The 71,233-nt window shown below is 42.1% G+C and overlaps 6 protein-coding genes across 8 annotated transcripts in view; 2 read left to right on the top strand and 4 right to left on the bottom strand.

Moving 5' to 3' along the window:
* Positions 1-13,008: 13,008 nt before the first annotated feature.
* sstr3 (somatostatin receptor 3) lies at positions 13,009-27,682 on the top strand. 2 transcript variants are annotated; one of them, XM_068725833.1, is made up of 2 exons: positions 13,009-13,240; positions 25,236-27,682. In XM_068725833.1, exon 2 carries the CDS (start codon positions 25,272-25,274, stop codon positions 26,724-26,726), a length of 1,455 nt encoding a protein of 484 aa, XP_068581934.1. In that variant the 5' UTR covers positions 13,009-13,240; positions 25,236-25,271; the 3' UTR covers positions 26,727-27,682. The 2 variants fall into 2 exon arrangements, with proteins under 2 accessions (XP_068581934.1, XP_068581935.1); XM_068725834.1 differs by having other exon boundaries at positions 25,241-27,682.
* A 6,166-nt stretch (positions 27,683-33,848) lies between these two features.
* Positions 33,849-38,852, top strand: eif3d (eukaryotic translation initiation factor 3, subunit D). The gene is made up of 16 exons (XM_068725703.1): positions 33,849-33,950; positions 34,993-35,118; positions 35,198-35,243; positions 35,380-35,516; positions 35,612-35,697; positions 35,923-35,995; positions 36,619-36,734; positions 36,811-36,943; positions 37,035-37,182; positions 37,296-37,426; positions 37,597-37,682; positions 37,795-37,924; positions 38,013-38,155; positions 38,246-38,438; positions 38,524-38,617; positions 38,719-38,852. Exons 2-16 carry the CDS (start codon positions 34,996-34,998, stop codon positions 38,730-38,732), a joined length of 1,653 nt encoding a protein of 550 aa, XP_068581804.1. The 5' UTR covers positions 33,849-33,950; positions 34,993-34,995; the 3' UTR covers positions 38,733-38,852.
* A 105-nt stretch (positions 38,853-38,957) lies between these two features.
* sult3st1 (sulfotransferase family 3, cytosolic sulfotransferase 1) lies at positions 38,958-45,812 on the bottom strand. The gene is given in 9 exon segments (XM_068725607.1): positions 38,958-39,058; positions 39,127-39,198; positions 39,201-39,235; positions 39,780-39,790; positions 43,006-43,040; positions 43,043-43,121; positions 44,927-45,132; positions 45,691-45,746; positions 45,748-45,812. Coding segments are annotated over 9 exon segments (660 nt in total).
* Positions 45,813-48,163: 2,351 nt separating this feature from the next.
* On the bottom strand, positions 48,164-52,008 carry LOC137884082 (uncharacterized). The gene is made up of 4 exons (XM_068725770.1): positions 51,942-52,008; positions 50,363-50,959; positions 50,163-50,282; positions 48,164-49,284 (listed from the first exon to the last, which is right to left on the bottom strand). Exons 1-4 carry the CDS (start codon positions 51,953-51,955, stop codon positions 48,297-48,299), a joined length of 1,719 nt encoding a protein of 572 aa, XP_068581871.1. The 5' UTR covers positions 51,956-52,008; the 3' UTR covers positions 48,164-48,296.
* Positions 52,009-62,189: 10,181 nt separating this feature from the next.
* LOC137884051 (apolipoprotein L6-like) lies at positions 62,190-66,933 on the bottom strand. 2 transcript variants are annotated; one of them, XM_068725708.1, is made up of 5 exons: positions 66,253-66,933; positions 66,035-66,103; positions 64,963-65,433; positions 64,741-64,860; positions 62,190-63,458 (listed from the first exon to the last, which is right to left on the bottom strand). In XM_068725708.1, the coding sequence occupies exons 2-5, from the start codon at positions 66,046-66,048 to the stop codon at positions 62,552-62,554; spliced, it is 1,512 nt and encodes a 503-aa protein (XP_068581809.1). In that variant the 5' UTR covers positions 66,049-66,103; positions 66,253-66,933; the 3' UTR covers positions 62,190-62,551. The 2 variants fall into 2 exon arrangements, with proteins under 2 accessions (XP_068581809.1, XP_068581808.1); XM_068725707.1 differs by having other exon boundaries at positions 66,888-66,925.
* A 694-nt stretch (positions 66,934-67,627) lies between these two features.
* Positions 67,628-71,233, bottom strand: part of LOC137884143 (uncharacterized) — a 6,692-nt gene continuing 3,086 nt past the window's right edge. Inside the window, exons 2-4 of the mRNA XM_068725843.1 lie at positions 70,275-70,871; positions 70,075-70,194; positions 67,628-69,013 (exon numbers count right to left, since the gene is read on the bottom strand). Of these exons, the coding sequence (XP_068581944.1) occupies positions 67,987-69,013; positions 70,075-70,194; positions 70,275-70,871 (1,744 nt within the window). The 3' untranslated portion in view covers positions 67,628-67,986. The remainder of the gene's footprint in view (positions 69,014-70,074; positions 70,195-70,274; positions 70,872-71,233) is intronic.

Genomic DNA, 71,233 nt, shown 5'->3' on the forward strand with positions numbered 1-71,233 from the left:
CCCTTTTTAATGAGGCCCAAACCCCCTCCTGTCAATCATCAGGAGCATTGGTTATAAGACCAGGTAGTCTAGCAGCTGTTCAGTCTGCGACGCTTCCATCCTCTTGGGCTTCAATTGTTGTAATCTTTTGTTCATAATGAGGAATGGATTATTGAAAGAATGTCATATTTAGGAGGAGAGTTTGTGATGAGACAGGCTGGCTAACTTCGACCATGAATGGGTTATTGAACAGATCCAGGGGATCAGGGGTCCAGGGGTCTAGGGGATCAGGGGGCTGGGCAAGAGACAAAGAGACACAAATGAGAGAGAGAGAGTCAATGAGGCTCAAATCCACAGCAACCGTAGGAGAAGTGTGTTTCACTGCAGAAGTTCTGTATCTGAAGCGCTGTTGTTTCATTATCGGTCCGTGTCGTCAGCATCCACATAAAGCAAATGTAGTCGTTCTAAATGTGAGGGACGTGTTCGGAGCATTTGAAGGAGAAGTCAAATTGGTTGCTCTATGAGCCTCGTATCAGTCAAACTGAACGTAATTGCTTCTCAAGTGGGCTTCAGGTGAGCAGCTGGTGTGTTGACGGTCACAAGAAATAAGCGTTAACTCTGGAGACATCGTGGGAGCAGAAAGTGAGGTCGAGGAGAGGGAAGCTGTCCTCGATATTGGTGATTGTTGAGCTGCCGTCCGTCCCAATTTGTGTCATTTAGAGTCTCTCCGCTCTCACAAACACATCTACTGAGGGTTTGGATTGGTCATGAGGGTCCAACAGCAGCAGCAGAGGCCTTCAGGTCTATTTACAGTCTATCTACAGTCTATTTACAGTCGATTTACAGGCTATTTACAGTCGATTTAAGTCGATTTACAGTCTATTTACAAGTCTATTTACAGTCTATTTACAGTCTATTTACAAGTTTATTTACAGTCTATTTACAGTCTATTTATAAGTCTATTTACAAGTCTAGTTACAAGTCTATTTACAGTCTATCTACAGTCTATTTACAGTATATCTACAGTCTATTTACAAGTCTAGTTACAAGTCTATTTACAGTATATCTACAGTCTATTTATAAGTCTATTTACAAGTCTATTTACAAGTCTATTTACAGTCTATCTACAGTCTATTTACAGTCTATTTACAAGTCTATTTACAAGTCTATTTACAGTATATCTACAGTCTATTTATAAGTCTATTTACAGTATATCTACAGTCTATTTATAAGTCTATTTACAGTCTTTACAGTCTATTTACAGTCTATTTACGTTACAGAGTTGACAGGATTCATCTTATGTACTATTACCTGATTCTCCGGCGTAGGAAAGTACAGCTAGTAACACAAAACATGTCACAAAAGAGTCAGTGGTTCAAACACAGTATTCTGCTTTCTGCAGGTATCTCCTCTGCAGACCTCCTCCTTCTGATTCCTCATTGCTCTGTTGGAAGAATACAATTTGACAAAAAGCTATTTTTTTGCTCCAATGTCCCTTAGTCGTCCACCAGGCTGAAGATGTATTGAATAGGTTGCAATTCAACATTTTGCATTTTATTCCTTTACAGATATTCGTGTTCGCCAGATGATGAATCTTACAGACTTTGGTGATCCTCTGGCTGACATTTTCGGTTTAGAGTGAAACGTCTCGACAACTAGGTTGCCTTCAAATTTTGTTTACACATTCATGTCACAATAATAATAATAATAGTAATACAAATGAATCCAAAAGAAAGACCCATACTACTGCAAAACTAATGACATGCCCATCAGCCTCAGCTGTACTTTGAGATTAAACTTCCTTTATTGAACTATTATTGAAATTAGTACAGATACAAATAAATTAGAAGTATACAAAATAAAAACAGAAACAGCAATTAAACTAATATAATTAGTGTTTGTATTGAAATATGATGTAGTACATTATGTAGTAATAGTAGCATATTAACATAATATAATATAACAGTGCAAGATATTAAATATAATATAGTGTGAAAAAAGCATGCTAACACGCTCAGCTAACACAGTGAATATGGTAACCATTATACCTGCTAAACATGTTAGCATCCTCTCTGTGAGCGTGTTAGCATGCTGTCGTTAGCATGTAGCTGTGTACAAAGCTCTCTGTGAGCGTGTTAGCATGCTGTCGTTAGCATGTAGCTGTGTACAAAGCTCTCTGTGAGCGTGTTAGCATGCTGTCGTTAGCATGTAGCTGTGTACAAAGCTCTCTGTGAGCGTGTTAGCATGCTGTCGTTAGCATGTAGCTGTGTACAAAGCTGTCAACATGCTGTGAACTTGTAACCACAACGATTCTGGTGAAATATAATTAAAACTGAACATAGCGCTAGCAAAGACGCGGCGGTGAGTCATGGCGAGCTGTCATGCTCCACAGATCAATAAAATTGATCTGATCAACGAGATAAAGAGCGCTCCTGATTCTGTCTTCATTGAAACAAAGATGTCTCACAAAAGTTAGTGCCTGAACTCAAGAAGTGAAGGAATGAAGGAATGAGCGGACAAACTGCTGCTGTGTCTATATCTCTATTGTTTCTTATCTGCAGAACAGTTCTTCCTTCTGCTTCTAGAAGCGTTGTCAGTGCAGTATCGGTGGTCATTCAGCGCTCAAGGCCGGATGATAAAGCATCAAACTAAACAATCGATGTAGCTTTGCGGTTATAAACCCATTCATCTCCACATTCATTGTCCGCCTACCTTTCATTCATCCGCCCTAAACCCTGAAGTTAATGTTGTTCAGCAGACAGAGAGATTCATTCAGTGAAGGTTTTGCTGCATTTAGAAATGAACTCCATGTTTGTGCTCTGCTTCTCAAAGTCTCCTCACAATCACTGCTCAGCTTCTGCTCAGGTAGAGGCTATGAAACACTGATTTCCAGAGGGGACTGTTGAAGGCCCCAAAACAGCTCCTCAATTACACACCAATCACTGAGTGTTATTCGTGCAACGTTAGCAAACAACGTCAAGATCATCGGGAACGATTCAAAACCACAGCGTGCTTCTTTTAAGGCTTGTTGAAAGCTTCTGGAGGGTCGTTTTGGGTGGCAGAGTCATAAATGTGGATTTAAGCTCAGTTACACCACAATAAATCTTCTATGTGTAGCTCCACCGAGGAGGTTATGTTTTGTTCGTTCGTTTGTCAGGATGACGGAAGAACTTCTGACCTGGAAACTTGGCGGTAAGGTGGAGCATCCTCTGAAGGAGAACCCATTAGATGTTGAAGCGGATTGGCGGAAGTTGTAGTTTTTAAATACATTAAATTAAGTTTAATTTTTAAGTTAAATGCAACCGATAGACTGAGAAGTGGACGTCAGCATCCCCTGCTTTATGGTCTGTTTGACTCTAAATGGAGCATAATGTACTAAATGAACATCATGCTGTATTGAAGAAGACTGTAAACTAGAGATTGAGACCATAAACTCATGTTTACAATGTTTACTGAGGGAATAAATCAAGAGAGAAGTAGAGTCATTTTAGACTAGACTTCTATACAACCAGAGGAGTCGCCCCCTGGTGGACACTAGAGAGAATGCAGCTTTAACACACGAAGCTTTGACTGGAGGTCAGATATTTGACTTAAACTTCGAGGGTCACTCCACTGATTGTACACATGAAAGTCAGTTTACTAGTCTGTTCTACTTAAACGGTTGTTTAAGTCTTCTGAGGCTCTAGAGGAGCTTCTCCAGTAGCATCAAACAACCCGTTAAAACATGCTCAAAGATACAACCCCATTAAAACAGACATAGTGAGATGGAACACACTGTGGTGTCACAGGATGGCAAGTTGTCTAAAACTAATATTAAATACATATTTTAAAATAACATGATTTATCAGAAGTGACTTGTGGTTTTGTATCCAGCAATTATATTTTCCCATGAATAATGATTTCCCTTGTGTGATGCCTTTAAGTTAAATTATCATTGCAGAACAACTTGAAGATGGTTATGTCTCCAAATCACGAGGAACAGTTTGATCCTCCCTTCACAATATATATATATATATACAGTATATATATATATATATATATATATATTTCTTTCATGTTTGAGTGTGGATATGACTGAGTAAAAACTAATCTGTGGTGTTTCAGTTATACAACAAGTACTTTGTCCTCGTAACACAACTGATGCTGAATGAAAGTTTGGAAGCCAGCCATCGAAGTTCAGCAAGTTCATGCACTTTAGGCACACACACACACACACACACACACACACACACACACACACACACAGGTTGTTTGTCTTTCATACACACTTCAAAGGCCGTACCGCATCATTAGATTCATGTATTCATTCTCGGTTGCCTCTGAGAGGCTCGTGGTACTTTTTCCTGAAGATAAGAAAAAGGACAAGGACCCTCGAGTGAACTGATCCACCATCAAAGTGCTGCAGCTCAGTCTGGAAGCAGGACTCCGAGTCAAAACCCGTCTATGTTGAGAGAATACCTGCTTGTACATTAATAAAAAGAAAAATCTCATTTGGCTTAAATTCAACCAAAACAAAACAAAAGCTCAACAGAAGTACTTTGTGATGTTTGAGCACCGCAGTACTTCATTCACAGGTCATGAGCAGCTGCCTCCTGTGAATGTTGTGACCCATCAACATAGTGGACATGTCTACTTGTAGGTCGGGGGGCTAATTATTCCCCCTCATTGCTAATCGAGTGACGACCACCAGACTTGAGATTAGGTCGAGGAGAAGATGATGCAGTGATGATGCTCGGGTTTCACCAACATTCATCTCCGCAGCAGAGGAGGAGCTCATGTTGGCCATAACCGGACATAATTAATGCACAGAACCGGCTGTAAACACACTCCAGCGGTGAACAAAAAGGGTCGGGGGTCCGCCGAGGGTTCCTCGCCGCTTCACTGCTGGCAGCAAATGAGAGAACGTTGAGCAAAGCGTGAAGGGAAATGTTGCGTAGCTCATGTTTTAAGTGTGCAAGAAGACACTGCTGATTCAAAAGATGTTGCAAGAGGGTGTTAGTATTGAATAATTCCAACAGTGATCATCTTTTAACGTCATGAATGAAGATGTGTTCAGACGGGACTGTGAACCGTAAACGTGTTCAACCTGCAGAGAAGCATCTGGTGTCAACAAATCACCAGATGAGGCCGATAGTGGAAGTAATAAGTACTTCATCCTCCTCCTCCTCTCAGAGGTAAATACTGCACTCGTTACTACACTACTGTACTTGTTACTACACTACTGTACTACTTGTTACTACACTACTGTACTACTCGTTACTACACTACTGTACTCGTTACTACACTACTGTACTTGTTACTACACTACTGTACTACTTGTTACTACACTACTGTACTCGTTACTACACTACTGTACTCGTTACTACACTACTGTACTACTTGTTACTACACTACTGTACTACTCGTTACTACACTACTGTACTTGTTACTACACTACTGTACTACTTGTTACTACACTACTGTACTACTTGTTACTACACTACTGTACTACTCGTTACTACACTACTGTACTACTCGTTACTACACTACTGTACTTGTTACTACACTACTGTACTACTTGTTACTACACTACTGTACTACTCGTTACTACACTACTGTACTACTCGTTACTACACTACTGTACTTGTTACTACACTACTGTACTACTTGTTACTACACTACTGTACTACTCGTTACTACACTACTGTACTTGTTACTACACTACTGTACTACTTGTTACTACACTACTGTACTACTTGTTACTACACTACTGTACTACTCGTTACTACACTACTGTACTACTCGTTACTACACTACTGTACTTGTTACTACACTACTGTACTACTTGTTACTACACTACTGTACTACTTGTTACTACACTACTGTACTTGTTACTACACTACTGTACTACTCGTTACTACACTACTGTACTACTTGTTACTACACTACTGTACTTGTTACTACACTACTGTACTACTCGTTACTACACTACTGTACTACTCGTTACTACACTACTGTACTTGTTACTACACTACTGTACTACTTGTTACTACACTACTGTACTTGTTACTACACTACTGTACTACTTGTTACTACACTACTGTACTACTTGTTACTACACTACTGTACTTGTTACTACACTACTGTACTACTCGTTACTACACTACTGTACTACTCGTTACTACACTACTGTACTTGTTACTACACTACTGTACTACTTGTTACTACACTACTGTACTACTTGTTACTACACTACTGTACTTGTTACTACACTACTGTACTACTTGTTACTACACTACTGTACTCGTTACTACACTACTGTACTACTCGTTACTACACTACTGTACTTGTTACTACACTACTGTACTACTTGTTACTACACTACTGTACTTGTTACTACACTACTGTACTTGTTACTACACTACTGTACTCGTTACTACACTACTGTACTACTCGTTACTACACTACTGTACTACTTGTTACTACACTACTGTACTTGTTACTACACTACTGTACTCGTTACTACACTACTGTACTACTTGTTACTACACTACTGTACTACTCGTTACTACACTACTGTACTTGTTACTACACTACTGTACTTGTTACTACACTACTGTACTCGTTACTACACTACTGTACTACTTGTTACTACACTACTGTACTACTCGTTACTACACTACTGTACTTGTTACTACACTACTGTACTCGTTACTACACTACTGTACTACTCGTTACTACACTACTGTACTCGTTACTACACTACTGTACTACTCGTTACTACACTACTGTACTCGTTACTACACTACTGTACTACTCGTTACTACACTACTGTACTCGTTACTACACTACTGTACTCGTTACTGTACTTCGTTACCCTTCCTGTCTGTAAAGTTGATGAGTCATACTTTTACTAAAGTAAAGCTTTGAACGCAGTACTTTTACTTGTAGTGAAGTATTTTTACGGTGTGGTATTAGTACTTTTGTGAATGATCTGAATACATCTTCACCGCTGCAATAGACACACATGAACAACACATACATCAGAGGAGTAGATAGATCCTACATCCATCTACCTGATGCTGCCGTTGTCTGTTGATCTTTTGTGCTTCAACATCCTGAACCTGCATTAAAGGGTGAAGGTCCATCTGGAACCGGATCAAACTAGGAAGGTGACGGCCTGAACAGAGACACTTATCTAATCGCAGCAGCAGCAGCTGGTTCCCGTCAGAGCGGATAACAGGAGTTTGGGAAACTGTTTTACTTTTTCATTCAACCTGAGCACACACACACACACACACACACACACACACACACACACACACACACGCTGTGATCATGTGTGTGTGTGTGTGTGTGTGTGTGTGTGTGTGTGTACAGGAGGAGCCGAGGCTTGTTGTGTTACTGACGGACTATGTAATGATAATGATATGTTCTACACTGTGTGAGTGAGTCGTACAGCGTTGTTTGGGGCTGATTGATTGATTCCCTGTAGGTCGGGTAGTTGCAGCTTCAGGGAGGAACCATCTGTTTTCATAATAATGAAACCATGAGCTCAGATGCTTGTATAATCAATCTAAATAGAAAGTCAATCTGCAAGAGAGATGAGTTTCTAATCCCACGGAGACACTTTGGACGGAGCGGAGCCCAAATGATGTCTGGTTCCAATCCAAACAGCCTCCTGAGCAACAGGAGCACACCGTGAAACATGGAGTGTTTGGTCAAAAGAGTTCTGGAGAGAGGCTGTCTACGTCTAGTCTACGTTGATGTTCTCCAGGAGGCATGAAGCTCAATGATCTTGATTTGGAGTTAAGCGTGGAGCTACATGTTGATGCTTATTGCCGTCAGCAGAACCCACAGCAGAGAGAGAGCTAACGCTAGCTCCTCCCTCTTTTCTCTCAAACACACCAGTGTTACCAACCAACTCCATTTAGTGCCACGTGAAATGCCTTTTCTGGTTATTGTCATCCTTTCAATTGAGGGAGAAATCCATTAACCAAATGGAAAACAGCAGACAACCAGAACAGCCTTTGATTCCAGCCTCTATTAAATCAAGGAACATGCGTTTCCTCTGGTTGCTGCTGTTCTCTTGTCCACCAAAGACAATCAAACCTCCAGCATCTAATGTGTGCTTCCAATGCTCCACATGAGTCATTCCTCACATGCAGTCCATCTCTAAATGTTGAGGAACATCACATTCAGTCTATATATATATATATATATATATATATATATATATATATATATATATATATATATATATATATATATATATATATATATAATCTGTACCTGTATCTGTGCAGTAACATTGCAGGAACAAGCATGTAAAGGCTGTTCACGGTGCAGCATTCACTGCCGTATCTTTAATGCACTACTTGTCGAACACATTGGTTGAACGTTAGATACGTTACAGGAACATTGGCTCCTCCCCCGCTGTAGCGGCAGCTTGTTAAAAACCTTCTTCTCCACGTCTTGCTGGATTTAAAGGGTTCTGACTCATGCAGGCTACGCTCCCCTCGGTCAGCTGTCACATGATGATAAGCACAGTGAGTGGAAAGTAGCTTCAAATATATATATATATATATATACATATGCAATGATGGACTATCAAAAACTGACCTTCTCGTCACACTTAAAGGAGCCAATCGAGATGATCCCACAGCGAGACAAGAAGAGCTCGAGTATTAATACTGCAAAGCACACATCGAAGCACGTTCTGAAACATGACCACCTAAACATGACTCATGTTCATTCAGCTTGTCTACACCAGCCTCCCGTTCCTGGAGATGATAAAGACGTCTTCCGCTTCATGATGTGAGAAACAAAAGTGTGAAAACATTCATTTGTCTTTGTGTTAACCTGTTTCTTTATTTTTAGATATGCATCACAGAAGTGAAGTAAACATCACACGTGAATAGAATAACGTTCAACATCTACAGCAGTAAAATGCAACATACACATTCATCCAGCTTTAATATTAATCCAGAATATTACATATAATAGTGGAACACTGACAGGGACACAACACAGTACAGTACTTTTCATACTTTAAGTACAGTTTGCTGATCAAAACTACATACTTTTACTTCTGTAGCATTTTGAATGCAGGACTTTTACTTGTATTTAAATATGTAAGTATTTTCACGGTAAGTACTAGTACTTTTACTTGAGTTAAGGATCTGAATACTGAATACACCTCTATACACCACAAACGACAGGAAGAAACAACTGGACAGGGTTTTTTGTCACAAATCAAAAAAAGGTCGAGAAACATTTGAATCTTTAACAATTCATCATATTTTAAATATATATTAATGTAAAATTGTAATCTGAAGAGTAACTGTAGCTGTCAGGTGAGTAGAACGTAGAACATGTTCCTCTTAGATGCTGAGTAGAAGCATAAAGCAGCATACAAAGTAACCTTCAAATTGAACTGATTAACTTGAGTGAATGTACTGTCCTCCTGGAACAACTGTTCAACAGTTAACGTTTCCGTTTGAGGAGAAGACTGAGTATCTGCTGGACTGCTGAGGCCTTGAGGCCCACAAGAGAACTAAAGGTAGAACGCAGAGGTCTCATTAAGAAGATCAGCTCTTTGTTTTGGCTCGGCGGTCGCCCACACCTCCTCACTCACGTCTGACTCATCAGAGTTTGTGCGGAACGATAACAAATGTCCAAACGGCGTCAGTCAGAGAGCCCCTCCCGCTCTGAGACGAGATGTTTTGTACCTCGTGGGGATGATTCCTCCACCCACCGGCCTTCACTTTAATAATCTCTCACGTCCACCCGGCGAGCCGGTCCCCTTTCTTTTTGTAGGCTGCCAATTTAATTACACAAGCATCGCATGAACACGAGGTGGAAACAAAGACGTCCCCATCAGCAGGCCGATTGTGAGGATGTTTTAAATTGACTTTTTGTTTCAAAGGAACCAGTTTCCTTTTACAGCAAAGTTATTCATAATGATGACGGCAGCAGGGAGGACGTGGGCGCTGTTCATGACCTTTACGGCGCCGTAGGAGTCCGCTCCCCGTCCACACATGGGTGGTACACTACATGATAAAGAGAGTGTAACAGAAAGGCTATGTTCATGTTATCTTCTGCTGGATCCACACTGTGATGGACAACCTTGATTTTACCATTTCATCGCTGAGATCTTGAGTTATGTGAGTGCTGCACCTTGAAAACCCTGAAGGAGCCACATAAGATATAGACTTATCAAAGATGTGCAACTAACAGACCTGTGGTCTGTTATTAACACGTTATAACATCAACTCTTTATTTCATTTACTGACATAGCTCCATACCATTGTTTTTTTACGTTGTACCTTCTTAACTTCAAGTTTTGTCTCATTCTTGTTGATCATTTTCACATTATACACTATCACGTTTTGGATTTTGGGGTATGTTTTTCTGGTCATGCCATAGGTTTCCATTCATTTCCATGCAGAATAAAAGTCATTCCTGAGATGTTTAGTTTGTTTAGCTTCATTCTAGTCACTTTATTGTTGTGTGGGGATACCGGTGAAATGGTCCTTTATGTGGAGAACTTTGAGTTCTAATGCTGAAGATGTTTTTACAATCACACCTCCGATGTATTTCCATGTAATAACCTCTCAATACAGTATTTTCTATTGTTAGTGGCGGAGTCCGCCATTACCGCGATGGATTCAAGTTGCAAACGAGCATGAAATACAGCGTTACTATTGTATCTCATTATTCTTCACTCTGTCACCACCGTATCAGAGATGTAGTAATTTACATTTCCTGCTGCTTCACATTAAAGAGTTAAACTAGTAGAGCGGCTTTCATTTATCTTTTATTGTGAAGCAGTCACGAGAAACGTAATGTATTTGCCACAGCTGTTGTCTACAACAAAAGACATCATCATTGTCTTTTATTGATTGTTCTACATTTAATCAATCCTCACACAAATATATAGAGATCTCAAGATGTGTCAGTTATGATTGTCATGTTTTCATATTGTACCTCCTTGACTATAAATCATGTTTGTTTCTTTTTTAAATGTATTTTCTAGCTTGGATATTGTTTCCTAATGTGTGTGTGTGTGTGTTGTTTAGTTGCACAGTGGTGCAGTTTGAGGTCCATAACTCTGACTTCAATACACTGAACGTGAACAACATGAGACACTCAGGTGAATCCACATGTTGGGATCTTTAAGGTGTGTTTGGTGAATTGAAACAAATCCAGTTTGTTGAGAAGTTTCATAAATAAAAAAGGACAGCCTTCCTCTTCATGTGCTCAGAGACGTCCGCCCACCTCCTCATGAAGGATACACTTTCTGTAACTGCACTCTGCTTATGTAATGTGAGATGGATGTGAAATGTGGAATGAATGTGAAGGACCACACACACACACACACACACACACACACAGAGTCACACACAGCAACAGATGGGCTGATCCTCCCTGTTTTCACAGTGACCTCCTGTGCAGCGTTTAAAGCAGAGAGCGCGTTATGAAGGCGTGGTGATAGGGTGTCGGGGTGAGGACGGCTTGGACACTTAACAATCTATTGATCTGTTGCAGAACGTTTGCTCAATCCACACATCTGAAAGGCAGATGTGCTCTACGAGACCCCAGACACCGATCACAAAGATCTGCAGCAACTAAGCAGAACAATAACAGCCTGAGCAACAAACCAGAAAATAACATGTTTGCTCTTATTCTTATTTGTTTTAAAGTCTGCTCTTAGTTGTCAATCAATCACATGAACATTCTCATTTTCTTCTTATTGCTTTATTGCTTTTTTTATTGCTTTTTCAAATAGTATAAAATCAGCAATCTGCAACCTGATGCTGAAATATCCGACAAAAGACAAAAGATGAGAAAATCTAAGTAAGAAAGATAAACAGTAACATTAATCAAAATTAACAAAAACTGCAATTTTTCTGATAATCCAGTAAATACAGTATTTGTAATAAATATTCATATATAGATTTGCATTTATGTATAGACTAGTATGTATGCATAATCAATATAATATAATCAAGAATAATAGTGTGTGAAACAATGTCTGGTTGTGGTTATGATCACGATTAAAAGAAACCAGTGAAAGAAGTTCTCATATCTTTACTTATATCGTTCTGTAAAGTAATCTGTTACAATAAAACATTCAAGAATCCAAAGTACAAAAGTATTAACAGCAAAATGAACTTAAAGTATTATTATACTTTTCCTTTCAGAGGGAAAATATTGTACTTTTTACTTCACTACATTTATCAGCTGTAGTTACTTTTTAGTTGAAGATTTACCTAAAAGACACACGTACATTGTTAAATATTTTGTCTTTGGGTTTGCGTGTCTTTGTAGTCATTTTGTGTCTTTAAGATTATAATTGTCTGTTGGTAGTTGTTGTGTGTCTCCTTTTTAGTCATTTAGTCATTTGTTTTGGTCTTTTTGTAGTCATTTTGTGTCTCTTGTTTGTTTATTTTTGTGGTTGTTTCGTGTCTCTTTACAGTCATTTTGTGTCTTTGTGGTTTTTTGTGTCTGTTTGTGGTTGTTTCGTATCTTTGCGGTTGTTTTGTATCTGCAATTACTGCAGACCATAAGTCGATTTTAAAAAAACTGCTTTTTAATACAACTTTACCACACTTTTTACTGCACAATTTTGCACTTGTTCATACTATTTGTAGTTTATACTTGTATATTCTACTTCACTACATTTCAGAGGTAAATATTGTATTTTACTGCATGTATCTGATACATTGAGGTATACTAGTCACATTATAGTTTAACAGTTTATCTTTTACCTTTTTCTTAAAACTAAATATTAAAAACACATTAGATGTAAACGTGTTCTCTTAAAAACAAATATTTCTTACTTTCTTAACGACAACATTCTAGTAGAACGGTTCTTCAGGCTTGTCCCAAGAGACCACGTCTCCTGACACACACACACACACACACACACACACACACACACACACACACACACACACACACACACACACACACACACACACACAGGATTTCAACACCTCCTCCAGCAGGCTGAGCTGTTACCTAGTTACGAGCAGGAGACGGAGCTGTGATAATGTTGCTGCGGTGACTTTCAGCCATCAGTCGGTCCGGAGCAGACGGAGGAGCGGACGGTTCCACGGCGGACGGTTCCACGGCGGAGGATGAAGGTTAAACACGTCCCGACAGAGAACAAACCGGCTGCAGCTGCTTGTCTCGCGTTGTTTCGTCATTAAATCCTAAAATCACCGCACGAGACCGGGCTTTGGAGGATCGCGGTTTGAAAAGTGTCGTCGTAAAGGTGAGTTCAAAGAGTACACGTAGGGATCATTACCGACGTGTTTTACCGTGAATGACCGTGAGACAGCAGAGAGTCTGTCCTCTGTCTCTGTCCTCACTGATGCATTGAGAGTGAAGCTCGTTTGACACCAGGTGAACCCGTTAAACGTTGATCCTTGATTAATGATTGAGAAACTTTTTAACGGAGCACAGATTAATACAGTGTGTATAAGATGTCCAGACGTGGTCCTCTGCAGTAATAAACTGTACTTTATTGTACTTGTTCAGAGTAGTACATGAACGCTAAATTAATTACGTTAAATATTGTTATATGAAGTAACGCCATATGCAGCTATTTCTTCATATAGTCCACAGCATGGACAGACTGTCAGACTATGGGCCCCTGGATTTGTAAAAGGCCCCCAAGCAGCAAGACCCACAGTCTGAACCAGACCCCGAACGAGAAGACCAGCTTGTCTTTTGCATCTTGGTCGTTTTGATGACTCGTTATAGTCATTTTGTGCATCTTTGTAGTCGTTTTGTGCATCTTTGTAGTCGTTTTGCGTCTCTTTGTAGTCATTGTATGTCTCTCTTTAGTCATTTAGCATCTTTTTATCATGTTGCATACTTTTAGTTCATGTTGCGTCTCTTTGTAGTTGATTTGTGGTTCTGTTTAGTCATCGTCATCTCTTTGTGGTTGTTTTGTGTCTCTTTGTAGTCGTTTGCATCTCTTTGCTGTAGCTTTTTGCTTCGTAGCGTCATTGTGTGTCTCTGTGTGTCTCTGTGTATCTCTTTGTGTCTCTGTGTGTCTCTGTGTGTCTCTGTGTGGGTTGTTGTCGGTCCTTGAGCTCCTCAGCCCATTAGCCTCAGGATTTTGAAACACGGTGGTTTTAATTGAACGTTTCTGTTCTCCTGATTGTTTTCACAAAGGAAGCAGTAAAAACGGAGTGATGTCAAAAGCTGAGGTAAAGTTGTATTTACCTGAATAAGTATGACATCATGCGGTTAGCTTGTCTCTCAGTGCATTAACACACACATCTCTGTCACGCATAATTAAGACACTGACACAGTAACACTTTACCAACCAAACTAACACATACCGGCTGAACTGAAAGAATCATATTTATCTGTGTTTAAAATGCTCCGGACGTGTTTTAGGACATCACGTCTGTCTCTCTCCACCAGAGGTAAATCAGTGTTTTTGCACCACTTTGTATTAGTATAAAGTATTGTTGTTTTGGCTTTGTTCATTCACACAGCAGCGCTGTGAACTGATGAATCCTCTTTCTGACAATTGTATCATGATTATTTTTACAGTCAGTTCAGCTCGTGAAACAAAATATATATTTTTCCTGGAAATGAGATGTAAACTATTCATGGTTAGGGTTAGACATGACGTATCTTCTGCTCAGTTCAGTGGAACGACTTCACGACATGGAAGCAAAGGATTCAATTAGTATTCAACGTGTGATCCTGGGAATTTAAATCATGATGCATTCACACAGTAATTGCAAATTTATGAGAACATTCAGACACACACACACACACACACACACACACACACACACACACTACAGGTGTGTTAATCAGGTCAACACACTGCAATCTCAGGCAAAATTTCCTTTTAAAAGGTCAAAAAGGCAGAAAGTAGAAACAGTGTGGTTCCTCTTCAAAGACAGAACCCCGAGTCTAACAGGTGAGGTGTTCTGTTCAGACCTCACACACATTAAACACACACTGGCTTCATCAAGCTGTTGATACTGGTTTTCATGTAAAAGCTCCTCATTCAGTCATGGCGGTTCAATGAGGGAAGAAGAGTTCTCTGTCTCAGGCTGCATCACTGATGGAGCTCAGAACTGATTTTGTTGTCGAAGCTTTTAATGAATGATTAACGATCGTCAATGCGGCGAGTTGTTATTGAGTGAAGCTCAACTTCTCCTGCTCGTCGTCACCGCCACCATTAAAGGACCGGTTCGATAGGTAGTCGCTTTCTGGCACCATTGTGTCTGAACGGTAGTCATGAAGCTACAGCTGGTTAGCGTAGCTCAGTGTACCCCTGAAGCTCTTTAACACGTTAGATGTGTTCAAGTGTTTTAGAGGGTGACGTGCAGGAAGTGGAGTCTCCACTGGTTGCCTAGTAACTGCCCAGAGACAAGTCATTCATAATGTTCAGACACGTGACGCAAAAGACAACGTTCCAACATGGCGGCAAACACTGGGAGCTCCATGGAGCATCCGCACACGCCTGTCAAACAAAGTTATAGATGAAGTCCAATCCTCACTGACAGCACCAGCTGCTGTGTGTCCACCAGTAAAGACCGGAGCTGTACTTCAGCAGACAGAACCAGAGTTGTTGAGTTTCAAAATGGCCACCACAAACAGTCTGGTGGTCGTCAACACGTTTATTAGCTAGCAGCCGTTTACCGAGTGACAGTGTTAGCTGGTGACCCTCAGCCAACAACCAGATATTTAGACGCTGCTGACAGTCTAACTTTGATGTTAGAAGCTTGGTGATCTGGATGGCTTTGTGATGCGACGTGTCCGTGAGTATTTCTGTTGTTGGCGGTAAAAGGACCTTTGTTTACCGTAGGGACGTCTTGAGAGAGGTATCAACCTTCTCATCTAACTCTGAAGAAAGCCATGCTAACCAACATGTTGAAATGCTGCTGTGCTTTAAGTTGGGAACTCGTTTGCTCAGAAGCTGAATGAAAAACGCTTTGCTGGATGTTCATGTATTCATGTGTTCATGAATGAAAGATGAAAGTACGAGGAGGAAGACAGCATGATTTTTCTTAATCTCTTTAGAGACTTTTCTGACGTGAGAGGAATCGTCCTATGTCTGTTCACAAGCCTTCTTCAGATGTGTTGAACTGCCTTCATTTGTGTAAAGAGGTGCAGCTTCTCATCCCTCAGAAAGGAAGCAGGAAGAGAAAGGTTAACAGGATATGTCCATCGTGCTCTGATGTTGTTTTTAATCCCTCAGCACTTAAGATTGGCATCTACCTCACAGAGGAACCCTGTAGACGACAGCCAGGCTCAGGTCTAAAGCCAGGCTCAGGTCTAAAGCCAGGCTCAGCTCTAAAGCCAGGCTCAGATCTAAAGCCAGGCTCAGATCTAAAGCCAGGCTCAGGTCTAAAGCCAGGCTCAGATCTAAAGCCAGGCTCAGCTCTAAAGCCAGGCTCAGATCTAAAGCCAGGCTCAGCTCTAAAGCCAGGCTCAGGTCTAAAGCCAGGCTCGGTGTGAATTCACTGGCTTTATTAAGTCTGACTCACGGAGCTCACAGGAGAAGCCTTGTCCGCTCCTCTAAGCCCCACGATGAACGGGTGACATGTTTATCACCGTGTCTTACATAGTACTATGTGTCCACTTTGGCAGATGAAACACCAGAGATCCATAGAAGCCAGGGGTCTGTGAACACGTCCATGTGTGTGTGAGCAAACCAGAATATTTCAGGGTTCTAATACCTGAATCAGCTTCTTTAATTTGTAGAACTGAGTCATTAACAAATATTGCAAAAAGAGATGAGAGACGATCCCAGTTGATCAACTCATCTGAGTCCTCTTCAGTCAAAGCAACGAGCTTAACCGGGGTGAGTAACGATCATTCAGGCGCTTTAAACAAACGCACCTCGTCAGATTACTGATGTGAATACTTCCTCATTCTGACTGTCTGACTGTCATTGATTTGAGAAGCTCGATGGATATTTTAGGGAACCGAACACAGAGAACACTGAATGGGACTTGTGATAATTGGATTTCTTTCTCCCTTTACAATCAGAGCAAAGTGTCTTTTGCTGAACATGTGTGAAGGTGGGCCTGTGGATCTTCTGGCATCAGTGGAGCACAGAATATTAGAAATAGAACTATCCCCAGATGTGATCATGCAGCACTCACTCCAGAAGAGGATCAGTCACTCTCATAACATCTTACCGAGACTTTAACTTCTAGGGACTCTTATCAGAGCTGTGCTTCATTTTATTAGAACCAGGCAGCAACCTGTGGGTCAAAAAGTGAAGCCAATGATGAAGTGTCTTAAAGCTGCATTCTCTCTAGTGTCCAGCAGGGGGCGACTCCTCTGGTTGTATAGAAGTCTAGTCTAAAATGACTCTACTTCTCTCTTGATTTATTCCCTCAGTAAACATTGTAAACATGAGTTTATGGTCTCAATCTCTAGTTTACAGTCTTCTTCAATACAGCATGATGTTCATTTAGTACATGTTGGTGTTTTCAGTTCCTAAAAGTTCACAACAAACCTCTTACTCAGCGTTTGGTTATAGTGAAAAAGAGATGTGTTCTAGTCTTTAAGACAGAATCTGGATAATATCAAAGACATTGTGTCTCCACGTCTAATGTGTTGTAAAGGAAACGGTCAACTTGCTCAGCAGATTTTAGGAGTAGATGTTGATCAACCTTTGTGTCGTAAATCTCAAGACATAGTTCAGCGTTCAGACGCTTCGTGTTACGCCGAAGACTTTGAAACACAAATGAAGGTCTGTTGGGAGGTACAGACGGCGGATTGTGAATACATGTTGGACTGACTGGATGATTTATCTATCAGAAGTGAGAGCAGGTCACTGAGCCTCTCCTGTAGAAAGCTGTTCCTCCTCTAAATACGGCACAGTTGTTCATAGTGTTGTTTGTGTGAATCCACCGTCGACTAAACTACTAAACAAACCAGCCAACAAAGCGTGACGCCGCTGAGCTTCTGTCCTCTTTGACGTGTGAGAGACGACACGTGGACACAGATGCAGTTCAGAGCGCGTATTCCAGTTGTATTATACAGATGAATGTAATAACTGTATGACTCTGTCATGAATTAGTAGGTAAGCTGAACCATGATTGAAACGATCAAATGAGATGCAGAGGATCAGACTAGTGGAAATAAATCATCCTGATTGTACTCCTTGATAATACCTTATTTGCATATTTAAACATATAATCTCAGAAAGCTTGTAGTACTAAAAACCTTTGTCTTAATGTAAGTAACTGAACGTAGTTGATTTTATTTAGTATTCACCTGTAGTGTCTTCAACATGAACATCCTGTTATAAAACACCTCTGAAGGTCTTATTAGCCGCTTCATAGCAACGTCCTGAAGTCTTCAATACGGATGTTTTAACGTGTTTCAATAGAACCACATTTTAAACCTCTTCAGCTGGTGTTGACCTCAGACCTTCATCAGGCGTCTAACAAACATCCGATCAACAAACACGATGCCTTGAGACGAGGAACCTAACGTGAAGCATGAATGTGTTTCAGGACTCGTTCCTGCAGCTCGGTTCTTTATTCAAACTCAACATTTCACAAAACTTGTAATACAAGAAAACCAATCGATGATAGTAACCAACGTCTGATGGTGACATCTGAGGGTCGTTCTGAACGCAACATCACAGAAGTCCAAGTTTATCAAATAGATGGTGGAACATATTTGTGACGTGACTCTGTTGAAATGAGTACATATGAATCCCTTAATGTTAGTTATTATCATGTTTCATGGAGGACTGTACCTGGAGCAGGAGTAGTGAACACCGTGTTGTTGTTGTTGTCTATCATGGACTTCATCAGAGAGCACGACTGCATGGCTGCAGACCAATAGAAACGTGCTCAGATTATAGTTTAGTGAAAGTGTTCAGCATCTGTATAGTTGCTATGGTTACCTCCAGACTAACCCTTTCACTCTGCTGACTCTGATCACGATCATGATTCATATATCTCAATATCAGTCCGATGGGAAAACACTTTGTCTTTCACACACTTTAGATACATAATGTCCTATTCAATGTGAAGCAAGTCATTTTGCAGCATGAATTATTATTTTTAATTCCTTCTCTGTTGTGAGTTATAATTAGGATTGTTCCTGCTCAGGGCCAAAGCGCTGAATGTTCAAGAGAGGAAAAACAGAAGAGAGAGCTCGACAGACACGCCATTCAAACAGCTCTGCTAGTGTCCTTGACCCTCACCTGCCTCCTCACTCCTCACTCCTCAGTCCTCAGTGACAGAACTGACTTTTAAGTTGATCTGTTGATCTGTTAGCAAACAGCTGCTTTATTTAGACGTCCAGCATTAACAGAGCAACATGAGGCTTTATGAGGAGTCTCTGTTTGTGTCTCCTGATGCATCTTAGTCCAGTACTCTGTGAGACATCCACCTCCTGAGGGACGTTTCTGTCACTTCAGCTGCTGAATGCTCCCCACCGCTGTGGTTTTGTGAATATCAGGAGTTGTTGGTGGTTATTCTCCAGTCGTTTCTATCGAGAAGAAGAAGAAGAAGAAGAAGAAGAAGCACTAAGACGACGTCATGAAACGCTCCAAACCTCAAACAATCTGAAAGTGAAGTTCTGTTTGTTTCATGTATTAATGAAACGGTCTCCTCATCGCTCCACACAGATGGATGTGTTCAGCTCACGGGTCACACGCTTCATGGACGTCATCATTATTCACACAGTCTGTGACCATCTCATCCAGACAGTCTGTTTATTTTATGTGCAAATTGAAGATGTGAACCTAAGCAGTGAAGCTGAGCTGCAGACTCAGGTGATGATTCTCTGCAGGTTCAGTTTGAAGAACGGATCACGCTGAAGGACAGTAGAAACCCACGAGCCCCTTGGTGTGCACCTGAACACCTGTGATGACCTGGGCTGCCGTCAGGAGGAGCTCTCTGGAGCTCTCTGGAGCTCTCTGGAGCTCCGGCTGTCGGAGATCTGACCTTTGTGACGGACGCTCGGCTCCACAGCTGAGATGTTGGCATTTCACTCCAAATGTCTCCTCACCTTGTTCACCTGCAGCTCGTCATCATCATCATCTTCGCGTTGATGATTGATGTTATGTTATGTGCTTATATTTTGTCCATTGTCATGTAAATTGTGTGCCGAGGACATTTACATGAGCGCTGTGAAGCCTAATGGAACTACTTTAACTCATCTAAGGTTCCTTTCATAGGGAGGAATAGATCATAATTCATAATAGCACATTGTAAACGTAGGTGGATGAACATCAAGCACACAGTGTATGGATAGAGTACAGTACTCATGAGATTAATCAGCGTTTTACTACGTGTTCCTTCGTCTGTTGTGAGTTTGTTCTCGGTAGTAAAGCGTGTTTGTGTTTTATAGGACGGTAAACATCATGTATAGGCCATCACTTTAGCTGCTGAGGAACCTTACTGTGAGGACTTCCCAAAAACACATGTGTGTATAAATGAACAGGTAAATTGTCCCAAAATGAAAGAGACATTCTGAATAATTGATTTAGGACAAACTGAATTGTCTTTAATGTGAGAAATGATTTTCAAAAGCTGCTCATTCTCGACACGAAGCTGTTTAATCAGTGAAACGTTCTCATGTTTGCTAAATCATTCCAGAACTCACTGTGTAGAAACATGTTTGAGATACGGAGAGGTTCACCTTCAGCCGCTCTGATAGCTGCAGGTTTGTTCTAGCGCCTCACGGAACAAAGACTTCAGTTTGATCCAAGACTGACAAAACAAAGCTGTAGTCCTTGAGATTAACTTTAGACTTTAATACAACAGCAGGAATACAGTTACAGTCTGTTCACACCTTTAATAAAATGCGTCTCGTTTTGAAGACACAGTTTTAGATTTTCATACTAAAACACAATCAGGACAGAGAAAATACAAAGTCAGAACAATAATACATTTAAAAGAGCAACACAAACAATAATAATGTCAAAATATTCATGAAAAATAAATGTAAAAATAAGAGGAAAGAGTAAAAGAATAAATACAAATATTTGTTTTAATAAAAAAAATATTTATATTTTTATTGCACGTTTGGACATTTTTTGATGGAAATCAAAGTAAACGTTTCACTGTTTTCAGATTCAACATTTTTGTGACTTATTATTATTTAGTTAACATTTCTTTATGTTTCTAGAAATCCACCTGGAAATATGTTTCCTTGAAACTATATCAGCTGTTAGTTGGTCGTACATAAAGCTATATGAAGCGTTATTTCTTGCAGATGAGTCATTTAAAACGAATCGTTCTGTCCGGAGTGACTCGGTGGATGAAGTGGAATGAATGTGTCACCGGTCACAGCGTGACCACAAGAGATGAGACCTGGACTCAGATCACACCGACCAATCGAGAGCAGCGGACATCAGAAGATTGAAAACAGGTTTATTTATAGCCGGCTGTCCTCTTCATCTGATGTCCTGCCTCTGGCCTCAGAGAGTTCCACTTTTTGGTTTTACAGTCAAAGCAGAAAGATCTCAATCAGTCCGATCGTTAACGTTCGGATTGAATGTCGGTGCGTTGGTCACATGACCTACGCTGATTGTTCTGGCGGACGAGGACGCGACACCGGCAGCAGTTCAGAACCTCAATTTACAACCCGAATGGATTTCCTGTCTCAGAGACGTCTGTCGGGCCTGAAAGGTCTTCAAGGGTTTCCTACGAAGATTAATGAGGAATGAAAAGTGACGAAGACGATGCAGATATCAGACTTCAGAGGAGACGAGTTGATTTCTCTGAGGCGACACAGTTGATGTTACAGCTCCACTACAGGCTGAAAGACATGATCCTACTATCAATTCTTTCATTATTGATTAATGTGCTTATTGTTTTCTCGATTCATTGATTGTTTGAAATAGTATAGTCAGTGAGACTACATTTGATAGATTGTCCTGATTTCGTCACAGACGTGACAGTTCATGCGTTCTGGTACGATCAGAAGTCACATTGATAACATTCTTTACCAGGTACACTTCAAGCAGTCTGGTTAGTGTCCGATATCAGTGACAGCTGGGTAGCTAACGGCTGTCCTAAGCTAGCACAAACAAATCCATCTTAGCTTACCTGATATCTGCTATCCGATCTGCCCAAAAGGTATGAAGCAGTCCGGATCCAGCGTCCGACCTACGAAAAGTAATGCGCCGTAATTCGTAGATATCCCACAAAATGTTCTTCCGTATGTTATCCACGCAATGTGGACGAGGAAGTATAAAGACCACTAAAACACACTGCTGGCTGGGAGGGGATGTGGATGAGTCCAACAGACATCGATCTGTTCAGTCAGGAGACCGCGGCTTGTTGTGAGACGAGAAGTCGATATGGATTTATTTGTCACGTATCTTCCCTCCATCAGTAGCAGCACTTCAGTGGTTATTTTAACACAAACGATCATCTTTTCCTAAACCTTATTTCATGATCTTTAACCTAACTCAGCAGTTTTGTTTCCTGAACCTAACTGAGGAAAACGCACGAAAAATGAGGATTATGTTTTCATTGGATATGATATGAACCGTTGTATGACGATGTGTCGCTCTCTCCTTTATTTTGTGGTTTCTTTTGTTCTCTGTCAACACAAGAGGCATAAAGGTTGACCAGACATTTCTTATATTTTGAGTCTGTTTGGACTAACGATGAAACCAGAACACGTTCCGTTTAGAACGGTGTGAACATGCAGGGTAAACGGAAGCAAGTTTAGCAATATTAAACAGATTAATCTTCACACATGGATGATGATAACTGGCAATAATCTAACCAAATGTAATATCTGCACGCTGCCGGAGCTGCTGTGGCAAAACGAGACGACTGGGACAACATTTGGAAAGAATATGCTGACGCACAACAACGAATCAATGGTGTTTGAATCAACGATAAATGCAGAGGAGCGTCACAGATAACATCTCTGTGGTTTCACAGATTGCAGCCGTGATACAAGAGAAGCTCAGCGTTGAAGGACTGAGAGCTGGACCTGAGCTGCTGCTGCTGTGTTTATTCTATTGTTTCTCTCGTTCTTCACAAAGGACCAGGAGACCATGCGGATGTTATTGTGTTTCACTGGAGAAGAAGGGTCAGAATCCCTCCTCGTGTTGCTGCCATGTGCTCCCGTTTATTCGGTTGTGTTTGATTTAGGACGCTGATCTCTGGGTCTTCTCCGTCGCTGGTTTCCATGGTGATCCAGATTGCCAAATTCAATGTGAAAAGTCCACGATCACAAGGAATTGGGAGATATTGAAAAATGATTAATGTGACGTTCGCGGTGAAATCAGAGAAACCACTCGTAGAAAAGACACACAAGACTTCTCTTGATTGTATTTGTGTGTTTCTGTTTGTTCTTCGTGAGTCTTTTGAATTGAACTCCAGGACGCAGAGACATGAAGCCTGTTTTAATAGACTCTGCAGCTGTCGCCAGCGAGGTGACAATAACCTTTGAGTCGCTTTGTTTGATGAACTGTATCAATGAGTTCAGCTCACATCTGTGTGTTTCTCACTGTTGATTTTCTGGAGGCGACATCAAACATTTTGAACAAAAGGAGACAGTCGAGAATATTTCCTCTGAAAAGGTCCTCGTGATGCTTTTATTGTGGTAAGATATTGACTTCTCTGTGGTACAGCTGTGTAGATGAAGAGAGAAACTGCACACGTCTTCATGTTGTACTGTACTTGTATTTGTAGTATATAGTATTGTGTTGATTATACTTAAGGTATTTGCAGTACAACTGTGCATAATTTGTGCGAATAAATCACGTCAGTTTAAAAATTCACAACAAATAGTATTTGATGAAATAGTCCGATGATGAATCTATAATTGTGTGACGGAGTGAACCTTTAGTTTGTTGTTGCATCACAAAGGTGGGGAAAGGTTTGGATCGTTGAATATTCTGTACTTGTGTTTTGTTTTTGAACATATAACACATATCATGTTTTGGTCTTAGTTTAGTGCGTTAGTATGCAAACGTTTCCTAATTCCCACTGAACACAAAGTGCAGCTGAGGCTGATAGTTTTGCAGGTGAATTCATTGCAGTGTATCCTCTGGGGAGCATGAATGTCTGTTCAAAATGAAGTGACAATCCAGCATTGACATCCTTAGCCTCACCCTGCTAGTAAAGCTAATATTAATATTAATGTCACCCTGAATAAATGCTCTTTCTGTTGTTTCCTGTGTGGGCGAGTGAACCATCTGCTAGAAGATGCTGACCATCAGTGTCTTCTCCAGTTAGTGTCCGACAGCGGCTCTCCTCCCCCGGTGCTGGATGTTCACGGTTCATGTTCACCACAGAGCTGCTGGGTTTACAGAGTAGTATCATTGATCAGCCCTCATGTGGGAACACTCTCTGTTTAATTTACCTGCCCTATCAATAGGCCGACCAAATGCAGCCGCTGCGGTCAAATCAATCTACCTGCAAACATCCATCTTCTCCCAGTTCTGATTGTTTCCGGTCTGAATCATGGCTTCATATCAGGATCCTGGTTCTTCTTTGTGTCTCTCTGAGTGTTATCTTTTCCTGCTTCCTGTGTTCTTCATTGTGAACACGTTGATGACATCACAGTTTTTAATGATTGTTTTCTTATGAAGACCCCAAAGTGACCGAATCTCTGAAACACGGTTTAGTGTCTTGAATAAAAACAACCTTTGGGATCCATTCATCCATTCATGACCAGAAAAAGCAATCAGCGTTGTGTCTGCGTGTGATTTACTGCAGAGTGAAGTCTACGGCATCGACGGTGAAACGTCTAATGCATTAACAGCCTCATGATCATCATCATCATCATCATCAGTCTGCTGCATTTATAAAATGTAACCATGATGGAAATCCAAACATTACAATGTTGAGATGCTAAACGTTATGTGCAAATGATGAAGCATCCGTCAAATACTGTGAGAGGATTAATTACACCATCCTGTAATCAAAAATACATGTTTCTGAGCTACAACATTCAGGTAGATTTGATATAATCATGTCTTTAAAGTCCATGTGTAGTGAAAGTGTCATTTCAAAATAATAAAAACAACAAGATCATATCAGTAAAACATACTCTGCAAAATAACTTATCGTCACAAACATCTTTTGTTAGATCTGTCAAATAGCTGCTGGAGGTTTTCAAGGTTAGAAATGGTCAAATATACAGAAAGAAGTCAGCAGCACTTCAGCATTGGACGTAAGCTTCTCGTGTCCTCGGGAGACAAAGATGTGTTTTATTGTCTCCTCAGAAACCACACAGAAATAGAAAGTGATTCCGTTAGATAACTAATTGATTTTTCCCTCCGACAGAACAGATGGGCGGGAGCTGAGGCGACAGAAGGACACATGGGTGCCGCCTCGCTTCCCGCGCTGGAGATGACGGACGAGGGGTGGGAGAACGGCAGCCTGGCCGGCCCGTCGCCCGGACTCCCCCTGTTCCTGCTCATGTTCAACGACAGCTATCTGAACGAGACGCTGTTCAACTCCACCAACTCCAGCGTCCCAGATGTGTCCTCGGGTCCCAGCGTGGCGGGGGTCCTCATACCGCTCATATACATAATCGTGTGTGTCATCGGCCTCGGCGGAAACACGTTGGTGATTCACATTGTGCTGCACTACTCGAAGATAGAGTCGGTGACCAACATCTACATCCTCAACTTAGCCATCGCCGACGAGCTCTTCATGCTCGGCCTTCCCTTCCTGGCGGTTCAGAACACGCTCCAGTCGTGGCCGTTCGGCTCCTTCATGTGCCGCCTGGTGATGACGGTCGACTCCATCAACCAGTTCACCAGCATCTTCTGCCTGACCGTGATGAGCATCGACCGCTACCTCGCCGTAGTCCACCCCATCCGGTCGTCGAAGTGGCGGCGCCCCCAGGTGGCCAAGGTGGTGAACGGCACCGTCTGGGCTCTGTCGTTCCTCGTGGTCCTGCCTGTGGTGATCTTTGCCAACATCCAGAAAGCCGGAGGTACCTGTAACATCGCCTGGCCGCAGCCGGCTAACATCTGGCGGGCGGCTTTCATCATCTACACCTCCACCGTGGGATTCTTCTGCCCTCTTCTCATCATCTGCCTGTGCTACCTGCTCATCGTCTTCAAGATCCGCAGCTCGGGTAAAAAGGTCCACGCCACCTCCACCAAGCGCAGGAAGTCGGAGAGGAAAGTGACGCGCATGGTCGTGATTGTAGTCGCCGTGTTTGTCTTCTGCTGGCTGCCTTTCTACGCCCTCAACATCATCAACCTGCTGGTGTCGCTGCCCTCAGAGTACCAGGGCCTCTACTACTTCGTGGTGGTGCTCGGCTACGCTAACAGCTGCGCCAACCCCATCGTCTACTGCTTCCTGTCGGACAACTTCAAGAGGGGCTTCCGGAAGGCCCTCTGCCGCTCCACGAGGAAGGTGGAGAACCACGAGCCCATGGAGCGCCAGCAGCAGAAGGAGGCCCGGTCGGCGATCAAGCCCAGGGAGAGCCTGAGGCGGGCGATCGGGGACGAAGAGGAGGAAGACGAGGAAGACGTCTCCGAAATGAACGAGATCTACAGAATCGCCCAAAACGGCAACGGCAGCTTCCAGCCGCAGAGCTCGCAGCCGCTGTTGTCGGACAAAGGAGCAACTCCAGGAGCGACGGAGCCGTCGACCCCAGACAGGAAGGACAAGTCCGGGGACTGGAAGGGGAAAGATGCAGCCAACGGGTCCACGCTGACCGTACCGTTGCTTCTCAATGGAACCAAGAGTGGGAGCGTTAAAACGCTGCCAGAGGAAGCGTTGGACCAGAGCGCCTCGCTGGAGATAAGCTACTTATAGAGGCCTGTATGTTACTTGAAGACCTCAGTATTACGACACGGGGCAGCCGACGCTGAGCCGTTCACCACACATATAATGAAGACTTGATCAATGGACTCGAAGCCTCTTTAACGTGTGAAGGTTGTTGACCAACATACATCATGTGTTCCTGTTTATTTCCTGTACATATGCATGGATGTGAATGTACAAAGTTGTGCCTTTATTTACTTGTATCACATGTATCTTGTTGATTGTGGTACTTCAGCCTCTTTATTCCATAAGGGATCAATCATTCGCTCACATCTGACTGTATAAACTTAAACATTCACTGCAACCATCCACAGCTGAACATGGATGGTGTTACTTCATTTATGACTGCAGCCCCTCTCTTATAAATAATGTTCATATGTGTTTTTAGGGACGTATGATTGCTGCCAGAGTGAGACATTCACTGCCGACATGTAGAAGCTGCTGTTTTAATGATGAAATGACACAAATATCAACAGAATAATAAGTTACATTTTCATTGAGTTAATATGTGATTCAGAGCATATCTATTGCCTCCACATGGCTCTCAACATGGCGACGGCTCGGTGTTGAGCTGAGGATACGTCTCTGTGACAAAGCTTTTAAATCCAAATTCATTTTGGATTTAAGATTTTTACATTTTGTGTCAAATGAGTGTTTTATTTTTGTCCTGTGACTTAAAGTAGATCATCTCTACAACTGATCTGAATCGCTCGAGAATTTCATTAAAAATTCAAAGCTTGTTATTCTGTTCAATCCTGCGTGAGACTGAACGTTTGTGTTGAATTACTGCTCACGTCTCTCACATTATCGTTAATAAATGTTCATAACTGACTTCTTGATGCCGTCAGACAACAATGTAAAACAACACGAGACGGAGACGATGTTGCTTTTATTTTATTTCTGTTATGAACATAAACTCATAAGTGCATCAGTGTAACAAAGATTAAAACGGGTCATTCTAAGAGTCTTGTGTTTCATCCAACGACGGAAGTAACTAGAATATTAAACGGTAATAATTTACCATTTATCAGACGTTCAGGTTGAACACTTCACGTGCTGATGAGTTATTTCAGGATCGTCATCATTTCAACACGTTGTTTCTAGACGTATTCAAGGACTCCACAGAGGCTGCAGCTACGTTAGCCACTGCTAGCATAGCACACTTCACGATGCTGTGGACAGCTGTGGTTCATGTCCCCTTCACAGGACAGAACTCACTCCCAGAGTGACAGACTGTTTTTGTCTTTGAAGGAAGAGAAGTGGAGGAGATGAAGTCAGAGACTGTAGCAGCTAGCACAGCTTCTCGTGGTAGTGTCCAGTGTTTGAGAGGTTCCGTCACAGTTTTTAGCATTTATTTTTCACTAAAAACCGTAATGCATTGTCACATATTGTCAAATACGGAAAAATAAAGACTAAAAACTGACAGAACCTCTCAAACACTGGAAACTACCAAGGGAAGCTGTGCTAGCTGCCACAACTTGAGCCAGCTCCTACTGTGACGTCATGCAGGTTCACCAGAACCTCCTTCAGCTCAGACTCCAGCAGACACCGGTCCACTGTGGACAGAACCAGAACAGATCAGCCTCCTCCTCCTCCTCCTCCAGGAGCAGACCTCCTTCTCTCTGCTGGAGACCCAGGACGTATTGCTGGACCCGCTGGAGAGAAGGGAGGCAACGGGAGAACCAGAACCAGGACTGAGAGGGTCAGACTGTCAGACCCTGCTGCAGTAGAATGAGAGGTTTTCTAAAGGGACTCTGGTGCTCAGAGACACTAAAGCTTTAGTCCACAGGGACCAACAGAACCAAGAGACAATGGAAGTTCCTCGTATAACGTAGAGTAGGACTGTGAGTATTTGTAGTAGTAGATCTGAGCTCTTCTTCCAGCTCATTTCACTGAGAGTTGATTTCCACCACTGATGAGTCCATCATGCAGGTAAAAGGAAACAACCTGAGCTCTGCATCACTCATGAGGATCTCACCTCGCAGCGGTTCATTCATGAGTCTCTGTCTCCGGTTATATTTAGCCGGCTGTAACAGTGAAGCTGCTCACACGCCCACGCCCCCCTCAGAGATCCACTGAGAAGCAGGAACCGTCATTAAAGAGGGATTTGCTCTGCTCTGCTTTATTTGCCAGAACCCCCTGGAAGGGTGGTGGACAGTTTGATGAGAGGCGGGTGTGTGTGTGTGTGTGTGTGTGTGTGGGTCCGATATTTACTAGAGTTTAGTGATCCCCTCAGTACAGAGAGGAGGTAGTCTGTCCATGTAGTGACTCAGTCTGGTCGTCTGCCTCCAGAATCTCTCCCACGTACAGTATGGACACGTTAACCCTAACCCACAGTTACTCACTGGATTTGACCGGAGAAACTATGGAAACCCTGTGAAAAACAACAACAACAACAACAAAGACAGCAACAACAACAACAGCAACAACAACAACCACAACAACAACAGCAGCAACAACAACAACAACAGCAACAACAACAACAACAACAGCAGCAACAACAACAACAACAACAACAACAACAGCAGCAACAACAACAACAACAGCAACAACAACAAAGACAACAACAACAACAGCAACAACAGCAACAACAACACAGCAATAACAACAACAACAGCAGCAACAACAACAGCAACAAAGACAACAACAACAGCAGCAACAACAACAACAACACAGCAATAACAACAACAACAGCAGCAACAACAACAACAACAACAACACACATGGTCCTGATGAACATTAATATCGTATTCTGTTGCACACTCAGCACATATACAGAATAAAGCTCGTTTATTGATCAGGACGCATGAGGCGGTTCATAACGAGTGTTTATCACTGTAACCGTCACTGAAGATGAAGTGTTGCTGTTGATTAAAGTGACTGAAGATGAAGTGTTGCTGTTGATTAAAGTGACTGAAGATGAAGTGTTGCTGTTGATTAAAGTGACTGAAGATGAAGTGTTGCTGTTGATTGAAGTGCAGTACAGAACATGAGCTCTCTTCGTCACGCTGCTTCACTCTCTTCAAGGTGGATTTCTCTGCAGGTTCTTTCTCTGCGTTATATAAACTTGATTCTTTTATATAATTGTGCTGCAGTTTAAATGAGTCGACAGATCGTCCATTGAGTTTATCATGGAGAAGGAAGAATAAGTCAAATGTGTTTTCATGAAACTAGTAATGAGCAGTATTAAACAATCCTCACAAGAATCTTATTATCATTATTATTATTATTATCATTATTATCATTATTATTATCATTATCATTATTATCATTATTATTATTATTATCATTATTATTATCATTATTATTATCATTATTATTCACAGACTGAAGTGTAGAAAGGAGGCAGACGATGGTTCAGAGAAGAGGTTATGAACTCCACACCGTCACCACTAATTACTTCATTAAAGCAACAAGTGAGCAGTAAAGAGTCTCAGTGACGACTGGATTTAATGAATGAACAGCTGACCGGACCCCCGTCTCAAACACCTGTATTATATGTACAACTCATAACCACTCAAACACAAGCAGCGAGTCATAACATCTTCACAAACACAGAGCTAAACACACCAGTCCTGTGTGAGTATAGTTCTGTTATCCGTGAGTAAAATGTCCGTCCAGATCAATAAAGTGAACAGATGGTCTCTACTGTGACTGCGGGTCGGAGCATTGAGGGAGGAGTCAGCAGCAGCCAGTGAAGGAATCAAACGGGCAATAAAAGGTGTTTGGAGAACGTGTGAGTCACCGCAGCACGAGCGTGAGGCCATAAACAGACTCCTAGAAGAAGACGCAGAACGCTGCAGCAGAACGCTGCAGCAGAACGCTGCAGCAGAACGCTGCAGCAGAACGCTGCAGCGGAACGAGAGACCAGCCGTGGACGGACACAGAGACGCACGAGGACGGCGTGACTCTCCTGCTGGGATGGTATCGACAGAAGTATTCTCAGCAGCTCGTTAATCAGTGAATAATCAGGCCATTCCTCCTGACTTCATGTTCATCACTCAGTCACCAGCTCTGAAGATAATGTCGACAGTTATATTCATGTATTAATGATACGACAGTTAACTTACACTACAGATATGCTCCATATTATAACTTCTCATGTGACGTCATGAAGAACAGCGTGACGGATGGAGAGTGAAGGAATCACTAACGTCATTAAACCGTTGATGTTGGGAGTAAATGTTGTTCGTCTCTCAATGACACAAACGTCAACGCTGCAGAACGAGTCATGAGGGCTCATCCTCTGGGGATCGTGAATGATTTGTAGAAAATGCGAATTCATCAAATGTTAAAACGTGAAGATATCAAGTCTCTCAATCAAAATACAATTAGAAGTATTAAGTAGCAGCAGTACTACAGTACTCCTGTTAGTGTCCTCCTGCTGGCAGTCAATGGATGAGGAAGTAAAAATAGAGAAATAATCGTCGGTGGAGGTACAGAGTGACTTCTGCTCACGCTGCGTTCACCATCTGCCGGCACAGATCCCTGCAGGACGCCATGTGGGCGTGTTTGATATGAGTCACAGCTGCCAGGAGACGATGCAACGACGAACACGCTTCAACAGGAATCACACACAGACTGCAGCCGCTGACTTACACTTCAGTTTGTTAAGTCTCAGCAGGACTGATGGATGCAGATGTTGAGAAGACCAGATGTGCAAAGACGGCAGCATCGTTCTCCACACAGAGGGACGACCGCTCACTAAAGTAATCAGATTACCTGACCTTAAACAACATCTTGATTGGATCCGGAGGTTCGTTCGTCACAAACACTGATGAGTGACAGCAGGAGGAGATGTTTGTGTTCTTATGCAGGACATTTACCAATGAAACAGATTCAAGAGGAACAAAGCTTGAATGATGAGTTTTTGAAGTGGAGGGAAATGGAAGGACAGGACATTTAACAGGAAATTGCTTTATTCTCAATTTGTACACAATTTGTACCCAATTTGTACAGGCTTTTATTTTTCTGTTTCTGTTATTAACTCTGTTCTGGTTACGTGCACATTTAACAAAGTACAAATGATGGTACTTATATGTACAATATGTATCACTACCTGTTTGAAATGATCGTCTTACTGTGAAAACTTCAACGTCGTGCAAAACTACTAGTAATAAATAACGTTTAGAATAAATAGAAGAGCGTAAAAATAAGAATTAGAAACAGGAGGTATGAGGGCTGGATGCATGATCACGATGCATAATTACTCTGGGTCAAATGTAATACCTTTACCTTTGTTATATAGTGAGTAGTTTATTATGATATGATGTGATATTAGAGACACTGCTGTCTCCTTGTGAGGCTGTTTCTCCATATATGTGAAATAAACACATCTGGGAATGTATGTGTACGTATATGTGTTAATGGTAATTTTTTATTTATTTTAATTATCTTTATTTAATTCCATATGTCTTCCCTTTGGAAAGCACTTTGTAATTAATTAAGAAGCGCTATTTGAATAAACTATTATAATAAGATTGTATTATTTTATTATTTTATTTTATTATTTTAATATTTTAATATTGTATTATTTTATTATTTTAATATTTTATTATTTTAATATTTTAATATTTTAATATTTTAATATTTTAATATTTTTATATTTTATTATTTTATTATTTTATTATTTTTATATTTTTATATTTTTATATTTTATTATTTTATTATTTTATTATTTTAGAATGAGCGTTTGACGCAGTTCTTCACTGTGACCTCTGGTGGTCACAGTGAAGAACTGCGTCACTAGATGTAAAACTAGTTTACTGACGTCGTTACTGAGCCGTACTCTGCCTGACACTCTTGACTGTTTGCTGCCCTCCAGTGGTCACAGAGGAGAGTTACACTCAAGTCTCGCTGTCAAGCTAGACATGAAAGCATCGTAATACTTCTGTTCAATTCTTTCAAAATAAAATCGTGATCAATCAGAAACGCGCTAACTTGGATTAGCATCAGGACAGATCGTTTTTTATAGTTCTCTTTCTTCTCTCTTGTTGTCACGGTCGGTAAAACTGCACTCATTACCAATATTATTAGTAACCATAGCAATAATATACTACGTTTATGAATGTAGTATATTTTGGTGAAGGTTAGGAGTATTTTATTTTAGATAATACGTTTTAAGTCTAACCTCCTGCAACGGCTCTAGTTAAAGCTAACTAACCCTAAACCCTAACCCTAACCCATCAATAAATACGTAGTTTATAACTAAAAGATAGTAAAGCAGAATTCATCAACCATAACAGAAGTCATGAGTGAAGATTACAAGTGTTAACTGCCCTCTAGTGGTCACAGTGAGTAATTACAAGTGCTCGCCGCTAGAATCAAGTTAGACATAATATCATAGCTGTAACGTCCGCGCGATGACCACCGGGGAGCAGTATAGTACTCGGGATTATCTCTGACCTCTAGGGGCCACACTGGGGAACTGCAATGTATTATATACGCATCAAGCCAGACATGATAACATAAAATAAACTTCCGGTAACCCCTTTCAAAATAAATTATTTTCCGACGCCGTATAATGTTAGAAATAAAGGAGATTCTTGGGACGTCATGAATCATACATTTGTGTTTATAATATTTCCATACATGGGCTACTTTTCAGCAACCTCACCTAACTGTCCTTGAAATAAAAATTAGTACAATTATTTACAACGAACGGAAAACACATTGAAGTTTGTTTTTGTATTTCAAAAACCTATTTTGAAATCCATGAAAATGTATATTTCTGCCCTCTAGTGGTCACAATGAGTAATTACAAGTGCGCTCCGCTATAATCAAGTTAGACATAATAGCACAGTAGTACTTCCGGTTAAAACCGGTAAAAAAACGTACTTCATACAGACATGTAGTTACGCACTACGACCACCAGAGGGCAGTATAGTACTCGGGATTATATCTGACTACTGTAAAGTAGACCAGACATTAAAATGTCTGATATGACGTCACCTGCTAAAATACATGTCGCCTATATATATATAATATATTTATGATGCTAATTTTATATATATATATATATATATATATATATATATATATATATGCGCATCGTAGACCTTCAGCATTGTGACACGGCATTATGACGCGGCAATGCGGCAGTTTCCGCTTTACGGTAACACGTCACTTCCTTTCTCACCGGCGCTCCGTCGGGGTTTTGCACAGTTTGAGGACCGCTTGGAGTAAAAGTACAGATAGGATATCACATCCGTCACGGTAAGACTACACACACATATGTACAGACGTATGAAACGCCACCGTTCTCAGTCGTGTTTAAAGTTAGACCGCACAGAGTCCCGTGTTCGTGTTTGGGGCCTGACACCCGAGTTAGCTTAGCCTGGCTAGCGCGGCCACCTGGTAAGATGGCTAGCGTTAGCCACTGTTAGCTAAACGAGTCACACCCGATAACACGTTCAACATCCGGGAGAGAGTTTGGTTTAGTTGGTGTCGTTTGGGTAATTAGATTCAGTAGATCAGTTATGTGTCCTCCTCGAGATTTGTCAGATATTAGCTCATTTCTGGTAACGTTGGCACGTGACGCCGGTACGAGTGAAGGTAACACTAAGATCGTCTTAGCTATGTTAGCTAGTGGTGCTAGATGTTAGCTAGTGGTTCAGATGTTAGCTAGTGGTTCAGATGTTAGCTAGTGATGCCAGATGTTAGCTAGTGGTTCAGATGTTGGTGCAGATGTTAGCTAGTGGGTCAGATGTTGGTTCAGATGTTAGCTAGTGGTTCAGATGTTGGAGCAGATGTTAGCTAGTGGTTCAGATGTTGGAGCAGATGTTAGCTAGTGGGTCAGATGTTGGTTCAGATGTTAGCTAGTGGTTCAGATGTTGGAGCAGATGTTAGCTAGTGTTACAAATGTTAGTTAGTGGTCAATGTTGGTGCAGATGTTAGCTAGTGTTACAGATGTTAGCTAGTGGTTCAGATGTTGGTTCAGATGTTAGCTAGTGGTTCAGATGTTAGCTCGTGGTTCAGATGTTAGCTAGTGGTTCATATGTCGGTTCAGATGTGAGCTAGTGGTTCAGATGTTGGTTCAGATGTTAGCTAGTGGTTTAGATGTGAGCTAGTGGTTCAGATGTTGGTTCAGATGTGAGCTAGTGGTTCAGATATGAGCTAGTGGTTCAGATGTTGGTTCAGATGTGAGCTAGTGGTTCAGATATTCATATTTATTTTAGAGCATTGCTGGAGAATCAGTGCATGTTTAGATCTTTACTCTCTTTTAATATTTATTGAGTCTTTTCCTCTCTGACTTCAGGTCATGGCAAAGTTCAACGCCCCTGTGATCCAGGACAACCCGTCCGGATGGGGTCCCTGTGCGGTCCCAGAGAAGTTTAAAGACATGCCCTACCAGCCGTTCAGCAAAGGAGACCGTCTGGGAAAGGTTTGTTCTTCTCATGTGGATCATTGTTAAAGGTCTCTGATGAAACAGGATCTCCTCACGCTGTTCTTCTCTCCGTCAGGTCGCCGACTGGACCGGAGCCACTTATCAAGACAAGAGATACACGAGTAAGACGGGGTTCAGTGTCTCACTTCACACGTTTAAAGACAGATTCAAATTAAAGACTTTCTTTAACATTTAGAGATAAAGAGCAAATACACGGAGTATTACATGGTTCCAAGTTGATCTTCTTGTGTACTTCAGATAAGTATTCCTCTCAGTTCGGAGGCGGGAGTCAGTACGCTTACTTCCACGAGGAGGATGAGACGAGCTTCCAGCTGGTGGACACGGCCAAGACGCAGAAGACGGCCTACCAGAGGAACCGCATGAGGTTTGCTCAGGTAGGAACCCAGAGGGCCTCAGACACACCGGACCACATGTCGCTCTGCTGATTTAAAATGCAAGAACCTCACAACGCGTCTGTTTGGTTCTACAGAGGAATCTGCGCAGAGACAAGGACCGGAGGAACCTGACCCAGTTCAACATGCAGACGCTGCCGAAGAGCGCCAAGCAGAAGGAGAGGTGAGGACCGTCCTGCTGTCTGAGGGAACATCTACACCTCTACCCCCATACCGCTCTCTCTCTCTCGTGTTGTCTGTCTCTCTCTCTCTTTGTCTCTCTCTCTCTCTCGTGTGTTGTCTGTCTCTCTCTCTCTTTGTCTCTCTCTCTTTGTCTCTCTCTCTCTCTCTCTTCACAGATGATCATGTTGTTAATTCGTCACATTAATCTCATATTTGTGTCTTTCAGGGATCGTATGCGTCTGCAGAAGAAGTTCCAGAAGCAGTTTGGTGTTCGTCAGAAGTGGGACCAGAAGTCTCAGGTAGATATAGATATATATAGATATAGATGTGTATATATCTATATCTATAGATAGATAGATATCTGTCTCATGGTTATTCACTTTATTACTGGATCAGAGCTGCAACATGTAGTTATAGTTATGAATCCACTGATTTTGTATTTATTTCTGATGTCCAATGGAAACATGACTTTAGTCTTTTGTGATGTTGAACAAATGAACAGACATGTTTGATGTTTGATAGACCAACAATGAAGAGAGAACAGAACAGTAATTGTTGTGTTCAGCTCTATGCTGAGCAAACGTGAGCGATTTAAAATATGAATGAGTGAGAATTCTCTTTGTTCTTGATTCTTCTGTTGAGTTTTATTTTGGTGGTGTTGGTGTTAATGTTTGTTCATCTCTCTCTCTCTTCTTTCTCTCTCTCTCTTTCTCTCTCTTTCTCTCTCTCTCTTCATCTCTCTCTCTCTCTATCTCTCTCTCTGTGTCTGTCTCTCTCTCTCTCTCTCTTTCTCTCTCTCTCTCTCTCTCTCTCTCTTCCTCTCTGTGTCTGTCTCTCTCTCTCTCTTTCTCTCTCTCTCTCTCTCTCTCTCTCTCTCTCTCTCTCTCTCTCTTCATCTATCTTTCTCTCTCTCCCCCCCCAGCTGAAGCCCAGAGACTCCTCTGTGGAGGTCAGGAGTGACTGGGAGGTGAAGGAGGAGATGGACTTCCCCCGGCTGATGAAGATGAGATACATGGAGGTGGCCGACCCTGATGACATGTAAGTGAAGCTCTCTCGCCCGTCTCTCTCTCTCTCTGCTGTGACTCCAGAAGGTGACGCCTCTTGTCTCCTGCAGCGAGTGCTGCGGTGCGTTGGAGCATTACGACAAGGCCTTCGACCGGATCACCACCCGCAACGAGAAGCAGCTGAAGAGCATCAAGAGGATCTTCCACACCGTCACCACCACCGACGACCCCGTCATCCGCAAGGTAACCGGCTCAGGCTCCGGCGCCTCCATCTCCACGCGGCGGTGCGTTCAGGCTCCCTCTGACGTCACGTTTCTGCTCCGCTCTCTTTCAGCTGGCTAAGACTCAGGGCAATGTGTTCGCCACGGACGCCATCTTGGCCACCTTGATGTGCTGCACGCGCTCAGTCAACTCCTGGGACATCATCGTGCAGAGAGTCGGCAACAAGCTCTTCTTTGACAAGAGAGACAACTCTGACTTTGGTGAGGCTCTGACGCAGTGGAGATGATCAGAGACATGAGGTTCTCACGGGACACACGAGATGATCTGATAGAAGATGATCTGAGTCTGTAACATCTGTAACATCTGCTCTCAGATCTGCTCACCGTGAGTGAGACCGCCAACGAGCCGCCGCAGGACGAGGGAAACTCCTTCAACTCTCCTCGTAACTTGGCGATGGAGGCCACATACATCAACCACAACTTCAGCCAGCAGTGTTTACGCATGGTGAGCTACACCCCCGACTGTTTACACTCTTTGTGCTAAGCTAAGCTAGCCAGCCGCTAGCTGCAGCAGACAGACTCCTCCTCGAGCTCCTCTAGCCTCCAGTGACTCACGGTTTGCCTGTAGTTACAGACTGATCTTTTTGTGTGTCGTGGTTTTCTTCTTCTCCTCAGGGAGGAGAGCGGTACAAGTTTCCTACCTCCAACCCGTTTGTGGAGGAGGACACGGACAAGAGCGAGGTGGCTTCAGTGGCCTACAGGTAGACCCTGAACCCTGCATGCTGTGAAGAACGGATGAGCTTTATTGTCTTCACAGGATGAATAACGTCACTCTGTAGCGCTTCCTCTCAGCTGACGGTGTTTGTGTTTTAGGTACCGTCACTGGAAGCTCGGGGAAGACATCGATCTGATTGTTCGCTGTGAACACGATGGAGTGATGACCGGCGCCAACGGAGAAGTGTCCTTCATCAACGTCAAGACGCTGAACGAGTGGGACTCCAGGGTAAGGTCACCGGCTCAGAGACACGCTGCTCTTCATTTAAACCATCGTCTCCATGTCTCTTCACGCTGTGTCTCCGTTGTGTCTTCAGCACTGTAACGGGGTGGACTGGCGTCAGAAGCTGGACTCTCAGAGAGGAGCCGTCCTCGCCACCGAGCTGAAGAACAACAGCTACAAACTGGCCCGCTGGACCTGCTGCGCCATGCTGGCTGGATCAGAGTACCTCAAACTGGGGTGAGGAACACGAACGAGACGCTCTGTTACTCTCAGACGTTCTAGCGGTTTGTCGTGGACTGACGGTCGTTCTACGTCTGTGTTCTTCAGGTACGTGTCTCGGTACCACGCGAAGGACTCCGCTCGTCACGTCGTCCTGGGAACCCAGCAGTTCAAACCCAACGAGTTCGCCAGCCAGATCAACCTGAGCATGGAGAACGCCTGGGGGATCCTCCGCTGCGTCATCGACATCTGCCGCAAGCTGGACGAGGGCAAGTACCTGATCCTCAAGGACCCCAACAAGGTGAGCTCAGCACCAGCAGCACCAGCAGCACCAGCAGCTGTGGAGCACGGCGCTGACGCCTCCACATTCTGCTTATTGTCCACAGCAAGTGATCCGGGTGTACAGCCTGCCTGATGGGACCTTCAGCTCTGACGAAGAGGAGGAGGAGGAAGAGGATGAGGAGGATGAGGAGGAAGAGGGTGAGACTCAGTTGGTAGCTACTGTTGATGTGTTCAGAGACAACACTTATCACAGAACATTAATAGTAACATGAATGCTGTGTTCTGTTCTCTCGTTGTAGATGAGGAGAACTGAAGAGAACTGAAGAGAACTGAAGTGTGCCGTCAGCTCCAGACTGAAGTGGTCCTCCATCAAACATAAAGAATCCAGTTCACTTCCTCTTGTTCAATAAAGACAACAGATTGACCACGTTTATCGGCGCTCTCTGCTCGTGTTCATTGTTCTACCCGGGGTTCTACAGGACCGTTCAGATGTTAACAGTACTGTACATGGTGGAGGTGTGGAGGTGTGGAGCTCTGCTTACTCCCAGGTGAACTTCAGAGACGTGTCACTGGGTCGGTCATGAAGCCGTTGATCGACTCTCTGACTCTGAGCTTCAGTCGTCGTGTTCTTCCCGGTCTCTGATCTGTCCTGTAATCGATTAAAAATGGAACCAGATGTATCTGATTGTTGGTCATGTGATCGTCACCTTTGCGCATGAAGACCTTCACCGGTTCTTCTGGCAGAAAGTCGTAGTTTGCTTTCAAGTCTTTCTTCATGTTACCTGCTCAATGGCTGCTTCACTCAGGTTCTGCCACCTTCAGGTCCGACGAGAGGAAACAAGCTCAAAAGTTTACACCCTGACAAATACTTATTACAGTTTTAAATGAGGCCACATCTCACTAGAATCGTGTCCTCGTGGGTCAGGAGGAGGACGTTGTTCTGGTCTCTCTGATCTGTTCACAGAGACGTTCCACTGAGGCGGTTGTGTGTCGGACTAAACATTTCAGTTTAGTGTAAAGAAGTCAAAGAAAACCGCATCGTACCAGAAACGAGATCTGAATATAGCACACAGTGAAGAAATGACATCAATATTAGTCAGAATATGACAGAATATGTTAAATCATGGTACTTTTTTTTAGAGACAAATCATGAAACGGTCTTAGTTAAAAATCATAAGTCAGAATATAGTGATAGAAAAGTTGTGTATTACTGCCAGAAAACTAGAGTTCAGCTGCAACGACTTTTCTGTTCGCTGCCTTTCATTAAATAACAATAATAATAATAATAATAATAAAACATCTGACCTCTGCATTAAAACCATCCGAAGCGTCGTAGGAGCAGTGGACTAATGTAACGCACCACACAGACGCCTCCACAGGAGGACAGCAAGAGACAAGGAGACAGCAAGACGGCAGGAGACAGCAGGAGACATTGAGACAACAGGAGACAGCGAGACGGCAGGAGACATCGAGACGGCAGGAAACGGCAGGAAACGGCAGGAGACAGCGAGACGGCAGGAAACGGCAGGAGACAGCGAGACAGCAGGAGACAGCGAGACGGCAGGAAACAGCGAGACGGCAGGAGACAGCAGGAGATGGCAGGAAACGGCAGAGACAGCAAGAGACAGCAGGAGACAGCGAGACAGACAACTCTGGTGGAAGGATGACCAACTCAACCCTCTGAGCCACATATCCTAAAAACATCAACTTGACTCGCTTTGTCATAAAAAGTCATCGTATAAAATGTAATTAAACAGTCATAAAAAAACCGATCTTAATATGGCATAACTTTCAATTATTAAAAAGCATGACATGAAAAATGTCATTGTATAGTATGTCATAAATAATCATGGTATGGCAGAAACATGTCAAATGTTGTCGAATATATCTTAAAAACATAGTAAATTGTCTTAAAATGCTATATTATATGTAACAAAAACTAAAAAAATAAGTCATAGTATAGCATGTAATAAAATAATACAAAAGTTATGGTATAATATGTCATAAAGTGTTTCTTTAAAAATGTGTAAGAAGTCATAATATAACATGTTGTGTTCAGTTTGTTGTGAAGTCATAAAGAATGTTAGTATAGTATGTCAAAAAAGTCCGAGCATAGTATGTCGATATCAACATATCAACATGACATGATTATAGTGTAGTATGTTGGAAAACAACAACATATATATATATATATATATATATATATATATAGATATAAATATAAATATATAGTATGTCTTTTAAATCAAGATTGAACATGTATCTGCTTGCTGCTGCCTTTTAGAATATGTTGTGACATCACACTGTACCTTCTATTCTTGTATCATATACCTGTCTTGTTCTATTTTACTTTGGTTTTACTTTCTATTGTCTTGGATTTTAATGTAAAGTCGTATTTGTATATGAATGTCCTTTCAGAATGTGTTTCTTTTGCTCTTTTTTCTATTCTCAACATGTTTTATGTAAAGTGCTATAAATTGCTGAAATTAATAAACTTGCGTTGCCCTGCCTTGCCTAGTTCATGAAATAGTCATAGTATGTCATTAAAAAGTCATCATACAGTTAAAGTATAGCATGTCGAAAAAAGTCATAGTATATGATATAGCAAACTTATACAAAGCAAACTTGGCACACAGATTACAAGGCCAAAATGTTGTTATATAATATGATTTTATTCGTTCAGAGTTGCAAATCGGCTCAATAGCGCCCCCTACAAAATTTTGACGAAGCAGCCCTCGCAGTACGTTTCACATAGATTAACACAATTTGGTTGGCACATGTATCACATGTGGACTTAAATAAAAGTCTCTTGGGGCCATGCCCTAAACCCAACCGGAAGTCAGCCATTTTTAATTTAGTATGAATTTTAGTGTCGTTTTTGCAATTTCCAGGCGCTCTACTTTAACGAACGCCTCCTAAAGAAATTAATCAAATCAACTTCAAATTTGGTCAGAACAATCTAAAGACCTTTGTGAGGAAAAGTTATTGTTTCGTGAAAGGCCGTTGCCGTGGCGACGCATTCTTCTCAATGAAAAACGAAAGTGTTTTTGAGGGGCTAAAAATGCTCAAAACATAATCAAACTTGTCAAACACATTTGAAATCCTGAATGTAGTTATCTGATGTGATTTTAATGCTTCAGAGACGATGCAGCCCTCGCAGTACGTTTCACCTAGATGTATAACATTTGGTAAGCAGATGCATCACATGTAGACATAAAAAAAAGTCGTAGGGGTCCATGCTCTAAACCCAACTGGAAGTCAGCCATTTTTAATTTTATATGAATTTCTTGTGTTTTTTCCCCATATCCAGGTGCTGTACTATAAACTCCTCCTGGGGAATTAATCAGATGAATTTTGTCAGAACAATCTAAAGACCTTAGTGATTAAAAGTTACTAAAAGCTTGAGATTTCATCGAACAACATGGACTTGGTGTAGCGGCCATTTTACATAGTTCGCCATCATCCATCAAGCTGTTGTAACTCAAATGTATTTTGTGTTCAACTGTCCCAAGCTTGACATGCTTGATTACCGTCATGATTTTAGGACATCTGCATGCCAATATTAATTAACTCATAGTCATAGCACAAACTACTGGCAACCATGAACGTAAACAGGACTCTATAATTACAGCGGCCCAAACACTGAACTTATTAAAAGGGTTTGTGGGCAAACCATTAGAAAAAGACTTCTCTGATCTAAATATGTGCAAACTAAGAAGTCATAGTATAGCATGTTGAAAAAAGTCATAGTATAGCATGTCGAAAAAAGTCATAGTATAGCATGTCGAAAAAACTAAAAAAAGTCATAGTATAGCACAGGGGTGCCCAATACGTCAATCTATCGATATTTAGCATTTTGAATGTAGGTAGATCATTTTGACTAGGTCATTTTAAAAGTAGCTTGGAAGCCGGAAAAGTGTCGGAACCCCTGGTATAGCATGTCGAAAAAAGTGATAGTATAGCATGTCGAAAAAAGTGATAGTATAGCATGTCGAAAAAAGTGATAGTATAGCATGTCGAAAAAAATGATAGTATAGCATGTCGAAAAAAGTCATAGTATAGCATGTCGAAAAAAGTGATAGTATAGCATGTCGAAAAAAATGATAGTATAGCATGTCGAAAAAAGTGATAGTATAGCATGTCGAAAAAAGTCATAGTATAGCATGTCGAAAAAAGTCATAGTATAGCATGTCGAAAAAAGTCATAGTATAGCATGTCGAAAAAAGTCATAGTATAACATGTCAAAAAAGTCATCGTATAACATGTAAAAAAATTCATCGTATAACATGTCAAAAAAGTCATAGTATAACATGTCAAAAAAGTCATAGTATAACATGTCGAAAAAAGTCATAAAAAATTCATAGTATAACATGTCATAAAAAGTCATAGTATAGTATATCAAAAAAAGTCAATATAGTCTTATACATAAATATATATATATATATATATATAAATGTCCATAAACAAGTGCAGATATTGTCAACATACACAATACAAACTTTTTTTTAAACGTAAATCTTTCTGTTAATTGTCCATCTTGATCAGATGGTTATCATCTTCCAGAGTCTGCTGTTGAGGTTCCTTACCTTTCCCATTAGATACTCCTCAAAGCAGTCCTCAGAGTCTTCAGGAGGCCACGTTTACCACTGAAGTGGTAATAAGAGACAATGCTGTCCTTTAGATTCCGCATCACGTAGATAATCTGACATAAAAACAAATTTGATGAAACAAACATTTGATTGGATAATTTTTTTGTAAATGCCCAAGTGCAGGACGAGTCATTAAACATTCATGAGATAATGTAAAGATATGCATTTTACTGGGTCTTTGAAAAGATTTTCTTGATTTTTCTGAAACAGTCTAATTACCAGTAGACTGATTTATGAGCAAAATTAAGACCTAATACTTAAAAATTGGCCTAATACTACAGACCGGTCTAAAATATCGTTTGTGAAACAGGCCCCTTAACTTTTACGTGTAAGGTATCTTTAGACTGTTTTCTACTTTTAAGGAAAACATCTGAATACTTCGTCCACCACTGATTTATCATTGAACTTTTTCAGTATATCTTTAAAGTTTTAAACAACACAATGCAGTTTAGCATCTAACCAGAGGCGGAAATAGCAGTGCAACGCATAGGGCAATTCAATTTAATAATTTTAATTTAATTTAATTTAATTTAATTAATGAAATTTAATTCAATTAAAGTTCAGCGAGGTCCAGTTAGAGAGAAGTTCCTCATCCAAAGGTCCGGAACACCAAACAATGTCTTAACTTGCGCTATGATTTAGTCCCAACAGTTGTATTAACGTCTGTATGTGGTCAACATCTGACTGTCAAATCAATAAAGAAAGTTCAATTGAATAATATCTAAACAATATTTATTGTCAGATTTCAAATTTAACTGGATTAATTATAAATAATATGTACTCTAATAATAAATAAATGTTCTCTTATTTCAAGTAAAATGTAGGCTGAATTAAAAAATGAAATAGATATCAGTAAGCTTTTGAAAAATGTGACTCTTAAAATAAAGTACTTCATTTTAGAAAAATTAATTTAACTGAATTGTCTTTGCCCTGCAGCTTTACATATGTACGATATCCATATTATTTTCATCTTCTAACAAGAGAAATCTGTGTGCCGGGACTTTATGTGTGGTTATTAGACCACTTGTTTCAGCTCTTTTCTCTCTGGTAACATCATTGTTGGACAGTGAATTAATCCTGGATCGTTTATTTTTTGTGTCTTCATTTCAGATGTGAGTGGGTACGTTTGCTCAAAAGATGTGTGCTTTGTCTCGTAGTGGCGCTTCACAATATCGCTTCTAAACTCACTCCATGGTCTCTGAGCATATGAAACTAGTTTTGATCTGCCTGTAGGAAGAATGAAGATATACGAGTCTGTTCATTCCTGGTTAAAGACTCTGGTCTCTCTGGTGTCTCTGGTGTCTCTGGTGTCTCTGGTGTCTCTGGTCTCTCTGGTCTCTCTGGTGTCTCTGGTGTCTCTGGTGTCTCTGGTCTCTCTGTTGTCTCTGGTGTCTCTGGTCTCTCTGGTCTCTCTGGTCTCTCTGGTGTCTCTGGTGTCTCTGGTCTCTCTGGTCTCTCTGGTGTCTCTGGTCTCTCTGGTCTCTCTGTTGTCTCTGGTGTCTCTGGTCTCTCTGGTGTCTCTGGTCTCTCTGGTCTCTCTGGTCTCTCTGGTCTCGCTCTTAGAGAACACCATGTGAAATATCTTCTCTAACTCACGTACTTCTCCGACTGGAGTTGCGACGCTTATAGGAATACACATAGAGTAGATGAATTACAACGCATGTAGTTGGTCTTTGTGTTTCCTGGACCGCTGAACGAGTGCCGTAAAGGCGGGAAATGCTGTGCCGGTAAAAAATAAAAGCATCTGTTAGAATTTCCGCGGTCCGCCTATTAGTGACCCCTGGCATAGGGTATATATGGAATAAATAGTAAAGGGAAGCTATTCATACGCATATTCACACTGATTTGGACTCCTGACCTTTGCCTTCTTGTCCTTCAGTCCGGGGGGCATGAGAGCCGGGGTGAGGTGAGAGGTGAAGAGCCGTGGAGAAGGTCGTAAGTCGTAATCTTCTCGCCCCTCCGTGTACTCCAGCCACGGCATCTGCTCCAAGTTGTTTGGATATTTATTCAGACCGCCCCCCAACTCACAGATGGAGATGATGATCTGTTGAGTCCATATGGTACCTGTGGGTCATCATGAGACATAATACCTGATCAGTACATGTGTTCACAGCAATGGGGGGGAAGGGAAAAAATCAATAACAAAAACGAGTGACGCCCAGATTGAAAAGTGGCCGACGGTCACTGTTGTTCAGCGGCATATCGTTCCCTGAAGGCAGGAGAGTGGAAGTCCATTGTCAGACAGGCACACCAGTTCTTAACTAAAGGAATCTATCTATTTTATCTCGTCCATGTTCTTGTTGGGATATACAGTATGCAAGGCTTCTGAAATGACAATAAAGTGATTTCGTACTTGCTGATGTACCCTGAAACTGATATTATGGCCAATGTTAGGATATATATATATCAGCACATACCACGCATATACCACTAATATGAACTTTTAAGCGGAAACTGCCTTCAGGGAACGGTATGTGCCGTTGGAAAAGGAGTAGGATACCACCCTAGGCATCGGTATATACCGCTGAACAACAGAGCATATCATTGGCTACTTATCGAGCTCGGCGCTACTGAAAAAACCTCTGTAAACGTAAGTACTGCAGAAGAGTTTGTCTCACTCACCTGACTTTGGATAAGTGACGAGGAGAACGTCACTATCTCGAATTTCAAAGCACTGCAGTTGCGAGACCACCACCAAAGTTGTAGTTTTTGTACCGGTAGAGATGGTCGGTGATCTTCTCCATGTTCCCTCTGAATCACACAGAACAATGGGAGAAATGTTAAAGACCAGAAAAGTCTCTCAGCTCACAGGTAGATCCAACTAAAAACAACAGTGACAAACAATATGTTTCGCCTCAATCGTGAGTTGCGTGAAAGCTCAAAGGATCACAGCTGGGCTCAGCAGTAGAACCAAAACACTCTCAACCAGTAGAACCAAAACACTATCACCAGTAGAACCAAAACACTATCAACCAGTAGAACCAAAACACTATCACATGTAGAACCAAAACACTATCAACCAGTAGAACCAAAACACTCTCAACCAGTAGAACCAAAACACTATCAACCAGTAGAACCAAAACACTATCAACCAGTAGAACCAAAACACTCTCAACCAGTAGAACCAAAACACTATCAACCAGTAGAACCAAAACACTCTCAACCAGTAGAACCAAACACTCTCAACCAGTAGAACCAAACACTATCAACCAGTAGAACCAAACACTCTCAACCAGTAGAACCAAAACACTATCAACCAGTAGAACCAAACACTCTCAACCAGTAGAACCAAACACTATCAACCAGTAGAACCAAAACACTATCAACCAGTATACCTACCGGGAGAATCGGGGGATGCAAGGCAGGAATGGAAAATAAGGAATTGGGAGGTGCTGCCACGTCTGCTATTACTACAGTCAGGGCTGGATTAACCCATTAGGAGGACTTGGAGCAAAACTGAGCCGTAGTCCCCTTAAAGGCAGATTATACTTCAACTCTTCTGTTGCACTTAGAGACTGTACCTTTAGAATTATTTACAGGCTGCATTGTTCCAATATGACATTTTCTCCCATGTCGAATGTTCATGTTTGTAATATAAAGAGAAAGTCCTATTGTGTATGTAAATGTAACTTTCTTGATTTATATCAGATTTATAAAGGCCTTAAAACTAGGTTTGACCTAAGGGACCCTCAACAAGATGGAGTCTCTAATGTAAGCGTCGCCTTGAGGCTTTATTACTGCTGAGAGTATTAACAAACTTGCAATGAATTGAATTATCACAACCTACTACAAGGTGTGCCTGGAGCCTTTGGGCCCCGAGAGGTTTGGGGCCTCAGGGCAGTTATACCCTGTTAGTAATCCAGTCTTTGATAAAGTGAATTATATTCTTTATATACTAGGATATTAACTTATTTTAATCTTTTAATAATTTGATTTCACTTTCTAATAGATAAATACACAGATTCCTAAATGTATACCTAGATGCTGCTGCTAGAACGCCACCTAGTGGCCAAACGGCATGGTCACACAGACATCATATCTATATCCAACAAATGTGGTTGCAAAAGCACAAATATGTTGTTATGTAAGCCCTGGCCACAGCTTTTGAGCAAACTCTGAGTGGCAGATATAAATCAAAACTGTATGGCTCTGGGTATGCACATTGTTGTTTTTCCACACTCTGGACATTTGACGTTGCGAGCTAAGCTAAGCTAAGCTAAATTAAAACACCATTTTAAAACAGTTACATTTAAACATTAATCACCTTTGTTTCTGCTGCCAGCAGGTGGCGCTTTGCAGTGGCCTCTACCTCTGTGCTTCTTAAAGCACTTCTTTCTACTACCTGGAGAGACGGAGAGTAAATCATTTGATCTACTACCAGCACCATGTCAAAACTAACGCCTCTGAACCAGGGGATACTTCACTTTTTGATTATTTAGACATCTGACTTCTGGAAACAGATCTTAATGTTTATATCCAAGTGTTTTTTTTTATCATGCTGTGGTGTAAATGTATACTTGAAACAGGCTTGTAAACATCAGTGGTTTTGCTTTCTTTTTGTGTCGGAAGTGATGAAAATATCGTCTTTATCTGAAACAGACAATCTGCCTTTGTTTCCCTAAATTAAGGAACAGAACACAATATACAAGAAGTGGAGGAAATCTCTTTATTAATCGTAACAATTTTAATATTGTACAAAAAGTGATTTTGCTATGACTCCTTTTTATATACATATTATATGAAGGAAGTCAAATTGTCTTAAAGTTAGATACATTCATTTGATATGGTTCTTTCATTGTATAATTAAAGCATTGCAACAATAACACATTGCAAAAACAAGCAGGTACCTCAACTGATACCTAAACTTTGTAAAACTGGTTCCAGTGTCTGAAACAAATACATTCTTCTCATGTTGCATGAAGCAAACATCTGAGTACTGATGTGATTTGGCCTCTCAGTGTTGAAGCTTAAGCAGAAAAGGCACCTTAACAGCATAATACCACATAATGTGCTCTGATCTTATTTATAAGACAGTAAATGATTATAAAGCAAAAACACATATGGAATCATTGGAAGTGGCAGAAAATGGCGTTTCTAGTATTAGGTAGTTAAGTATTTCTATCTTACAATTATTCTTAATGAAGTGTATTACTGAGTGACATTATGTATTGAGACAAGCCTCATAGTCACAAATGATATATAAATCCAATCAATCTGTTCACTGACCGCTATCTACACAACCCTACTTTCCTCCACATCATAAGACTCATCTTTTGTTTCTTGATCTCCCTCTCTGGATAGAATGGCGTCTCCAGGACATCTTTGTCTGTCTCTGATGTCAGCAGACCTTTGCTCAGGAAGTCACAGATCTTCTGCCATGAGTCCATCTCTGAGCACCAAAGTGTGGCTCTGGCTCTGATTAACTGTGAGACTTCAGTCTCGCTGCCTTTGGCCAGACTGATGCTGTCTTTACAGATGAAGAAGACATCCATGCCAATGAAGAGAGCATTGAGCCCGATGAAACCGGCCCTGGCCGATTTGGAGAGGGCAAGAGGCCCTTTGACTGCTGCCTGACCAATATCTGGGATCTCTGCTGCTACCCTGGGAGCGTTACGCAACACTTTCACTTCCTGCACGGCCACTCTGCCAGCACCTACAACCAGCGCTTCACTTTCTACCACCTTCATAGCTGAGGCCGCATCAACAATCGAATCAATACCTTTACCAATAATACCAGCTTTACAAAGCACCTTGCCTACTCCCAGAGCCACATCTATCGGGTCGGTTTCCCTTTTGGTGACCTCTTCCAGACAACCCTGGAGAATCTGCACATCCTCCATGAAGTTCTGGAAGATCTCACTGGCTTTCTTTTGATGTTTACGGTTCACACCAATCTCTGTGGCAGTGGTGACCGCACTGTTGACTCCGCTGGTAATTCCCATCCCCACCCCAGTCATTGTCAGAACTAGAGACACTCCAGCTGTTACAGGAATTAATGCCAAACCAACGATGGACAGCACACCTCCAACTGCCCCCACTGAGCTGCCTGCCACACTGGAGATCTTTGCCCCCTTGTTCATCCTGTCCAGCTGAACAGCGTTCTCCTCCAGGTCTTTCAGAAAATCCAACATCCTCTTCTGTCGCATTTCGAACTCAGTCATGAAGTCAGAATGTTCTCCCTGAAACAAGAACACCGTCCGGAAGTTCTGGTTCATTCTGATGAAGAGAACAGAAGAAATGAAGAAAGACTAAATAAGACGACTCATCTCAGAAGGTTAGCATGTTACTTTACAATTCAGTATGACATTTTTTTTTTATGATCTGGTTCATTTTGAAAGAAACATTACGAGGCGACAAGAATCAATAAAATCAACATAAAGAAATAAGAAGTGGCTACAATCTCAAGAAATAAATGACAAATTATAATGAAGCGTTAACTCCTGCCAGACAAGAACCATAACCCAAATATTCTTTCATTTCTGAGTCATTATAGAAATCATGGAAAATCTTTATTTTGTCATTTAAGTGATGAATTAAAATAATTTTGCCTCTAATCTTCTTTAGTTGCAGTAAATTGAGTCTACAGTAATGCTGCAGTTTATCAAGCTCCTATTCGACTTTGTGTTTTTCTTGTTTTATTTTCCTATTTATCTTTGAACAAAAATACAATATGAAGTTAAAACTGTAGGCTCAGGCACTGAATGGCCATATCATAGTAGCAGTAAGATAGGTTTTTATTTTCGTTTACGTGAGGCCATCTAGAAGTGTAGCAGTTATTGCTATTATTTTATTTTAGTTAACTGAGCCAACATAACGTATAACTCAGTAAGTAGACATAGTGTTGAAATGTGGAAATAGACAACATGTGTGAATGTATTATTGACAGTATTTTTCAGTCTTTTTCACATGAGATACAGTAGAACAATGTATAACTGACGTCAAATAGATTTGTTCTGCATATGGTGAATGAATTCATTCTGCTGAGCAAGGCTAAAGGAACAGGAGTGAATTTGCCCGTTCTCTTTTATTTGTCCATTTATTTGCAGAAACTATCATCTGTGTATTTGGTACCAGTTGGTACCTGTAACACTTACCTGATTTCATCCAGCTCATTAATGTGACAAAGCATCCTTTGGACGTCATCTTCAGACAAATCCACATCGAGGTCCACCAGGGTTTTGTCGTTCATCTCCATGCAAAAGTCACTGAGGGAGCTGTACAAGACACGCATACATTTTTTATAATAGAGGTTTATTTTGCAAAATGTGCACATTATTTTGAAATGTGTCTTTACCTTTTCTTTAACATCCCACAGATCTTCTGGGTGGTCTGAATGTATTCGTTCAGCTGATATGACAGCACTTCCACATTCTGAAGTTTGGGAAGGAAGAAGACACTTGCATCTCTTTTAAACTCCAGGAGGAGAGGGCAGATCATCCGTGCAAAAAAGATGACAGCCTGAACATGTTCAGGTCTGATCCCTTCTGGCAGATGTAACACCGGGTTCTCCATCGTGAACACATGAAGTGAGGTGACCGCCAGATTCTCCACTGCATCCAGGAAGCAGTGGAGCTCCTGCAGACCTCCCAGAGTGTCCTTCAGCACAGCAGCCAGCTCACTCTGCAGCTCTGCACGCCTGCTGTCTGCAGTCACCTGGGTTACCTTGCTCCTCATGTATTCAGAAAAAGCTTTCCATTTTTTCTCTGACTTGGTGACATGGTCGACGCTTAGGTTGATTTTGTCAGCCCTTTCTTTGATGTCTATCATCATGTGCAACTCTGTCTCCCTCCCACGCATCCATTTTTGGCTCCTCTCACAGAATTCCCTCACTGTGTCGATGTAGATGAGGGTATCTCCGGTGTAGCAGCACAAGGCCTCCTGAAGCTCCTTTCTGAAACACAAAACATCTTCCAGTTTGTGAAAGTTCAAAACTAATTCAAACTAAACTGTTGCTGTGGAGCTTCAGGAAGCTTTGGACAGGAGTCAGACAGACACTCTTCTCCAGAGTGAACTAAATACTGAAGCTGAGCTGCAGTTTTTGAACCAACAGCAGCATTGAGAGTTGCTTCACCTGCACAACATCACTGAAAGAGACACCAAACAACTACAAAGAGACACTAAATGACCTCAAAGAGATTCAGAGACACAAAACAGCTACAAAAGAGACAAAAACTACAGAGAGACACAAAATGATTACAAAGAGATTCAGACACACAAAACAACCACAGAGAGGCAAAAGACAAGAAAATGACCAAAAATGACTACAAAGAGATGCAGACTCACAAAACTTCTACAAAGTAAATTACAAACATAAAAGGCTAAAAGGAGAATACTGGATTTACCATAAACTATTTGTCACACAATACTTAATCATGCATGTATTTATTAATGACTAAAAAAGCCCACTTATACATACCTACACTGTCAGTATTCTAGTTCCCAACCTGGGGGTCAGGACCCCTCCAATGCATCCAAAGTAAATTCTGAGGAGTTGTGAGATGATCGGATGGAAAAGAGGAAAGAATACTAACCAGAACACAAATCATTATCAATGTGTTTAATAATGACTTCCTGTTTTCATAAAACTTAATTTTGCATGTAGAGTATATATTTTCAATTCTGTTTTAGCGTATCCTTTATTGTCATTAATCTAATTATATATTAATGGAAGACACCTACAGAGACATAGAGAGAATACCAAATTTCACCCATCACAACGCAAGAAACACAAAAATCTGTGGTTTTAAGGTAAATATAAAAAATATATGAATACAATGAAAAACAAAATCTTTACAAGCTGAAAAAATTAGACCTTATTTTAAACATAACTTTATGTTTAACTGTGAAAAGAATCTTCAAATATTCAAATTTACCTTTTCCCCGACATTTGTCTACAACTCCTTGTGGTTTCAGATAATACCTGTGGAGACAAAAGGTTAAAGAAAATGAGATGAAACAAACTGAATTACTATTAAATAGCACTGGGTAACCAAGCTTCAAAATGTGTCCACACCCACTGATAAACCACACCCACCTCTGTCTTTAAGTTATTCAATGCAAGGCAGAACTTTGTTCATATCATTATTATTGAAACTTGATTTTCAGATAAAAAAACAAAAGTACAAAACAAAAACAAAAACAAAAAGTTCAAAAATGTTTCGGTTACATTAAACGTTGGTCTGTGTCAACGCTTCATCTGATATCTGCACTGGAGACTTATAATCCTAGAATGTCAGATTACTGTTGCTGCTTCTTTCCCGAAGGGCGACAGCCGCTGCCGTGAAGGAGGCAAAGCAGCGGGTGTGGGAGGAGTTCGGAGTAGCCATGGAGAAGGACTATCGGTCGGCACCAAGGTGTTTCTGGAAAACCATCCAGAACCTCAGGAGGGGTAAACGGGGAAACATCCAAGCTGTATACAGTAAGGCTGGGACTCTGTTGACGTCAACTGAGGGGGTAATCGGGCGGTGGAAGGAGCACTTTCAGGAACTCCTGAATCCGACTAATACGCCCTCTACTGTAGAGGCAGAGCTGGAGGCTGATGGGGGAGCATCATCAATTTCCCTGGTGGAAGTCACTGAGGTAGTCAATCAACTCCACAGTGGTAAAGCCCCAGGGATTGATGAGATCCGTCCAGAAATGCTGAAGGCACTGGGTGTGGAGTGGCTGTCTTGTCAAAAAGGGGGACCAGAGGGTGTGTGGCAATTATCGCGGTATCACACTACTCAGCCTCCCTGGTAAAGTCTACTCCAAAGTGCTGGAAAGGAGGGTTCAGCCGATAGTCGAACCTCGGATTGAAGAGGAACAATGCGGATTCCGTCCTGGACGTGGAACAACGGACCAGCTCTTCACTCTAGCAAGGATCCTGGAGGGGGCTTGGGAATACGCCCATCCAGTCTACATGTGTTTTGTGGACCTGGAAAAGGCGTATGACCGGGTCCCCCGGGAGATACTGTGGGAGGTGTTGAGGGAGTATGGGGTGAGGGGGCCACTTCTGGGGGCCATCCAATCCCTGTACGCCCAAAGCGAGAGCTGTGTCCGGGTTCTCGGCAGTATGTCGGACTCGTTTCCGGTGAGGGTCGGCCTCCGCCAGAACTGCGCTTTGTCACCAATCCTGTTTGTGGTATTCATGGACAGGATATTGAGGCGTAGTCGTGGGGAGGAGTGTTTACGGTTCGGTGGGCTGAGGATTGCATCGCTGCTGTTTGCAGATGATGTGGTCCTGATGTCTTCATCGGGCTGTGACCTCCAGCACTCACTGGATCGGTTCGCAGCAGAGTGTGAAGTGGTTGGGATGAGGATCAGCACCTTTAAATCTGAGGCCATGGATCTCAACAGGAAACCGGTGGATTGCCCACTCTGGGTAGGGAATGAGTCCTTACCCCAAGTGAAGGAGTTCAAGTACCTCGGGGTCTTGTTCGCGAGTGAGGGAACAGTGGAACGTGAGATTGGCCGGAGAATCGGAGCAGCTGGGGCGGTATTGAAGTCGCTCTGCCGCACCGTTGTGACGAAAAGAGAGCTGAGCCGCAAGGCAAAGCTCCCGATCTACCGGGCAATCTTCCTTCCTACCCTCACCTATGGTACACCTATGTGAACTGGGTCATGACCGAAAGAATTAGATTGCAGGTACAAGCTGCTGAAATGGGTTTCCTCAGGAGGGTGGCTGGCATCTCCCTTAGAGATAGGGTGAGAAGTTCGGTCATCCGTGAGGGACTTGGAGTAAGAGCCGCTGCTCCTTTGCGTGGAAAGGAGCCAGTTGAAGTGGTTCGGGCATCTGGTGAGGATGCCACCTGGGCGCCTCCCTAGGGAGGTGGTCCAGGCACGACCAGCTGGGAGGAGACCCCGAGGGAGGCCCAGGACCAGGTGGAGGGACTATATCTCCAAACTGGCCTGTGAGCGCCTCGGGATCCCCCAGTCAGAGCTGGCTGATGTGGCACCAGGAAAGGGAAGTTTGGGGTCCCCTGCTGGAGCTGTTGCCCCCGCGACCCGATCCCGGATAAGCAGTTGAAGATGAGATGAGATGAGGCTCTTGGACCGGGGTACTCTGAATCTGTGGCTTGGAAGCGTCTCAAACTCAGAAGAGGGGTGGTTTGTGCATCTAACATAGACCTGGCCTTGCAGAGAACATGCAGGTTAAAGATACATATGACTTTGCCAGCCACCTTCAAAGCTTAGGTGTTTTATGTCCCTGATGTTCAGGTTACCATAGCAAGTAATCATAATCTGTCTGTGTGTCTTTGTCTGTCCGTCTGTGTGTCTTTGTATGTTTGTGTGTCTTTGTATGTTTGTGTGTCTTTGTCTGTTTGTGTGTTTTTGTTTCTCTGTGTGTCTTTGTCTGTCTGTGTGTCTTTGTCTGTTTGTGTGTCTGTCTGTGTCATTCTGTCTGTGTGTCTCTGCTCACATTTCTGCAAAAAATAATTCTGTCATTTTATTTTTGAAGAGCAGCAACAGCCTTACATTTACAAACAACTACGCAAACCCTCAAAACTGATTTAAAATGCAATATATGATTACTGAAGTGATGTGTTTTCTTAAAACTAACCTAAAACTTTACAGTGGGTCTTAAAAAGCTTGTTACAATGGAGGACTGTCATCAAGAAATTGCTTGCACGAAAATGTTGACAAACAGGTGTAACAGCATTTAGTGAACACTACAGAGATGAACGCTGAGATCACTGTTGTCCTCTTTAGTCGTCTGGTATGTCTCTCATGTTGTGAGAAGCTGTTCTTCTTGATGCTGTGATAAGTTGGGGCAGATAAATCTTTCACTACTTTCATTTTCTGTTCTGTATTTCTGTTATCTAATATCTGTTTGGTTTCTCAGTATGTCTTTGTTTGTCTGTATAGGGAAGTCCCATAGTTGCTCAATCATTCGATAAATCCATTTCATTTCATTAAGATAGGCTGTAAAGAACATTCTTCATTCATTCCACAGACCTGAACACAGAAATGGGCTCATATATCTTGATCATTAAGTGTCAGTATGTGAACGTGCATGTTGGCACATACCTGCTATGCAAGGCCGCGAGAAAAGACTTAATGCCATCCTTGTATCTAAACACATACCTGCTCGAATAACAAAAACTAAAGGTTAACATTTGCACATAATAACAATTCAAGTGCAACTTCAAACCTCCAGTTGCAGCAAAACACTGACAAAGAATCTCATTTTAAAAAAGTATATTGACTTGATGGAAATTAAAAAGAGTAAAAGCAGAAAGTGAGTTCAGAAAGTGAGTTCTAACTGTATAATTATCCTGCAAACAAAAAGGCCAAATAAACAGTCAAGAGTGAGCTGCTCCTGTGCATAGAGGAGCTGTAGTAGCTGATGTACTGATAGTTTATTTATACAAACAACATTTCTAGAGGTGTCCGGTTACATTAAACGTTGGTCTGTGTCAACGCTTCATCTGATATCTGCAGATTCATAATCCTAGAATGTCAGATTACTGTTGCTGCTTCTTTCTATGTTGGGACTCTCGTCTTCCAATAAAACAGGAGTTCACTGTAGTTCTCCACTGTGTTTTCTCAGCTGCTGAACTTACGATTACAAACTGCAAAGAGTAAACACAGAAAAGTATTTGTTCATATCATTATTATCAAAACTTGATTTTAAGATAAAAAAAACAAAAGCACAAAACGAAAACTAAAAGTTCAAAGATGTTTTCTATACATACAAAATACAGAACACAATAACACAATACCGCAATAACAAAGGAGTTTTGACTCCTATGGCTCTTGGACCTGTGGGCTCACTACCTGCGGGAGGAACCGCTGGGGTCGGGTGTGCTGCCCCATGGGTGGCAGTGAAGGCCAGGTACCTCGACGGACCAGACCCGGGTGGCAAAGGCTGGCTCTGGGGACATGGAACGTCACCTCTCTGTGGGGGAAGGAGCTGGAGCTTGTGCAGGAGGTGGAGCGCTACCAGTTAGATCTGTTGGGGCTTACCTCTACGCACTGCATCGGTTCTGGAACCGAACTCCTGGATAGGGGTTGGACTCTTTTCTTCTCTGGAGTTGCCCAGGGTGTGAGGCATCAGGCGGGTGTGGGGATACTCACAAATCCCCGGCTGAGTGCCGCTGCGTCTGAGTTTTCCTCCAGTGGACGGGAGGGTCGCCTCCCTACGCCTGCGGGTTATGGAGGGAAAACTCTGACTGTTGTCTGTGCATATGTACTGAACAACAGTTCAGAGTATTTGGCCTTCTTGGAGACCCTGACTGGAGTCCTGTATGGGGCTCCAGTGGGGGAGTCCATAGTTCTGCTGGGGGATTTCAACGCGCACGTGGGCAACAATGAGGATACCTGGAGAGGCGTGATTGGGAGGAACGGCCTCCCTGATCTAAACCTGAGCGGTCGTTTGTTGTTGGACTTCTGTGCTAGTCATGGATTGTCCATAACGAACACCGTGTTTGAGCATAAGGATGCTCATAAGAGTACGTGGTACCAGAGCACCCTAGGCCGAAGGTCGATGATCGATTTTGTTATCGTATCATCGGATCTGAGGCCACATGTTTTGGACACTCGGGTGAAGACAGGGGCCGAGCTGTCAATTGATCACCATCTGGTTGTGAGTTGGGTTAGAGGGTGGGGGAAAACTCTGGACAGACCTGGTAAGCCCAAACGGGTAGTGCGGGCAAACTGGGAACGTCTGGAGGAGGCCCCTGTCCGGAAGATCTTCAACTCACACCTCCGGCGGAGCTTTTCTAGCATCCCTGTGGAGGTTGGGGGCATCAAACAGGAATGGACGATGTTCAAAGCTTCTATTGCCAAAGCTACGATGGTGAGCTGTGGTCTCAAGGTCTTAGGTGCCTCAAGGGGCGGTAACCCTCAAACACCGTGGTGGACACCAGTGGTCAGGGAAGCCGTCCGACTGAAGAAAGAGGCCTTCCAGGATATGTTATCCCGGAGGACTCCTGAGGCAGTTGCAAGGTACCGACAGACCCGAAGGGCGACAGCCGCTGCCGTGAAGGAGGCAAAGCAGCAGGTGTGGGAGGAGTTCGGAGTAGCCATGGAGAAGGACTTTCTGTCGGCACCAAGGTGTTTCTGGAAAACCGCCCGGAACCTCAGGAGGGGGAAACGGGGAAACATCCAAGCTGTATACAGTAAGGATGGGACTCTGTTGACGTCAACTGAGGGGGTAATCGGGCGGTGGAAGGAGCACTTTCAGGAACTCCTGAATCCGACTAATACGCCCTCTACTGTAGAGGCAGAGCTGGAGGCTGATGGGGGAGCATCATCAATTTCCCTGGTGGAAGTCACTGAGGTAGTCGAACAACTCCACAGTGGCAAAGCCCCAGGGATTGATGAGATCCGTCCAGAAATGCTGAAGGCACTGGGTGTGGAGGGGCTGTCTTGGATGACACGTCTCTTCAACATTGTGTGGAGGTCTGGGACGGTGCCTAGGGAGTGGCAGACCGGGGTGGTGGTTCCCTTGTTCAAAAAGGGGGACTAGAGGGTGGGTGCCAATTATCGCGGTATCACACTGCTCAGCCTCCCTGGTAAAGTCTACTCCAAGGTGCTGGAAAGGAGGGTTCGGCCGATAATCAAACCTCGGATTGAAGAGGAACAATGCGGATTCCGTCCTGGCCGTGGAACAACGGACCAGCTCTTCACTCTCGCAAGGATCCTGGAGGGGGCTTGGGAATACGCCCATCTGGTCTAGATGTGTTTTGTGGACCTGTAAAAGGCGTATGACCGGGTCCCCCGGGAAATACTGTGGGAGGTGCTGCGGGAGTATGGGGTGAGGGGGCCACTTCTGGGGGCCATCCAATCCCTGTACGCCCAAAGCGAGAGCTGTGTCCGGGTTCTCGGCAGTATGTCGGACTCGTTTCCGGTGAGGGTCGGCCTCCGCCAGAACTGCGCTTTGTCACCAATCCTGTTTGTGGTATTCATGGACAGGATATCGAGGCGTAGTCGTGGGGAGGAGTGTTTACGGTTCGGTGGGCTGAGGATTGCATCGCTGCTGTTTGCAGATGATGTGGTCCTGATGTCTTCATCGGGCTGTGACCTCCAGCACTTACTGGATCGGTTCGCAGCCGAGTGTGAAGCGGTTGGGATGAGGATCAGCACCTCTAAATCTGAGGCCATGGATCTCAACAGGAAACCGGTGGATTGCCCACTCTGGGTAGGGAATGAGTCTTTACCCCAAGTGACGGAGTTCAAGTACCTCTGGGTCTTGTTCGCGAGTGAGGGAACAATGGAACGTGAGATTGGCTGGAGAATCGGAGAAGCTGGGGCGGTATTGGAGCCGCTCTACTGCACCGTTGTGACAAAAAGAGAGCTGAGCCACAAAGCAAAGCTCTCTATCTACCGAGCAATCTTCCTTCCTACACTCACCTATGGTCATGTGAACTGGGTCATGACCGAAAGAATTAGATCGCAGGTACAAGCTGCCGAAATGAGTTTCCTCAGGAGGGTGGCTGGCATCTCCCTTAGAGATAGGGTGAGAAGTTCGGTCACCCGTGAGGGACTCGGAGTACAGCCGCTGCTCCTTTGCGTGGAAAGGAGCCAGTTGAGGTGGTTCAGCATCTGGTAAGGATGCCACCTGGGCGCCTCCCTAGGGAGGTGGTCCAGGCACGACCAGCTGGGAGGAGACCCCGAGGGAGGCCCAGGACCAGATGGAGGGACTATATCTCCAAACTGGCCTGTGAGCGCCTCGGGATCCCCCAGCCAGAGCTGGCTGATGTGGCACCAGGAAAGGGAAGTTTGTGCGTCTAACATAGACCTGGCCTTGCAGAGAACATGCAGGTTAAAGATACATATGACTTTGCCAGCCACCTTCAAAGCTTAGGTGTTTTATGTCCCTGATGTTCAGGTTACCATAGCAAGTAATCATAATCTGTCTGTGTGTCTTTGTCTGTCCGTCTGTGTGTCTTTGTATGTTTGAGTGTCTTTGTCTGTTTGTGTGTCTTTGTTTCTCTGTGTGTCTTTGTCTGTTTGTGTGTCTGTCTGTGTCATTCTGTCTGTGTGTCTCTGCTCACATTTCTGCAAAAAATAATTCTGTCATTTTATTTTTGAAGAGCAGCAACAGCCTTACATTTACAAACAACTACGCAAACCCTCAAAACTGATTTAAAATGCAATATATGATTACTGAAGTGATGTGTTTTCTTAAAACTAACCTAAAACTTTACAGTGGGTCTTAAAAAGCTTGTTACAATGGAGGACTGTCATCAAGAAATTGCTTGCACGAAAACGTTGACAAACAGGTGTAACAGCATTTAGTGAACACTACAGAGATGAACGCTGAGATCACTGTTGTCCTCTTTAGTCGTCTGGTATGTCTCTCATGTTGTGAGAAGTTGTTCTTCTTGATGCTGTGATAAGTTGGGGCAGATAAATCTTTCACCATCCTTTCGCCATCCTGGTATCTAAACACATACCTGCTCGAATAACAAAAACTAAAGGTTAACATTTGCACATAACAATTCAAGTGCAACTTCAAGCCTCCAGTTGCAGCAAAACATTGACAAAGAATCTCATTTTAAAAAAGTATATTGACTTGATGGAAATTAAAAAGAGTAAAAGCAGAAAGTGAGTTCTCACTGTATAATTATCCTGCAAACAAAAAGGCCAAATAAACAGTCAAGAGTGAGCTGCTCCTGTGCATAGAGGAGCTGTAGTAGCTGATGTACTGATAGTTTATTTCTACAAACATAACATTTCTAGAGGTGTCCGGTTACATTAAACGTTGGTCTGTGTCAACGCTTCATCTGATATCTGCACTAGAGTCTTATGAAATACTTCAGCAGCATCATAAAGGTTTAGCACAGTGAGTGGTGGTCAAGTGTGATGACAATAAAACTGTAAAATGATGTCTATCATATCAGTCACGTTGTTGATCGCCATTCATTTGGTTTACCGGAATGTTCTTGCCTCAAGGTTCATTCGGTGGTTGTTTGTGCTCTACATCTCAATCTTTGATACCAGCTTCTCATGTTTGTCTGCAGTAACAAATATAATCCTAGAATGATGACGAGTTAAATAAGATCCATGCATTTATTAGATAATGGTATCCAGTGTGTGTGTGTTGCAGCCAGAGATTCGGGCTTTAACTTGATATTTCTCTGAACAACTACCATCTATCTTCTACAAACTAAAATGAATAACCACAGAAAGGGAAAAAAAGAACCACAAGATAATAGTTCATTAAGGGATTATGATTAAATCATTATTTATATTGTATCTGCATTAAGTGCCAAATGGCTCATGATGAATATTAAGTCATCATTTACATATTGTTGCTATTAATGTGTAATAACACTTCATGTATGTAAATGCCTATTGTGTCTTATTACAAATAACACATCTTTAGTAAGCATTTGATTTTCACTGAATCAAAGCCCTCATAAAAAGGTAGATTTGGAAAGTAGATACAAACACTAAACTTCCCATTTTGCATGAACATATTTTCAATTCTGTTCAAGTGTATCCTTCATTCTTATTATTCTTAATATATTGACCTCTTTTGGGCCTATTAATGATAGACACCTACAGAGACAGAGACACGATCACCTTTCACACATTACAACTCAATGAACACAAAAATCAGTGGTTTTAAGGATGTCTACAACTCCTAGTAGCTTCACATATTACCTGTGGAGACAAAATGTAAATAAAATGATGGAACAAACTAATCAAATAGCACTGAGTGAAGAACCTTGTTTGACCAAACTTCAATCTGCAATTCACTCCGTTAAGTTTGGTTTTTATCATTTCTTAATCTACACATGAACCACACTCACCTCTGTCTTCAAGGTGAGGCAGAACTTTGTTCAGCTGATTTAATGTTCCTAAAACGTTAGAGTAGGTTTTGAAAAGCTTGTAAAATATGGAGGACTACCATCAGGAAATTGTTTCACACACAGAATAACAAACATGTATAACAACATGTAGTGAACGCTACAGAGATGAACGCTGAGGTCACTGTTGTCCTCTTTAGACGTCTGGTATGTCTCTCATGCTGAAACAAGCTCTTCTTCTTGTTGTTTGATAAGTTGGGGCAGATAAATCTTTCACTACTTTCATTTTCTGTTCTGTATTTTTTATCTACTATCAGTTTGTTTTCTCAGTATTTCTTTGTCTGGTCCCACATGTGCTGAATCATTCAATCAATCCTTCATATCGTTTCATAGAGATAGACTTTATAGAACTATTTCATTCATGGCTACTGATCTGAAGGCAGATATCTGTTCATCTATCTTGACCACTGTGGGTGTGCATGTTGGCACATACCTTGGTACCATCTGTATTCTGTATGTAACAGAATCTAAACACATCGCTGCTTTAATAACTAAAAGTTAACATTTGTACATTAAAACAACTCAAGTGCAACTTCAAACCTCCATTGCAGCAAAACACTGACAAAGAAGAGCTTTGACCAAAATGAAATTAAAAAGAGTAAAAGCAGAAAGTGAGTTCTCACTGTATAATTATCCTGCAAACAAAAAGGCCAAATAAACAGTCAAGAGTGAGCTGCTCCTGTGCATAGAGGAGCTGTAGTAGCTGATGTACTGATAGTTTATTTATACAAACATAACATTTCTAGAGGTGTCCGGTTACATTAAACGTTGGTCTGTGTCAACGCTTCATCTGATATCTGCAGATTCATAATCCTAGAATGTCAGATTACTGTTGCTGCTTCTTTCTATGTTGGGACTCTCGTCTTCCAATAAAACAGGAGTTCACTGTAGTTCTCCAGTGGCTTTTCTCAGCTGCTGAACTTAGGACTACAAACTGCAAAGAGTAAACACAGAAAAGTATTTCTTCTCCTTCTGACTCACAGTAGACTTACTGAAAGGCGCCACCTGGTGGTGGACGTCGTGCAGCACAGACACCAACATGAAGTCCAACATGTTGAACGTCTCAGTGAAGACAAACATGTTACTGCACTTCATTCAGAATAAAGACTCTCATAGAGGATGTGAAGGTAAGGTCCATCGGCATCAACGATAACCAAATTCAGAGCCATAAGCGTCCGCCTCATCATCCCAACGCTTCAAATAGTTTCAGATGTGTCTGTTACATCTGAAACTATTTATATAATAATACTAATTCATACGTTTGTGTTGTAACAGAAATACACTTTTAACTTTCAAATTCTTATTTATTTATGCAAGAAAAATGTGCACATTGAATTATCCATAAAGAAGAAGAAGAGCATATAGATTGAACAGAATGTAATTTACATAATATTTTTGCTCTAATTTCATTTTACAGTAATTGCAGCTCTAGAATTAAACTAGTAATTATGTGTTCAGTAGTGTTGATCATCAGGTAAAGTGCTAAATAACACAATAATCAGTCATATTTTGAATCAGGTTTAGCAAAAGGTTCATGAATTCAATAAATTGGTTTATGTCATGAGAAGTACAGCTAATTAAGAATTTTGAAGATGTTTATATGGATCTGATATGTGATCAAAGTGTCAGAGTTGGTAATCGTCTCTGTTCACTGAGCACTACAGTATTACACACAACTTGCGTTTCTAGACCTCCCTCTCTGGATAGAATGGCGTCTCCAGGACATCTTTGTCCTTCTCTGATGTCAGCAGACCTTTGCTCAGGAAGTCACAGATCTTCTGCCATGACTTTATCTCTGAGCACCAAAGTGTGGCTCTGGCTCTGATTAACTGTGAGACTTCAGTCTCGCTGCCTTTGGCCAGACTGATGCTGTCTTTACAGATGAAGAAGACATCCATGCCAATGAAGAGAGCATTGAGCCCAATGGATAATTTCCTGGCTGTGTTTGAGAGGGCAAGGGTCCCTTTGACTGCTGCCTGACCAATATCTGATACTTCTGACGACACCCTGGAAGCGTTACGTAAAGCTTTTCCTTTCTGCAGTGCCTTAAAAGCAGAGACATCTGTCTTAAGTGATTTAATTTTCCATCCAACTGACACACAAGTCTTCAGCATAGAGAATATCTTGTCATATTCTGCTTTCAATTCAATGTTAACAGCTGGTTGAGTGGACACCTCTTCCAGACAATCCTGGATGATCTGCACATCCTCCATGAAGTTCTGGAAAGACTCACTGGCTTTGTTCTGATAAGTACTGTTCACGCCAATCTCTGTGGCAGTGGTGACCGCACTGTTGACTCCACTGGTAATTCCAAGTGCTGTCCCACCTATTACGAGACCTAGAGACACTCCAGCTGTTACAGGAATTAATAGCAAACCAACGATGGACATCACAACTCCAGCTGCCCCCACTGAGCTGCCTGCCACACTGGAGATCTTTGCCCCCTTGTTCATCCTGTCTAGCTGAACAGCACATTGCTCCAGGTCTTCCAGAGACTGAAGCATCCTGGGCCTTCGCTCGCTGAACTCACTGATGAAGTCAGAACATGACACTTCCTGGAACAAGAAGACCATGCGGAAGTGCTGGTCGACCCTGGGGAAGAGGAGAGACACAATTTAAAAAAGAAAATGCATAGATTTTCAAAAGAATAGCTTTTTATATATATATAAAAAAAATTCCTTTAACAAATCATTGATATTTGGTATTTTTTTACTTTTCAGTCTCTCCTTCATGACATTCATGACGTTTCACCCGCTTATATTTTTTAAGTAACTACATTGAACTTGTAGCAGACTGACATGATGTCAGTATCAAAGGGGTGACTGTGGCTAAGTGGAGAGTCTCATGTCAATGTGTCCTTGAGCAAGACACTTCACCCCAAATTGCTCCAGCTGTGTCTACGGTGTGTAGAGAGATACTGAATTGTAAGTCGCTTTGGATAAAAGAGTCTGCTAAATGACTGTGATGTAAAAAGTTGACTTGTGCGCTGGAGGATGAAAACTAATGGGAGACCCCTTGTCTAGATTCACGTTAGTGGACGTACACTGGTTCACTACAAAGTTATCAATATGAAAATAGTCTGTGGTTGAGTACAACTCCACCTCTTCACTGTGGTCTCAACTACAACACACTACACCTGTGTTAGTGTCTAGCTGTGCTAGCAGCACGGGTCTGTGGATGGCAATGTTGGCCGGTCCTCCACAGCTATTGGATGGATTGTCATGACATTCGGTAAAGATGTTCATGGTCTCCAGTGGAGCTCAGCCTGTTGAAAGGAAAGCCATCATGGCTTTCCTTTCAACAGGCTGAGCTCCACCAGTATACATTCACCTGCTGTGAGCACACAGCTGCAGAGACTACGACTACAGTTGTGGTCTATACCTATGATGCCACAGTCTTAAAAATTAAGGTGCTAAGGGCTCTTTGATTTGTCCTCAAAGGAGAACCCTGGTTGGTTCCTGGTAGAACCTTTTATAAAGGTTCCCTGTGGAACCCTTTCAGACCAGCCTGGTCTCCTAAAAATGTGGATTATGTTTGCTTTAGAAACATCACAAATAAGTTTCAAATGTGTCCATGGTGGTGTTCAGAACCCATCTAGAGGGTTCTACTGAGAACCCTTTTATATTCCAAGGGTTTCATCTAGAATAGGGAGGAGAGGGAGTAAAGTTTGCAGCAGCAGTAATCACCTGTTATTATAACATACTGAGGTTCCTTTTAGTTAAATGATGGTGCGTTCATGCTCCATTCCAAAAAACATTTTTATTGGACGAAGGTAAAATATAATGTTATCATGATGTGATAAAATGTAATCTTGTAAAATTTAGTTTTGGTGAGAAACTTGAATAGAACCAACCCATACATGGGAGATGCTTACCGGATTTTCTGGAGCTGATTAATGTGACAAAGCATTCTTTGCATTTCATCTTCTGACAAATCCACATCGAGGTCCACCAGGGTTTCGTCGTTCATCTTCAGGCAAAAGTCCCTGAGGGAGCTGTGAAAGACACGGTTGCTAAGAATTTCTACTGGAGATGTTTCATCCTAATTTAAAGAAATGATGAAAACAAAATGTGTTGTTGGTGAAATGTCTCTTTACCTTTTCTTTAACATCTCACAGATCTTCTGGGTGGTCTGAATGTATTCGTTCAGCTGATATGACAGCACTTCCACATTCTGAAGTTTGGGAAGGAAGAAGACACTTGCATCTCTTTTAAACTCGAGGAGGAGAGGGCAGATCATCCGTGCAGCAAAGATGACAACCTGAACATGTTCAGGTCTGATCCCTTCTGGCAGATGTAACACCGGGTTCTCCACCGTGAACACATGAAGTGAGGTGACCGCGAGATTCTCCACTGCATCCAGGAAGCAGTGGAGCTCCTGCAGACCTCCCAGAGTGTCCTTCAGCACAGCAGCCAGCTCTTGTTGATCGGTGACTTTTCTTATCTCTATCAACTCTGTCTTCCTTGCATCCGTCCATGTAGAGAGCCTCTCACAGAATCCTCTCACTGAGTCAATATGGCTGAGGGTCTCTTTGATGTATGGGCACAAAGCCCTCTTCAGGGTCTCTCTGTAACATGTAGACTCATCTCAGTTAGGGGAAAGAGGCAGATGGATTACTGAATGGGTCTCACTGGCCTTCACATACAAAATGTTACTCAAAAAGACACGTACCAAACAGGAAGAGACTCAAAATGACCACAAAGAAACATCAACACAACAACAAAATGAGGCTAAACAATGATGAAGTCTGTGTGTCTTGCTCCATTGTAGAAGGGCCTTATTGCCTCATAATCCACCCATGAGGGAGGGAATAAAGTTACTTGACAACTGACTGCAGGACAATAGTTCATAAAGTGATTATGATTGAATCATTATATCTATTTTATCGGCTCATGATGAATATTAAGTTATCATTTACACACAGTTGCTATTTTTGTGCCCCTCAAATAAAGACATGTATGTAAATGTCTATTGTGTTATATAAGAAATAACACATCTTTAGTAAGCATTTGATTTTCACGGAATCAAAGCCCTCATAAAAAGGTAGGTGTCAGTGTGGAAAGTAGATAGAACCACTAAACATTAGACCTTATTGTAAACATAACTTTATCTTATTATGCTCTGATAATATTTGAGGCTTTGCATCAGTAAAAATATTCAAACTTTACCTTCTCCCCGACATCTGTTTGTCTTCACTTGGTACGATGTCTGCAACTCCTAGTAGCTTCAGATATTACCTGTGGAGACAAAATGTAAATAAAATGATGGAACAAACTAATCAAATAGCACTGAGTGAAGAACCTTGTGTGACCAAACTTCAATCTGCAATTCACTCCGTTAAGTTTGGTTTTTATCATTTCTTAATCTACACATGAACCACACTCACCTCTGTCTTCAAGGTGAGGCAGAACTTTGTTCAACTGTGTTATTGTTGAACAGACAGGTGTAACAGCATGTAGTGAACACTACAGAGATGACCTGAGATCACTGTTGTCCTCTTTAGTCGTCTGGTATGTCTCCAGCTCTTCTTCTTGATGTTGTGGTAAATTGGGGCGGAAACATTTTTCACTACTTTCATTTTCTGCTCTGTATTTTTTTTTGCCTCATATCTGTTTGGTTTCTCAGTATTTCTTTCTCTGTCTGTATGAGGAGGTCCCACAGTTGCTGAATCATTTAATTAATCCTTCATTTAATTTCATTAAGATAGGATATAGAACCTTATCTTTTAAAGCATAAATAAAATGTATTATCATTATTTTTACTGTTTGTCATTCATTTGGTTTACCGGAATGTTCTTGCCTCAAGGTTCATTCGGTGGTTGTTTGTGCTCTACATCTCAATCTTTGATACCAGCTTCTCATGTTTGTCTGCAGTAACAAATATAATCCTAGAATGATGACGAGTTAAATAAGATCCATGCATTTATTAGATAATCGGAAACACCGTCTGATAATATTTTAGGCTTTGCTGTGAAAAGAATCTGGAGTCTTAGCGGCAGCAGTACAAATATTCACACTTTACCTTAGCTCCGACATCTGTTTGTCTCGTCTACTGCTGAGGATTCTCCGTTAAATTTGCTTTCGCTTTCGTCTCTTAACCCATATATGAACCACACCCACCTTTTTCTTTAATCTAAACACATCGCTCCTGTGCATAGAGGAGCTGTAGCAGCTGATGTACTGATAATTTATTTATACAAACATAACATTTCTAGAGGTGTCCGGTTACATTAAACGTTGGTCTGTGTCAACGCTTCATCTGATATCTGCAGATTCATAATCCTAGAATGTCAGATTACTGTTGCTGCTTCTTTCTATGTTGGGACTCTCGTCTTCCAATAAAACAGGAGTTCACTGTAGTTCTCCAGTGGCTTTTCTCAGCTGCTGAACTTAGGACTACAAACTGCAAAGAGTAAACACAGAAAAGTATTTCTTCTCCTTCTGACTCACAGTAGACTTACTGAAAGGCGCCACCTGGTGGTGGACGTCGTGCAGCACAGACACCAACATGAAGTCCAACATGTTGAACGTCTCAGTGAAGACAAACATGTTACTGCACTTCATTCAGAATAAAGACTCTCATAAAGGATGTGAAGGTAAGGTCCATCGGCATCAACGATAACCAAATTCAGAGCCATAAGCGTCCGCCTTATCATCCCAACGCTTCAAATAGTTTCAGATGTGTCTGTTACATCTGAAACTATTTATATAATAATACTAATTCATACGTTTGTGTTGTAACAGAAATACACTTTTAACTTTCAAATTCTTATTTATTTATGCAAGAAAAATGTGCACATTGAATTATCCATAAAGAAGAAGAAGAGCATATAGATTGAACAGAATGTAATTTACATAATATTTTTGCTCTAATTTCATTTTACAGTAATTGCAACTCTAGAATTAAACTAGTAATTATGTGTTCAGTAGTGTTGATCATCAGGTAAAGTGCTAAATAACACAATAATCAGTCATATTTTGAAACAGGTTTAGCAAAAGGTTCATATAAATTGGTTCATGTCAGGTAATTAAGAATTCCTCAAAAATACATTTGGATGTTTGATGCAGTGAGCTGGAAGAAGGATGTAAATGGAGTGATAATCGTCTCTGTTCACTGAGCACTACTGTATTTCACACGACTGTTTCTCTTCTTTCTCTTCTTTCTCTTCCACTTCATCAAATGGAATTCTCCTTCCTGTTTCTCTGCGTTTCTTGATCTCCCTCTCTGGATAGAATGGCGTCTCCAGGACATCTTTGTCTGTCTCTGATGTCAGCAGACCTTTGCTCAGGAAGTCCCAGATCTTCTGCCATGAGTCCATCTCTGAGCACCAAAGTGTGGCTCTGGCTCTGATTAACTGTGAGACTTCAGTCTCGCTGCCTTTGGCCAGACTGATGCTGTCTTTACAGATGAAGAAGACATCCATGCCAATGAAGAGAGCATTGAGCCCGATGAGACCGGCCCTGGCCGATTTGGAGAGGGCAAGAGGCCCTTTGACTGCTGCCTGACCAATATCTGGGATCTCTGCCGCTACCCTGGGAGCGTTACGCAACACTTTCACTTCCTGCACGGCCACTCTGCCAGCACCTACAGCCAGCTCTTCACTTTTTAACACCTTCATAGCTGAGGCCGCATCAACAAGACAATCAATACCTTTACCAATAATACCAGCTTTACAAAGCACCTTGCCTACTCCCAGAGCCACATCTATCGGGTCGGTTTCCCTTTTGGTGACCTCTTCCAGACAACCCTGGAGAATCTGCACATCCTCCATGAAGCTCTGGAAGATCTCACTGGCTTTCTTTTGATGTTTACGGTTTACGCCAATCTCTGTGGCAGTGGTGACCGCACTGTTGACTCCGCTGGTAATTCCCATCCCCACCCCAGTCATTGTCAGAACGAGAGACACTCCAGCTGTTACAGGCATTAATGCCAAACCAACAATGGACAGCACACCTCCAGCTGCCCCCACTGAGCTGCCTGCCACACTGGAGATCTTTGCCCCCTTGTTCATCCTGTCCAGCTGAACAGCGTTCTCCTCCAGGTCTTTCAGAGACTGAAGCATTCTGGGATGTCGCTTTTCGAACTCAGTCATGAAGCCGGAATGTTCTCCCTGAAACAAGAACACCGTCCGGAAGTTCTGGTTCATTCTGATGAAGAGAACAGAAAAAATGAAGAAAGACTAAATAAGACAACTCATCTCAGAAGGTTAGCATGTTACTTTATAATTCAGTATGAACAAATAGAATAGGAGCAGAACGGACATTCCCATTCAAATGAACGTAACGGGACGGTCAGAGTGGCGGCCATGTTTGTGTGCACCGCTGCCATTGAGACCGTTGTAGCAGGCTTACTTCTGTATTAACTAAACTGACTTAGCAGTGAAATAGCAACGTTATGCGGTGTAGAGAGTACACGAGTATAATGTATTCACTTAATGCTTCATCCACACACTCTTGTCACAGCGTTGGAAAGCACACTGCTACCGCTACATGGGTGACCACTTCGTTCAGCTCATTTTCTGTAACCAGTCTAGTATTAAAGCATGCTGGAATTAGCAAGCTAACTAGCAGATAGCAAGCTAGTTAGTTAGCTAACTCCACCACGCTACAATGAGACACTGCTTACAGAAAATGAGCTGAATAGAGGGCTAGTGGCCAGCGGCAGAGCTGGGTCTAACGGTGCTTCCGCCCCATGCCGGAGAAGGACAAGCTAGCCTAGCTAGCTAACTAGCCAGCCATCCGTCTGGCAAACACGTCACTAACTTGTGTTGTCATCATAACAACAAACACAATGTTCTCTTGCACTTGTCCAATTACCACAGAAAACAGTTAAACGTCTATTCTAATGCTGCTCTATTTCTATGGTTTGTTAGGTCAGCATGATAGCATGCTAACATTTGCTAATAAGCGCTAAACACGACATATAGCTGAAGTTGATGGGAATGTCATTAGTTTTGCAGTAATTTGGACAAAATAAATTGGTTAATTTGGACCTTATGGGGCTCTAAAGGAAAAGTCAGAGGATCATCAGAGTCATTAGGATTCATCCTCTGGAGACAATGAATATCTGAATGAAATCAAACATTCATGCAGAGCGGGAACGTAAACAAGTAATAATAATAAAAATTATTTTGTACTGTATTTCTTTTCTGCAGTATGCATTTACATCACACACGTGGGGAGAAAGAGCCATACATGGTAACACTTACCTGATTTCATCCAGCTCATTAATGTGACAAAGCATCCTTTGGACGTCATCTTCAGACAAATCCACATCGAGGTCCACCAGGGTTTCGTCGTTCATCTCCATGCAAAAGTCACTGAGGGAGCTGTAAAAGACACGCATACATTTTTTATAATAGAGGTTTATTTTGCAAAATGTGCACATTATTTTGAAATGTGTCTTTACCTTTTCTTTAACATCCCACAGATCTTCTGGGTGGTCTGAATGTATTCGTTCAGCTGATATGACAGCACTTCCACATTCTGAAGTTTGGGAAGGAAGAAGACACTTGCATCTCTTTTAAACTCCAGGAGGAGAGGGCAGAACATCCGGGCAGCAGTGATGACAACCTGAACATGTTCAGGTCTGATCCCTTCTGGCAGATGTAACACCGGGTTCTCCACCGTGAACACATGAAGTGAGGTGACCGCCAGATTCTCCACTGCATCCAGGAAGCAGTCGAGCTCCTGCAGACCTCCCAGAGTGTCCTTCAGCACAGCAGCCAGCTCACTCTGCAGCTCTGCACGCCTGCTGTCTGCAGTCACCTGGGTTACCTTGCTCCTCATGTATTCAGAAAAGGCCTTCCATCTGTTCTCTGACTTGGTGACATGGTCGACGCTTAGGTCGATGTTGTCAACCCTTTCTTTGATGTCTATCATCATGTGCAACTCTGTCTCCCTCCCAAGCATCCATTTTTGGCTCCTCTCACAGAATTCCCTCACTGTGTCGATGTAGATGAGGGTATCTCCGGTGTAGCAGCACAAGGCCTCCTGAAGCTCCTTTCTGAAACACAAAACGTCTTCCAGTTTGTGAAAGTTCAAAACTAATTCAAACTAAACTGTTGCTGTGGAACTTCAGGAAGCTTTGGACAGGAGTCAGACAGACACTCTTCTCCAGAGTGAACTCTTTATTTTGCTTTCAATCTCAGACAAGTCAGACTATCTTAGGTCCGATCCAGACACCAGAATACTGTGGTAGACGGCATTAAAGAGTCTGGTAAAGAAGACCTGACTGACTGTGTAGAAAAGGTGAGAAAACTCTTCAGTGGAAAAACTACAGCTGGATCATCTGAACATAGAGCTGGAACATTGTGGTCAGATTCTACGGCTGCAGGATAAACTCTCTGTTCTAACTAAAGCTACACC

Source organism: Cebidichthys violaceus, unplaced genomic scaffold (assembly GCF_023349555.1).
Source record: "Cebidichthys violaceus isolate CVI_PGR_0920_01 unplaced genomic scaffold, fCebVio1.0.p SCAF_36, whole genome shotgun sequence".
In the NCBI taxonomy this organism is placed as follows: Eukaryota; Metazoa; Chordata; class Actinopteri; order Perciformes; family Stichaeidae; genus Cebidichthys; species Cebidichthys violaceus.

What these genes read in the sequence shown, in the direction of transcription:
- sstr3 (XM_068725833.1), top strand. Translation starts at nt 25,272, where the DNA reads ATGGGTGCCGCCTCGCTTCCCGCGCTGGAGATGACGGACGAGGGGTGG.
- eif3d (XM_068725703.1), top strand. Translation starts at nt 34,996, where the DNA reads ATGGCAAAGTTCAACGCCCCTGTGATCCAGGACAACCCGTCCGGATGG. An exon ending in TGAACGAGTGGGACTCCAGG is followed by an intron (nt 37,925 to 38,012) that starts GTAAGGTCACCG and finishes TTGTGTCTTCAG; the next exon opens with CACTGTAACGGGGTGGACTG. An exon ending in TCAGAGTACCTCAAACTGGG is followed by an intron (nt 38,156 to 38,245) that starts GTGAGGAACACG and finishes TGTGTTCTTCAG; the next exon opens with GTACGTGTCTCGGTACCACG.
- LOC137884082 (XM_068725770.1), bottom strand. An exon ending in TGTGGGATGTTAAAGAAAAG is followed by an intron (nt 50,283 to 50,362) that starts GTAAAGACACAT and finishes TGTCTTGTACAG; the next exon opens with CTCCCTCAGTGACTTTTGCA. An exon ending in AATGAGCTGGATGAAATCAG is followed by an intron (nt 49,285 to 50,162) that starts GTAAGTGTTACA and finishes TCTCTTCATCAG; the next exon opens with AATGAACCAGAACTTCCGGA.
- LOC137884051 (XM_068725708.1), bottom strand. An exon ending in TGTGAGATGTTAAAGAAAAG is followed by an intron (nt 64,861 to 64,962) that starts GTAAAGAGACAT and finishes TGTCTTTCACAG; the next exon opens with CTCCCTCAGGGACTTTTGCC. An exon ending in AATCAGCTCCAGAAAATCCG is followed by an intron (nt 63,459 to 64,740) that starts GTAAGCATCTCC and finishes CCTCTTCCCCAG; the next exon opens with GGTCGACCAGCACTTCCGCA.